Here is a 72089-nt window from a genome sequence, read left to right as displayed (position 1 = left end):
GGCGTTATGTCGTCCGGACTATCATCTTTGATAGAATTGGTTTGTCCGGTTTGATTCTCCGTATTGCCGTGGTCCGGCGGTGGTTCGCCCTACTCCAACGCTCGGTCTGTATGATCATTATTTCTACCGAGGCGGGATTTGGGGCGGCGCTTGTGCCGCCGCTTTGACTGCTTCTCGAGGGAACAAGCGTCCTTCTGTTCCTCGTTGTCGTCTTATTTTGGTGTGTCCACCATGTATACGTCATATGACGAGGTGGCTTTCCAGTGCCCTATAGGTGCTGGTTCATGTTCGTCTCCTACATCGTCGTCCATACCGTCGATATCTTCGGAGTCGAAGTCGACCATGTCGGTTAATCATCGACAGTGGCTACAAAGTGGGTGGTGGGTGGGCGTCGAATTTCTTCGTCGTTCGCATCCCAATCCTGTTGGCCATAATCCGGCCAGGGCTCTCCTGACAAAGAGAGAGACCTTAGTGAATTCACAATGTCGCCGAATGGCGAGTGCTGAAAGATATCCGTGACGGTGAATTCCATGATCGGCGCCCAATCGGATTCGATTGGCAGGGGCGCGGATGGTTCAGAGTCAGAAAAAGAGTCCGGCACCTTGGGGTCACGGGCTGCGCAGAGGATTAGGCTGGTGTTCGGCTCGATCGTCGTTGAGACTGCAGCCCCTGAGGCGGTGTCTAACCACCCGTCCTCGATTGGCGCAGTTGGCTCCTAGCTAAGGGTCGGAGCTGATGCGGGCGCGGCCTCTGGGGTACTTTTCGGCGGCAGAGCTAGGTCATACCCATCGTGACAGTGCAACGCGCCCGGCTGTGGCTCGAATCTGTCGAAGATCAAGTCTCCGCGGATGTCGGCCGTGTAGTTCGAACCTCCAAATCTGGCCTGATGGCCAGGGGCGTAGCTTTCAATCTGCTCCAGATTGCCAAGTGAATTAGCCTGCAGTGCAAAGCCGCCGAATACGAAGATCTGTCCGGGGAGAAGAGTCTCACCCTGGACCGCATCGCTATCGATGATAGTAGGAGCCATCAAGCCTAACGGCGACGACACAGAGGAACTCTCAATGAAAGCACCAATGTCGGTGTCAAAACCGGCGGATCTCGGGTAGGGGGTCCCGAACTGTGCGTCTAGGCCGGATGGTAACAGGAGGCAGGGGAGACGATGTTTTACCCAGGTTCGGGCCCTCTTGATGGAGGTAAAACCCTACGTCCTGCTTGATTGATATTGATGATATGGGTAGTACAAGAGTAGATCTACCACGAGATCAGAGAGGCTAAACCCTAGAAGCTAGCCTATGGTATGATTGTATGTTGTGGTTGTTGTCCTACGGACTAAAAACCCTTCGGTTTATATAGACATCGGAGAGGGTTAGGGTTACACAAGGTCGGTTACAAAGGAGGAGATATCCATATCCGTATTGCCTAGCTTGCCTTCCACGCCAAGTAGAGTCCCATCCGGACACGAGACGAAGTATTCAATCTTGTATCTTCATAGTCTAACAGTCCGGCCAATGGAGATAGTCCGGCTGTCCGGAGACCCCCTAATCCAGGACTCCCTCACCGTCCCGAGCTCATCTCGACGTACCCTCGTCGAGCGGCTCTTTGGACTTGTCGGATATGAACAACGGTTCTCTTCCGACCACTTCCACCCCTCGCCCTACGGACAACGCCGAGGTGTTGTCTAAACAAGCACCGAGCCAAGGGGAGGTGGTCCTGGGGGTGCCTCGCGGCGACTTCCCAGACTCTGGGTACCAAGGGAGCGAGGCTCCCACGGGCTTTGAGTTCGGGCCCCAGCCGGACACTGCACCGGAACCTTCGATGGTTCCGAACTCCGGCAAGCGGTCCCCCGTCAAGGGGGGCCAACCATCCGTGCCGGTGTCCTCTGTCCAACCAGAGGCACCGGGCAACCTACTGGAAGTGCTTCGCAGTGCTTCCATCGAAGAGGAGCACCGCACTATCATGAGTGCGGTGGTCGAGAATGTTCAGTCTGCCAAAAACGGACTGATCGAAGCCTGCGCCAGCCTCCTAACGGGCTTTGAGGTGAGCAATCAAAATATAAGAAAATATATCGCATAGATAGTAGCCCCTGATGCTCTGTTCGGCGTTCGCGAAGAAAAGCCAGATAGAGGACCAAATGATAACTCAGGAGTCTAATTAGAGTATGTCTATGTGTATGTGCAGGCTTCACTACTGGCTGCTGCAGCACGTACTGCGGAGGTCGCTGCGCTGAAGAAGGACCTGAAGCGGTCTGAGGACGAGCTCGGCCTTACCAAGAGGCAGCTTGAAGAGAGCAAAGGTAAGAAATACCCCTGTCTATATAGTTAAAAAGAAGTTCGGGTGTAAAGTAATAGGATCATCATGGATTTGTCAGGGGCCATGACCGAGGTGGCAACCCTGAGGAAGGCGTTGTCCGAGGCCGAAGACAAAGCGGCCAAAGAACACATTGAACAGGAGAAGCAAGAAGCCCGAGTAGGCAAGGTGCAGCAAGAGCTCGAGGCTCTCGCCAAAAAGCACGAGTCCTTGGAGCTTGACTCTAAGACACGAGAGTCCGAGCTTGCGCAGGCGCTTGAAAGCATCCGGAGCGCCAAGGCTAAAGCCCACAAGGCCCTCCAGGAGGTTGATGCGGTGAAGAAGATAGCGGCAGGTAAGGCATTCATTATGCAAAGCAAACATGTGAAGGAGACTTTCCTTTTTCTTACCCGAGTTCGGAGCTCTACAGGAGCGTTTGCAGATCTTCCCTGCAGTGTACTGGATGCCGCAGAGTTTTACCGGGCTGAGGAGGGGAGCTCAACGGAGAAGTTGTTCTGGTCTCAGTATACTAGGACCGAACACCTCATGCCCTTGAGTGACCAGCTAAAGCAGTTGGTCGAACTTCACAAGGTGGCCGAACAGGCCATGAGGGGCCTTATAGTCCGGATGTGGCCTGGCGAGCCCCTGTCCGGCAGCTACTTTGGCCTGGTAAAGCGGCTTGTGGAAGCCTGCCCGCGGCTTGAGATCATCAAGCGGTCCGTCTGCATCGAGGGTGCACGCATGGCTTTTGCCCGGGCGAAGGTGCACTAGGCGAAGCTGGACGTCGTGAAGCTGGTGAAGGAGGGGCCGCCGGAGGGCAAGGAGCATCGCCGCCCCGAGAATTATTACGAGGGTGTCCTAGAGGGTTCCCGCCTAGTGGCAGATGAGTGTGCCAAGGATGTAATTTTTGAATGAACATGCTCATGTGATCCTGTAATATGAAATGAGTTCATTTGCGCCATGCGACGCTTTCTTAATTTAAAATATTACCTTCTGTGCGGCCGTTTATAAAATCTGAGAGTTGGCCAGTCGTCGGCTTCTACCCCCATGTAACTAGTACTGGGGTGTTCGGGATAAATCTGAACACTCTTTACCCCAATTTTGGGTCCTTCAAGGGAGGTGTTCAGCGCAACGAACCAGGCAATCAGACTATAATGCTTTATCACTCTCACTTAGCCATAGAAGTCTACGATTTTAAATTTTTGGCAAAGCCCCTGGTATTTGGAGGGCCGAATTTGGGGCTCTATACACGCCTAAGACGGACAAGGCCGACTCCTCGCCCGAAGCGGAAAAAGTCTTTAAGGACTTGAGACCTCTCGAACAGCGACCAGTCTCTCGCCTTATCATGACAGTTAGTTTTTGGCTTTCTCTACTGAGGTGCTCGTCCGGAAGAACCGGGACACAATCGCAGTAGTTCTCCCACCGCTACCTTAGCCGATATAGCGGAACATAAGGTACCAAAGCATGGGAGCCGGGAAACCCAACATTTGACCAAAGACATGATTCCGAGCTGATGCATATAATGCTATAAGTTCGGGGTGCCGCACTATCGAAAGTGTTTGGAATTCTTGTGCCGTATTATGGGGTAAACGAGAGCCCCTGGCATACTGACCGTACCCGAACATGCGGGTGCGGATTGTCGTAAATGGACTTACAAGAGAAAGAAAAAGACTTAAATAATGCAATGACAGATTAATGATATGCATTGTTATTTGAATAATACGTCAAAGCGTACTGGTACAAGTAGTGCAATAAGCATAAAGTAGGACAATTCGAAATGTCCTATCCCAGGGCAAGCTACGCATAAATAGTGAAAAGCGGGTATATCAAGTATTACTAGAGACCACCCGGCGGTTCCCGTGTTCATCTTAGCTTCTTGCTGCCTTGGTTGTTACTTCCGGAATGTGTCCGATAATCTACTGCCGGAAAGGGCGTCCAAAGAGTTAGGCCCTGAAAGAGAAAGGGAATGTCAAAGGTATACAACTCCTAGTGTGGTTAAGCCACAATGCGAGGCGTGTCCTGATTGTGCCCCTGCCTATGTCCATGGCATTTTCAATGCGTAGTTATGTACGCGTGGCACGTATTTCATCGCTTCACCGGGACTGGGACGGGGGCCGAATTGCTAGGCGAGCTCTGATCGTGCCAGACGATCCTGTTGCAGCTTGTTCCGGACTCGCTTGAAGGTGTCCGGGGGCTGTAATGCCGAATGGGTGGTTTGCCTGAACAGGCTGCTTTGTGCTTCTGCTGCAAGGGCCGCAGTGTGCTCTTCCGTATGGAGCGAGCGTTCTGTGTTTCCATTTACTGTTATGACCCCGCAAGGTCCTGGCATCTTGAGCTTGAGGTATGCATAATGCGGCACTGCATTGAATTTTGCAAATGCTGTCCGTCCGAGCAGTGCATGATAGCCACTGCGAAATGGGACGATGTCGAAGATTAACTCTTTGCTTCGAAAGTTATCTGGTAATCCGAAGACCACTTCCAGTGTGATTGAGCATGTGCAATGTGCCTCTACACCTGGGATGACGCCTTTAAAGGTGGTTTTGCTGGGTTTGATCCTCGAGGGATCGATACCCATTTTTCGCACTGTATCCTGATAAAGCAGGTTCAGGCTGCTGCCGCCGTCCATAAGGACTCGAGTGAGGTGAAATCCGTCAATGATGGGGTCTAGGACCAGTGCGGCGGATCCGCCATGACGGATGCTAGTGGGATGGTCCCTGCGATCGAAGGTGATCGGACAGGCAGACCATGGGTTGAACTTCGGGGCGACGGGCTCCATCGCATAGATGTCCCTTAGTGCATGCTTCCGCTCCCTCTTGGGAATGTGGGTTGCGTATATCATGTTCACCGTCTTCACTTGTGGGGGAAACCCCTTCTGTCCTCCTGTGTTCGGCGGCCGGGGCTCCTCCTCGTCATCGCTATGCAGCCCCTTGTCCTTGTTCTCGGCTTTTAACTTGCCAGCCTGCTTGAACACCCATCATTCTCTATTGGTGTGATTGGCTGGCTTGTCGGGGGTGCCGTGGATTTTACACGAGCGACCTAGTATGCGATCCAGACTGGATGGAGCCGGAGTATTTCTTTTAAATGGCTTTTTCCACTGACCGGATCTAGAGCCTCTGAATCCGGCATTAACCACCATATCTTCGGTGTTATCGCCGTTATTGCGGCGCTTTGGTCTATTACGACGTTGCCTACCGTTAACATCTTTGGTATCCGAGGTATCCGGATTCCTCGATGTGTTGTTGCTGCGAGCCAGCCAGCTGTCCTCGCCCGTGCAAAAGCGGGTCATGAGTGTCGTGATGGCTGCCATAGATTTTGGCTTCTCCTGGCCGAGGTGGCGGGCGAGCCACTCGTCGCGTATGTTATGCTTGAATGCCGCTAGGGCCTCGGCATCCGGACAGTCTACAATTTGGATTTTCTTTGTCAGGAACCGAGTCCAGAATTGTCTGGCCGATTCCCCTGGCTGCTGGGTTATGTGGCTCAAGTCATCAGCATCCGGTGGCCGCACATAAGTTCCCTGGAAGTTGTCAAGAAATGTGTCTTCCAGATCCTCCCAACTGCCGACGGAGTCTGCTGGCAAGCTGTTCAGCTAATGCCGAGCTGGTCCTTTGAGTTTTAGTGGGAGGTACTTGATGGCATGTAGATCATCACCGCGAGCCATGTGGATGTGAAGGAGGAAATCCTCGATCCATACAGTGGGATCTGTTGTGCCATCGTATGATTCGATATTTATGGGTTTGAAACCCTCCGGGAATTCATGATTCATAACTTCATCAGTGAAGCATAGGGGGTGTGCGGCGCCTCTGTGCCGGGCTATATCTCGATACAGTTCGTATGAGTCTTGTCTGCTGTATTCAGCCTGGCCGGATTTACTCTTGGTGTATCCGACGCGACAATCATCGTCCCGTGTTGGCGCGCGTGCCCGTGTCCCATATATTAACCTTGCGATTTTTGCCTTATTGTCCAAGATGTCTCGCAGGTCCTCTGTGTTGCTCCGGGCCCTGGTATTTTTGACTGAGTGGCAACGGGTTGCGGTCTGAACTTTAGGCTGAAACTCCTCTCTGACTCGGCCGCGTAATGGCCGGTCAGCCGCATTGTACACTGGTGAATGAGGTTTCAATGCTTCCTCCTCGAGGTGAGGTAGCAACTTGCGTTTTGGGTAACTCTTGGACGGGTGCTCGAGTTCATGCTCTTCGGCCGCAAGGACTTCGGTCCACCTGTCTGCTAGCAAGTCTTGATCGGCTTGAAGCTGTTGCTGCTTTTTCTTCAGGCTATTTGCTGTGGCCATAAGCCGGCGCTTGAAGCGCTCTTGCTCGACGGTGTCCTCAGGCATGATAAACTCGTCGTCGCCGAGGCTCGCCTCATCTTCGGAGAGAGGCATGTAATTATCCTCCTCCAGTTCTCCATCTGCTACCTGCTCTGGAGGGCTAACTTGTTCATCCTTCAGCTCTACATCGTGCTGGAGGGGATTGTTGTTGTCTTTGGCACTATCCGGAGTGTTATTATCTCCTGTGTCAGTATCACTGCTCTTGCTGTGGCGGGACTTAGAGTGGCGCCGCTGACGTCGGCGCTTGGGTTGCTTTCTGGTGGGGTCATTCTCGGTTGTCTCGTCGCCATTGCCTTCTTTGGGGGTGTCCACCATGTATATATCATATGATGAGGTGGCGGTCCAGCGCCCTGAGGGAGGTGGTTCCTGTTCGTCTCCGGCTTCGTCGTCCATACCTTCGAAGTCTTCAGAGTCAAAGTCGAGCATGTCGGTTAAGTCATCGATAGTGGCTACTAAGTGGGTGGTGGGTGGGCAGCGAATTTCTTCCTCGTCCGCATCCCATTCTAGCCGGACATGGTTCGGCCAAGGTTCTCCTGACAGGGAGAGAGACCTTAATGAATTTAGCACATCTCCAAAAGGTGAGTGCTGAAAGATATCCGCGGAGGTGAACTCCATGATCGGCGCCCAGTCGGACTCGATGGGCACGGATGTGAGCGGCTCGGAGTCCGTGGCCGGAGATGAATCCAGTGGTTCGGCGACACGGCTCTCGTAAGGGGTGAAGTCAGTATCCGGCTCTATCGCCACTGAGAGTGCGGCCTCCATCGCGGGGTCCATCCATCCGCTCTCGGATGGCGTGACTTGCTCCGGATTGATAGCCAGAGTGGTTGCTGATGCGATCTCCTGAACATTGTCCGACGGCAGAGTTACGTCATGTTCATCGCGACTGTGTGGCGCGTCTGACATGGGCTTGAATCCGTCAAAGATCAAGTCTCCGCGGATGTCGGCCGTGTAGTTCAAGTTTCCAAATCTGACCTGATGGCCAGGGGCGTAGCTCTCGATATGCTCCAGGTGGCCAAGCGAATTGGCCCGCAGTGCGAAGCCGCCAAATACGAAGATCTGTCCGGGAAGGAAAACCTCACCTTGGACCGCATCGCTAGCGATGATCGAAGGAGCCATCAAGCCTTACGGTGATGACACAGTGGAACTCTCAATGAAAGCACCAATGTCGGTGTCAAAAACGGCATATCTCGGGTAGGGGGTCTCGAACTGTGCGTCTAAGGCGGATGGTAACAGGAGGCAAGGGACACGATGTTTACCCAGGTTCGGGCCCTCTTGATGGAGGTTATACCCTACGTCCTGCTTGATTGTTCTTGATAATATGAGTAGTACAAGAGTTGATCTACCACGAGATCAGAGAGGCTAAACCCTAGAAGCTAGCCTATGGTATGATTGTATGTTGTCCTACGGACTAAAACCCTCCGATTTATATAGACACCGGAGGGGGCTAGGGTTACACAAGGTCGGTTACAAAGGAGGAGATATACATATCCGTATTGCCTAGCTTGCCTTCCACGCCAAGTATAGTCCCATCCAGACATGGGACGAAGTCTTCAATCTTGTATCTTCATAGTCCAACAGTCCGGCCAAAGGATATAGTCCCGCTGTCCGGAGACCCCCTAATCCAGGACTCCCTCACCCTTCTTCCTCCACAACATCTTTGCGGAGCTGGTCCCGCCCTTCTCGGAGTTCTTCTATGCCATCCTCAGCCACTACTGGATCCAGGCTCTCCATCTCCAGCCCCTTTTCGTCCTCCTCCTGTCCATCTTTGTGTTTTACTGCAAGGCCATCGTGGGCATGAGGCCCTCTATGGCGCTCTTCCACCAGTTCTTTAGCTTGCGGTTGCACGACCCGAAGCAACGCTCCGGCTGCGCTTCCTTCATCACGGTTCACAAGGGGAACGCGCTCATGAAGGCCGGGAAGAAGGTGGAAGGCTTCCAGCACCGCTGGGTCTTACTAGACACGCAGGGCCTCAACTCACGACTCGAGCTGCCGACATCGCTGCCCGAGCGGCACGAGGGGCTATGGGGCTCCACAAAGCTCGATGATGCTCGCGTAGACCCCGTTGTGAGGAGGATAAACTCTCACATGGAGGCCAAGGTGCTAACAGGGGGGATGATCGTAACGAAATTCCTGAGGCAGCGCCTGGTGCCGCTCAGGGCCCACTCGCGCCCCCTTTGGGAATTCCGAGGCATGCAGGACAAAATGAGGCTCCGCCCTACCACCCTGATGGGCGAGGAGCTGGACAAGGCCATGGACGTCCTGCTCAGCAGCGATCCAGGGATCGTCCCCGAGGCCTACATCTCTTTGTACCACTGAGCTGACTTGGGGGGGGGGACTGGTCGCCACCATGCCCACCTTCGACGAGCTGGGTCTCGTGCCGGCCGAGCACCCCAACCCCCCGGTGCCGGTGTCTTCTGGCGACAGCGGCGACGAGGAGAACTCGGAAGAGACTGAGGACGACGACCTGGAGGAAGTGTCCCCCATTGCAGAGCGAGCTCCTGGGCAGCCTCAAAGACGATGATGATGACAACAACGATGATGCCGATGGTGGCGACGATGGCGAGCCCCCGGCCGCGGGCTTCCCACGTTCCACCAGGGCCCTAAGGAGGTCTGGGCCCAGCCTCCTGGCCACACGATCGTCCAGTGGGGTGACTGAGGGAGTCCTAGACTAAGGGGTCCTTGGTGTCTTGCCTGTTAACCATGGGCCGGATTGATGGGCTGTGAAGATACGAAGACCGAAGACTGTACCTGTGTCCGGATGGGACTCTCCTTGGCGTGGAGGGCAAGCTTGGCGACCCAACATGTAGATTCCTTTCTTTGTAACCGACCTTGTGTAACCCTAGATCCTCCCAGTGTCTATATAAACCGGAGGACTTAGTCCGGAGGGGGGGTCAGACATCATTATAGTCATACAGGCTAGACTTCTAGGGTTTAGCCATTACGATCTCGTGGTAGATCAACTCTTGTAATACTCATATTCATCAAGATCAATCAAGCAGGACGTAGGGTATTACCTCCATAGAGAGGGCCCGAACCTGGGTAAAACATTATGTCCCATGTCTCCTGTTACCATCGACCTTAGACGCACAGTTCGAGACCCCCTACCCGAGATCCGCCGGTTTTGACACCGACATTGCTGCTTTCATTGAAAGTTCCACTGTGCCGTCGCCAAGAAGTTCGATGGCCCCTTAAATCATCTACAACGATGTTGTCCAAGGGGGAGTCTTCCTCCCCTGACAGATCTTCGTGTTCGGCGACTTCGCTCTGCGGGCCAACTCACTTGGCCATCTGGAGCAGATCGAAAGCTATGCCCCTGGCCATCAGGTCAGATTTGGGAGCTTGAACTACGTTGCGAACATCCGCGAAGACTTGATCTTTGCCGGATTCGAGACCGCGGCTACCGCTCCTGGTCACCCCGAGGGACATGACCTAAATCTATCATCAGACTGCATCCAGGAGACAACTCCCGTAACCGCTCTGGCCTTAGATCCGGAGCAGACATCGCCATTCAAGGACGGGAAGCTCAACCCCGCCAAGGAGGCCATAGATCCCCCGGCATTGGAGCCGCACATAGACTTGATCTCACACGATACCTGTGCCATCGGAACTCCGGACTCGTATCCGGTCATAAGTTCCGAACCATGTGAGCCCACGAATGCCGAACTTGATCGTTTATCGATCTTCGAATTCAGCACGGCAGACATCTTCCAGCACTCGCCTTTGGGCGACATGCTAAACTCATTAAAGAACATGTTGATATGTCTCTGTCGTATCTACTTTTCCAAACACTTTTACCCTTGTTTTGGACTCTAACTTGCATGATTTGAATGGAACTAGCCCGGACTGACGCTGTTTTCAGCAGAATTGCCATGGTGTTATTTTTGTGCAGAAATAAAAGTTCTCGGAATGACCTGAAAATCAACGGAGAATTATTTTGGAATATATAAAAAACACTGGAAGGAAGATCCACGTCAGGGGGGCCTCCACCTGTCCACGAGGGTGGGGGCGCCCCCTACCCCCTGGGCGCGCCCCCTGCCTCATGGGCCCCCTGACGCTCCACTGACCTCAACCCTGACTCCATATATTCACTTTCGGGGAGAAAAAACCAGGGAGAAGGATTCATCGTGTTTTACGATACGGAGCCGCCACCAAGGCATAAACTCTCTCGGGAGGGCCGATCTGGAGTCCGTTCGGGGCTCTGGAGAGGGGAATCCATCGCCATCATCATCATCAACCATCCTCCATCACCAATTTCATGATGCTCACCGCCGTGCGTGAGTTATTCCATCGTAGGCTTGTTGGACGGTGATGGGTTGGATGAGATTTATCATGTAATCAAGTTAGTTTTGTTAGGTTTTGATCCTTAGTATCCACTATGTTCTGAGATTGATGTTGCTATGACTTTGCTATGCTTAATGCTTGTCACTAGGGCCCGAGTGCCATGATTTCAGATCTGAACCTATTATGTTTTCATCAGTATATGAGAGTTCTTGATCCTATCTTGCAAGTCTATAGTCACCTACTATGTGTTATGATCCAGCAACCCCGAAGTGACAATAATCGGGACCACTCCCGGTGATGACCGTAGTTTGAGGAGTTCATGTATTCACTATGTGTTAATGCTTTGGTCTGGTACTCTATTAAAAGGAGGCCTTAATATCCCTTAGTTTCTACTAGGACCCCGCTGCTACAGGAGGGTAGGACAAAAGATGTCATGCAAGTTCTTTTCCATAAGCACGTATGACTATATTCGGAATACATGCCTACATTACATTGATGAATTGGAGCTAGTTCTGTGTCACCCTGGGTTATGACTGTTACATGATTGATCGCATCCGGCATAATTCTCTATCACCGGTCCATTGCCTATGAGCTTTCCATATATTGTTCTTCGCTTATTTACTTTTTCGTTGCTATTGTTATCATCACTACAAAACACCAAAAATATTACTTTTGCTACCATTACCTTCTACCACCGTTACCACTACTATCATATTACTTTGCTACTAAACACTTTGCTGCAGATATTAAGTTTCCAGGTGTGGTTGAATTGACAACTCAGCTACTAATACTTGAGAATATTCTTTGGCTCCCCTTGTGTCGAATCAATAAATTTGGGTTGAATACTATACCCTCGAAAACTGTTGCGATCCCCTATACTTGTGGGTTATCAAGACTATTTTCTGGCGCCGTTGCCGGGCAGCATAGCTCTATTCTTTGAGTCACTTGGGATTTATATCTGCTTATCATTATGAAGAACTTGAAAGATCCAAGAACCAAGATTTATCCCTCAACTACGAGGGGAGGTAAGGAACTGCCATCTAGCTCTGCACTTGATTCACCTTCTGTTTTGAGTAAGCTTGTGACACCTAAACCTGCTTCTGCTATTAATTCTGATATATCACATGTTATTGATGATGCCACTTCTGCTATGCATGATACTTATGATGAAACTACTTCTATGCTTGGTACTACTGTGCCACTTGGTGAATTTCTTAATGAACAACTTGCTAGGGCCAAAGAGAATGAAATTATTGAAACTGATAGTATTGATGAAAGTGATGATGAAGATTCTCCCCCTAGATATGAATTACATGTTGTGCCTGAGGGCTATGTTATGGATGAAGAAACTGCTAGAGATTTTCTTGCTTGCAATGATAGGAGTGATCTTAAGAAATTATTAGCTAAGCTGAAACAAAAAACTCTGAATGCTAGAATGAAATATGATCCTGCTTATGCTACTTCACCTATCTTTGTTACTGATAAGGATTATGATTTCTCTGTTAACCCTGAGATAATTACTTTAGTTGAATCTGATCATTTCTATGGCTATGAATCTGAAACTATTGTGGTACATCTTACTAAATTAAATGATATAGCCACCCTGTTCACTAATGATGAGATAACACGCTATTATTATATCCTTAAATTATTTCTGTTCTCATTAAAGGGTGATGCTAAGATATGGTTTAATTCTCTTGATCCCGGTTGTGTGCGTAGTCCCTAGGATATGATTTATTACTTCTCTACTAAATATTTCCCCGCTCATAAGAAACAAGCTACTTTAAGGAAAATATATAATTTTGTGCAAATTGAAGAAGAGAGTCTCCCACAAGCTTGGGGGAGGCTTCTCCAATTACTTAATGCTTTGCCTGATCATCCTCTTAAGAAAAATAAAATACTTGATATCTTTTATAATGGACTAACCGATGCTTCCAGAGACCACCTGGATAGTTGTGCTGGTTGTGTTTTCAGGGGAAGAACACTAGATGAGGCTGATTTTTTTTGAATAATATGTTGACCAATGAAAATAATTGGACACTTCCTGATCTAATCCCCGATCCAATTCCTGAACCAATTCCTAAGCCAACTCCGAAGAAAAGGGGTATTCTATTTCTCAGTCCTGAAGATATGCAAGAGGCAAAGAAATCTATGAAAAAAGGTATTAAAGCTGAAGATGTTAAGAATTTACCTCCTATTGAAGAAATACATGGCCTTAATTTGCCGCCTGTTGAAGAAATACATGGTCTTGATAACCCGACACATGTAGTAAAGGTAAATTCTCTCTATAAATATGATAAAGCTGAAATCCCTCCTACTAAGTTTGCTAGCCAATGTTTGGATGAGTTTGATAACTTTATGGTTAAGCAAGAAGACTTCAATGCTTATTTTGGTAGAGAATTAAAATGCAATGCTTACATGATTGAACACTTGAGTGATTATATGGCTAATGTTGAAGGTGAACTAAAACTTATTAGTAAACATGCTTATATGGTTACCACTCAAGTAGAACAAGAACTTAAAGCTCAGAATGATCTGCTCAATGAATTGAATAGTAAAAATAATGATTTTGCTGTTAGAGTGGCTACTAGAAGTGGTAAGATGACTTAGGAACCTTTGTATCCTGAAGGCCACCCTAAGAGAATTGAGCAGGATTCTCAGAGAAATAATGTAGATGCACCTAATCCTTCTAAGAAGAAGAAAAAGAAAAATGATAGGACTTTGCGTGCTTCTAGTGAATCTGTTGTTGACACACCTGAGAATCCTAATGATATTTCTATTTCTGATGCTGAAACACAATCTGGTAATGAACATGAACGTAGTAATAATTTTAATGATGATGCTCATGTCGATGCTCAACCTAGCAGTGATAATGATGTAGAAACTGAACCTTCTGTTGATCTTGATAACCCACAATCAAAGAATCAACGCCATGATACGAGAGACTTTGTTGCTAGCAAGCACGGTAAAGAAAGAGAACCATGGGTTCAGAAACCCATGCCTTTTCCTCCTAAACCATCCAAGAAAAAGGATGATGAGGATTTTGAGCGCTTTGCTGAAATGATTAGACCTATCTTCTTGTGTATGTGTTTGACTGATATGCTTAAAATGAATCCTTATGCTAAGTACATGAAAGATATTGTTACTAATAAAAGAAAGATACCGGAAGCTGAAATTTCCACCATGCTTGCTAATTATACTTTTAAGGGTGGAATACCAAAGAAACTTGGAGATCCAGGAGTACCAACTATACCATGCTCCATTAAAAAGAACTATCTTAAAACTGCTTTATGTGATCTTGGAGCCGGTGTTAGTGTTATGCCTCTCTCTTTATATCGTAGACTTGTTTTCAATAAGTTGACACCTACTGAAATATCTTTGCAAATGGATGATAAATCAACTGCTATACCTGTCGGTATTTGTGAGGATGTGCCTGTTGTGGTTGCAAACGTTACTATTTTAACGGACTTTGTTATTCTTGATATTCCCGAGGACGATAGTATGTCTATTATTTTTGGAAGACCCTTTTTGAATACTGTAGGGGCTGTTATTGATTGCACCAAAGGCAATGTCACTTTTCATGTTAATGGTAATGAGCATATGGTACACTTTCCGAGGAAACAATCTGAAGTCCATAGTATCAATTCTATTGGAAAAATTTCAACTATTACTATTGGAGGTTTTGAATTTCCTCTTCCTACTGTCAAGAAGAAATATGATATCCTTATTGTTGGGGACATGCATATCCCCGTTGAGGTAACCTAGTGTTATTCAAAAATTCTCCAGTTCCATGTTATTCAGAATGAGTTTGTTAACAAGACCCGATCAACCTTGTTAGTGGATTCCTTTTGATGAGCATGAGATGGATGAATTTAGAAAACACAACTCTCTGTACCCTCTTTTTACTCTATGTTATTTAGTTGAAATAAAGCAAAAATAGTATATTCTGTCTGTTTTCTGAATTATCACTGCAATGAAAAATACCCCAAAAATAAAAGTTCTCCAAATGCCCTAAAAATTAAATATGATTTTTTCTAGAATATTTGAGAATATCTGGCATTGAGAACACAACAGGGGGAGCAAGCACCTGGCCACGAGGGTCCTGGGCGTGCCCTACCCCCCTGGGTGCACCCCCTGCCTCGTGGGCCCACAGTGGCTCCCCTCCACTTATTCCAGCTATCACACACTCCTTCTTCCTCCCACAAAAATCACCAACCAGCTCAAACCCGAGTCGAAGCTCATTTTGCTGCCATTTTTGATCTCCTTGCTCAAAGCTCCATTCAAAAAATTGCTTTGGGGGATTGTTCCTTGGTATGTGAATCCTCAAATGGTCCAATTAGTTTTTGTTCTAGTGCTTTATTCATTGCATATTTTTTCTGCTTAGGTGACCCTGTTCTTGAGCTTGCATGTCAAATTTATATGGTCAAAAGTAGTTTTGATGCATGATATTGCCTCTAGGCACTTGTAGGAGTAGTTGCTATCAATTTTGGTGAGTTTGGTTCACTTTTATTTTGAAGTTACTAAAAATTTCAGAAAAAATCAGAAAAAGATGAAGAGATTTTTGAGGGGCTCATCGAGCCGAAGCTCGAAGGATAAGAGGCCCAAATATAATCTTCCTCGCACCGCGAAGGTTCGGCCATGTGAATGGCCTTGTGATGATTTCTTGAGAGCAGCCGGGATTTATGATGATTTCTATGAATTGGCTGAGAATGCAGGCCTCACCGCCTTCCTCCACGACCAACGCAAACAATATCTCTTACTCACCAATATCTTTGTGCAAAACTTTCATTTCCATGCTAGGAGCTCACCACCTACGGTGGAATTTTATTTATATGATGAGCATAATGAGATGTCACTTCATGATTTTTGTCAGGTTTGTTTGATCCCTTTCGAGGGCAGCGTAGAGGAACCACATCGTGATGATTTGTATGGGTTTATTGATACCATTGCTGTAGGGGAAACGAGGAAGGTTTCCGACGCATGAATTACTAGCATACACTTTCCTGTTCTACGTTACTTTGCTATATTTGCTAGTAGATGCTTAGTTGGGCGCAGAAACTGTGGAAACCTGAGTACCCCTGATATTGTTATTTTGTGCCATGCCTTATTTCATGATGACACATTCAGTATGGGCGCTATTGTTGCAAAGCGGTTAAATCTTAACCGTACTAAGGGCCCCGTCCTTGGAGGCATCTTCGCCTCGCGCCTCGCTGCACACTTTAACATACCTATTAGGCATTATGAGAAGGAAGAGAAGTTGCTGCCTCCTGTTTATCTAGATTATAAGAGTATGGTAGCACATGATTTTATTGTTAAGAATAGGAAAAAGGCGCTTAAGTACAAATTAATATTTGGTAAAAATCATCCTGAGATTATTACCTTGCCTGCTCCTTCCTTGTTTGATTTGTCTACAAGCAAGTACCTTGTTCTGTTGGAGGCCATTCATGCCTACCGGAACCCTACATCAGCTGCAGAGCCAGAGCCGGAACCACAATTTGATCCTCCACGACAGTCTAATTATCAGTGGGATCCGGAGGTGATTTCCAACCAGTGGCAATCTGAGGCTTCTTCATAGTACGACCCCAACTATTACTTTGGATATCCGCCTGGCCAGCCGGGGCCATATACCAACTTAGGCCAAAAGCCTAAGCTTGGGGGAGTACGTATTTCTCACCGACATTACATTCATGTTCACGCACTCATGCTAGTTGTCGGTGCTCATACTTTTTCATTGTATCATCCATGCTAGTTTATTTTCCTTTTTATGTTTTCTTCTTGTGTGGTAATAAACCTTAATAAAAACAAAAAAATAGTTGTAAGATTTTAATTAGTTTAGTTTCCATGCTTGTAGTAGTAATTAAAAAGAAAACCCAAAAAGATTTCTCAATCTTGTTTTGCTTGTTGGGAGCTTTCCCGTGTAAATAGTTTTATTTCTTTTCTTGTTCTTTGGGGGTCGAGAGGAGAAGACCATAATGAAAATGTTGAGTGGCTCTTATATGCATTATTGTTGATCTAACAAAGAGCCCATATTACCTTGTCTTCTCTCTTGAATTGAATGCCTGCACATTCAAGCTTAGTCCAATGCACGTGCACCATTATTATTATCCACACTATTTGGTCGTGCAGGTGAAAGGCAATAATGATGATTATATGATGAACTTATTGAGATGAGAAAAGCTGGTATGAACTCGACCTCTCTTGTTTTTGTAAATATGATTAGTTCATCGTTCCTGATTCAACCTATTATGAATAAACATGTTTGCAATGACAATTAGAGATTATAGTTCCTTATGCCATGCTTAATTAGCTAGGAGCTTATAATGGTTTACCTTGCGTGCCAACATGCTATTAAAATGGTTGTGATGTGGTATGATAGGGTGGTATCCTCTTTTGAATGATTCGAGTGGCTTGACTTGGCACATGTTCACGCATGTAGTTGAAACAAAATCAACATAGCCTCTACGATATTTATGTTCATGGTGCATTATATCCTACTCATGCTTGCATTCGGTGTTGATTAATTTTAATGCATGTTCATGACTGTTGTCGCTCTCTAGCTAGTCGCTTCCCAGTCTTTTGCTAGCCTTCACTTGTACTAAGCGGGAATACTGCTTCTGCATCCAATTCCATAAACCCCAAAGTTATTCCATATGAGTCCACCATACCTACCAATATACGGTATCTACCTGCCATTCCAAGTAAATTTGTATGTGCCAAACTCTAAACCTTCAAATAAACATTCTGTTTTGTATGCTCGAATAGCTCATGTATCAACTAGGGCTGTCCGTATCTTCCATGTTAGGCGGGTTATTCTCAAGAGGAGTGGACTCCGCTCCTCACTCACGAGAAAATGGCTGGTCACCGGGATGCCCAGTCCCATGCTTTATGCAAATCAAATCAAAATAATTGCAAACAAAACTCCCCCGGGACTGTTGTTAGTTGGAGGCACTCGTTGTTTCGAGCAAGCCATGGATTGATGCTTATTGGTGGAGGGGAGTATAAACTTTACCATTCTGTTTGGGAACCACCTATAATGTGTGTAGCATGGAAGATATCGCCATCTCTCGGTTGTTATGTTGACAATGAAGGTATATCGCTCAAAATATTATTCATATCTATTTCAAAACTGAGCTCTGGCACCTCAACGAATCCTTGCTTCCCTCTGCAAAGGGCCTATCCATTTACTTTTATGTTGAGTCATCATCCTCTAATTAAAAAGCACGAGTTGGAGAGCACCACTGTCATTTGCATCCATTACTATTAGTTTACATTGAGTATGACTTGACTTGCTCTCTTTTACCATGAATTACAATGTCTAGTCAGTCCTTGGTCTTTAAAGATGCTCTGCATTTATGTTTTGCGGTCTCAAAAAGGGCCAGCGAGATACCATCCTGTTATATCATATCATGATTGTTTTGAGAAAGTGTTGTCATTCGAGATTTATTATTATTGCTCGCTAGTTGATTATGTCATTGATATGAGTAAACATGAGACCTAAATGTTATTGTGAATACAGTTAGTTCATAATCTTTGCTAAAAACTTGAATGCCGGCTTTACATATTTACAACAACAAGAGCAAACAGAGTTTGTAAAAGTTTTTCTTTATCACTTTTAGCTTATCAACTGAATTGCTTGAGGACAAGCAAAGGTTTAAGCTTGGGGGAGTTGATATGTCTCCATCATATCTACTTTTCCAAACACTTTTGCCCTTGTTTTGGACTCTAACTTGCATGATTTGAATGGAACTAACCCGAACTGACGCTGTTTTCAGCAGAATTGCCATGGTGTTATTTTTGTGCAGAAATAAAAGTTCTCGAAATGACCTGAAAATAAACGGAGAATTATTTTGGAATATATAAAAAATAATGGAAGGAAGGTCCATGTCTGGGGGGCCTCCACCTGTCCACGAGGGTGGGGGCGCGCCCCTGCCTCATGGGCCCCTTGACGCTCCATTGACTTCAACCCTGACTCTATATTTACTTTTGGGGAGAAAAAAACCAGGGAGAAGGATTCATCGCGTTTTACGATACGTGGCCGCCGCCAAGCCCTAAACTCTCTCGGGAGGGCCGATCTAGAGTCTGTTCGGGGCTCCAGAGAGGGGAATCCGTCGCCATCGTCATCATCAACCATCCTCCATCACCAATTTCATGATGCTCACCGCCGTGCGTGAGTAATTCCTCGTAGGCTTGCTGGACGGTGATGGGTTGGATGAGATTTATCATGTAATCGAGTTAGTTTTGTTAGGGTTTGATCCCTAGTATCCACTATGTCCTGAGATTGATGTTGCTATGGCTTTGCTATGCTTATGCTTGTCACTAGGGCCCGAGTGCCATGATTTCAGATCTGAACCTATTATGTTTTCACCAATATATGAGAGTTCTTGATCCTATCTTGCAAGTCTATAGTCACCTACTATGTGTTATGATCCGGCAACCCCGAAGTGACAATAATCGGGACCACTCCCGGTGATGACCGTAGTTTGAGGAGTTCATGTATTCACTATGTGTTAATGCTTTGGTCCGGTACTCTATTAAAAGGAGGCCTTAATATCCCTTAGTTTCCGCTAGGACCCCGCTGCCACGGGAGGGTAGGACAAAAGATGTCATGCAAGTTGTTTTCCATAAGCACGTATGACTATATTCGGAATACATGCCTACATTACATTGATGAATTGGAGCTAGTTCTGTGTCACCCTAGGTTATGACTGTTACATGATCGATCGCATCCGGCATAATTCTCTATCACCGATCCATTGCCTACGAGCTTTCCATATATTGTTCTTCGCTTATTTACTTTTCCGTTGCTATTGTTATCATCACTACAAAACACCAAAAATATTACTTTTGCTACCATTACCTTTTACCACCGTTACTACTACTATCATATTACTTTGCTACTAAACACTTTGCTGCGGATATTAAGTTTCCAGGTGTGGTTGAATTGACAACTCGGCTGCTAATACTTGAGAATATTCTTTGGCTCCCCTTGTGTAGAATCAATAAATTTGGGTTGAATACTCTACCCTCGAAAACTGTTGCGATCCCCTATACTTATGGGTTATCACCTGTCCTTGGCAGAGGACTCACAGCCGAACTATATCCGGTTTGAACTAGGGGCTGATGATAGAGAATTTTGCTTCCCACCCGCCACCCACTTCATAGCCATGGTCGAGGATTTAGCCGACACGCTTGATTACGACTCCAAAGACATCGACTGTATGGACGACGATGCCGTAGAAGAAGAGGTCCAGAACCCGCCGTTCACCGGTTGCTGGACGGCCACTTCCTCGTATGATGTATACATGGTGGATGCACCAAAGGAGAATAGCGGCGATGACAAGGAAGACCCAGTAGATAAACCTTCCGAAATACAATCAAAGCGTCGGCGTCAGCGGCGCCGCTCTAAGTCACGCCGCAGTAAAGACATCAACACCAGCACAGGAGAAGATAACACTCCGGAATGTGCCGAAGACAATGAAGACCCCGTTGATGGAGCTACGGAGCAGGATGAACGGGAAGATGGGCAAGTTAGCCCTGGTAAACAGGCCACACACAAAGACTCGGAAGACGATAATTATCTTGCACTCTCCGAGGATGAGGCGAGCCTCGGCACTGCGGATTTCATCGTGCCTGAGGAACCTCTTGAGCAGGAGCGCTTCAAGCGCCAGCTAATAGCCACTGCAAGGAGCTTGAAAAAGAAGCAACATCAGCTTCAAGCTGACCAAGATCTGCTGAATGATAAATGGACCGATGTCCTAGCAGCTGAAGAATACGACCTCAAGCGCCCAAACAAAAGCTACCCAAAGCGAAAATTGTTGCCTCAGTTCGACGAGGAGGCGCCGGAATACATACCACCATCGTACAATGTGGCTAACCGACCACCATGTGGTCGGGATAAAATGGCAACTCAAGCCAAACACCAGCCCACCCCGCCTCATCGCAAAGGCAGAGGTAAATTAGCCCATGGCCATACATATGACCTCTGGCAGGACCTAAACGATTATGCGGGAAATACCAGATCGATCTATGGATCACGCGGACGTGCTTCAACACGCGACAACGGCCACCTCTTTGGACGTGACAAACCTAGTCATGCGCGGGCTGAAAGCCGCAGACGGATTCCATCAGAGCTACGTCGCGATACGGCCCGATATAGAGGCGCCGCACACCCTCATTGCTTCACCGATAAAGTCATGGATCATGAATTCCCAGAAGGGTTCAAACCCGTGAATATAGAATCATACGATGGAAGCATGCACTACAAAAAAATACACTTCCGTGATGATACGTGTTTGTCACAGTAGGTCGCTTTTTTTGTCATGCATGTACATCCATGACAAATTTATGACAGAATCAAGATAGTCATACCTGTGCTGTCGTAGAAGTGTTCCATGACATTACCAAAATTATCATCACGGAAGTGTCCACTTCCATGACGATAAATCGCGCGTCACAGAAGTGCTTTCGTCAAGGGTGACCAACACGTGGCATCCACCGTAACGGAACGCCGTTAAGCTATCGGGTTGGGTTTTGGATCCGATAACCCGTTAACAGCCCCAACCAATGGGAAATTTCCACGTGTAAAATTCTTATTGGCCGGACGAAACACGTGTCAGCTCGTCAGTGGGTCAGATAGGCGCCTATGATACGTTGACACGTGGCACGGCCCAATAGAGGCCCATTCCTGTGAAAAGGCCGGCCCGTTTGACTTGGTCAAAAGGTGGCGGGCCGGCCCATGTAAAGCCTGTTAACGGCCTGTTCGCATATAGCCCATTTACAGCCCGCTAACCCAAGGCCCGTTATGCCCTATCCGAATTAGGCCTAGTAGCGTCATCTGGGCCATCCAATATGATTCCAGCCCGTTTTCACTTCTGGCCCATGTATGGCCCATGACGTCTTTCGGCCCATATGAGGCCCTATGTAACTCTTGGCCTATTAACGGCCCGTGGTGAAACTGGCCCGTAATGAACAGTGTATCACTTTACACCCATTAACGGCCCGTGGTGAAACTGGCCCGTAATGAATAGTGTATCACTTTATACCCATTAACGGCCGGTTATTCCGTTGGGCCGTTTCCAGCCCATGTTATCTTTCGGCCTTCTCACAGCCCATTTATTCTTGGGCTCATTTCCAGCATTCATTTACTTACGGCCCGTTACTGTCATTTTCTGCTTGTGGGCCAAATTCAGCCCGTGGTTACAGTCGGCCCGTTTGTGGTCCGTTAATATGTTGGCCCGTTTTCATAGCGTCATCAAATACGGCCTATTAACGATGGCCCATTACGGTCGGCCCATGAACGGACGATTCCAACTCTAGCCCGTTTACGGCCATAATGCGGCCTGTTATTGGCCCATGTTTGGCCAATCGATCATACGGCCCGTATAAGGCCCATTGATGATACGGCCCGTAGAAGGCCTACTGTTTCTACGGCCCGTAGAAGGCCCACTGTTTCTATGGCCCGTAGGAGGCCCAGTGTCACTACAGTAAATATTAGCCCATGGTTATTGTGGCCTAGTTTTAAAAAATAGGTTATTGCAGCCACTACTTAACCGCGGAAAAAGAACTGCAATGACTACAAGCAAACAAATAAACAAGACAAGGAAATAAATAAGAAAGCAACTAACGCTAGGCTATCACGGCTATTACACATATTACATCCACTGGGCATCAAAGTTCGCCACCAGTGCAAATATAGGGAACAAAGCAGCATATCATATACACTGGCCGTCAAAATTGGCCACCAGTGCAAATAAACGTGGCAGCAAAACAAGAGCATAACTGAAACAACTTCAGAAGAGCTCAAGAAATGTTATCCTGGGTATCCACCATGCTGGCAATAAGCTTAGCAAGCTGATTAGCTTTGTCCTGTTTGGCGCTAAAATCCTCCAACGCTTGCTGTTGCACCAGAAAGTATGCATCTGAATGCTCCAGGGACTTCCACAGTCCTTCCGCTTCTTGTCGCAGCACAGCTGATCGATGTCTTTCAGCTTGTAGTTGAGACTCAAGAAACCAAACTGATTCAGACAGTGAGTTTGAATAGCTTGTGCAAGCGGTAGTGGCCAGTAACTCCAACACTAAACCAAGACAGGATGTGTCACTATCCTGAACCTTATCTGCATTACTTCCTTTACCATTGCTTAATAAGACACTCTTCCCCAATATTCTGTCAGCATTCTAAAAGAAGAAACAAGCAGACACATAACAAGTTTAGCATGTACTAGTATATGAAACTCATTTCGGTGAACCAGTTCATTAGTAAGGTGGACATGATTAAACTACCAAGTCTTCTATTGCCAAGTACTAGTACATAATAAAAGCATCAAACAAACATATATCTATGTCCTATGGTAGCAATGGAATCTTAAATTAGAACAGTTGTTCTTCGGGTTTAGGCACTTGTTCTACATGAACATAGTACAGTAAGACGCAAGAATATAATACTTAAAAATAGAAAATGAGCTCATAGACATTACCACATTCTTGGTTCGGGACCAGTACAGAACAAGGCGTTCCCAGTCATCGTCCAGTAAATATGTCTCAGGAGAACGTAAGGGAATTAGATGAGTTTCTTTGCCGGTGAAGTATGTTTTCTTCAGGTAATTTCGATACTGCCACCAAGCATTCTTGAAGATAGCAGAGGTATTAGCACAGGTTACCTCATCCTGAGTTTCCTAATCGGTCCTTCTCTATAGAGAAAAATGGGAAAATTTGATGTATTATAACCATCATGGAGGTAGGATGTATGGGACGAAGCAAAGTAATTGCCATGAATAACATTAGTTACACATAACTCCTGGACAAACACCTGCAACTGGCATTTTCCTTCATCTTCAGTATAATATTTCCAAGATGGGAAGATACGCACATACGATTTAACAATATCAAATGCGATAGATGCTAAACTATGACTAGTTGGTTGTGCTTCCTCCATAGGAATAGGCGTACTAACTGGTGGAGTTGGGGTTTGCCGTGATAGTACTGGCCCTTTGGGCACTGGAGCTGCCTTACTAACTGCTCTTGTTTGGGAGCTCTGTGGTGGAGATGGTGCTGTGTCAACAGGAACTGGGTTACTATCAGGTGGGGTTGGGGTTAGATTGGGTGAAGTTGGTTCTCTGTCCATCGTAGTAGGGGTACAATCTGCGAGATTTTGGGTTATGTGTGGTAGGGCTGGTTCTTGTGCATGTACAACTAGGGTGCTATCTCCACCAAGAGGTAGCACTGTTTTATTTAAAGACCGTGTTTTTAGTCCGCTAGATACTGGCATCACCGCTCCAATTCAAATGGCTGATAAACAGGAAACATAGTTGAATGTACAGACATTGTATGAGAGAGAGAGATGCAATAGATAGTGTGGAAAAAAGAGGGCATGAAATAGTTGACATGTATATTGTTTAACTAAAACAGATAGCATGACATAATTTCACATATATGATGTCTATGTAAACTGGATAGCATAGCATAACATAATTCAAAGATATGATGAATAACTAAACAGGATCGCATGACATAATTCACCTACATGTTACCTAAGTAATCAGGATCACATCATTTAATTCACATATGTGATTTATATGCTAAACAGAGGGCATTCGTTATGATGTCTGAACTAAGAACATGGTGTTGAATATTGTGTATATGATGTCTAAACTATGCAATGCAAGACACCGTATGCATGATATGAGCAGTATAACCGTGCCAAGTTAGAGCATACACCTCAGTGGGGGAATAGGACTGGTCATCTGTCTCTGAATCCATCTCTGAGGAGCTATCGGGACCCAACAAGAGATTTGCTTTGACAGGTAGCACTTTCTGCTCTGAAGGCCTTGTTTTCACTCCAGATTTTTCCATCTCCCAGCCAAATGGCTGATTCACAGGAAGAGTAGTTTAATGTACAAACATTGTCGACAAATGGAAATGTAATGAAGAAAAGGATGGGCAAGATATCATTCAAATATATGATGCCTGGTTAAAAAGGATGGCATTGCACATTTCACATATATTATGGCTGGCTAAAAGACATGAGACTGCATAATTCCCATATATGATATAGAAACTAAACAGGTGGCATTACAGAACATGTCTAAACTAAGCAGATGACATATATGATGTAAAAAGTAGGCACTTCAAGGCAACATATGCATGATATGACTAACATCATCATGCCAAGGTACAACAAACACCTTGGGGGGTAAATAGGAGTGGTCAGCGGTGTCCGAATCCGCCTCAGAACAGATATCTTCCTCTGGATTACAATCTGGAGAGGGGTGGGGAGGGTTTGTCATTGAACCCACCATGGAGCGATGTCTGCATGACATTGTATTGCTGCGCAAAACTCTTCTCTTTTTCTCTACATGTTCAGCATGACTGTGTACAATATCTGACATGCATACGAAAAAAATATGGTGAGATTATGTAAGGAGAGCATGCAGAAATTTAGAGTGATGGTAACAACCAATGGATCGATGTTTTTCCGTTGAACTAAAATAGCCCTAATGGATCGACGTGAATGTATAGTAATAAGTGATGCAACAAGTGTACAACCTCTTTGCCGTAGCCGTGTCAGCCTCAGCATCATTGGGTTGGTCGCTGAAGCAGTTGAGGCAGAGGTGGCTGTCGGAGGTGTGGAGGAAGATCTGAGGAATCTGTAGATGGCGTCCAGGGCACTGCTCTGTTGTGACGGATCGTTCTGTCGTTGGAGCAGCTCCGGTGAGCCGTAAGACGTCAAGGCTAAAGCAGCACAAGACAGACATCGTCAATCTCAAGTGGGATTCTAATAGCATCTCCAATAGATGATGTAAAATGGATGTAAAATTAACATCACCAAAAACCACCTGACTACAACAGATGACGTAAAAACTGTTGACTCTGAACTAACTGTCGAAACTGAAATTTACCGTGGAATCTGAATGCTACTGTCGAAACTGAACGCAATGGTAGCAGAGAGGCACTTGACATGTAGTTTAGGGAGGGCCTGCAGTTCATCTTCAACCTGCACCCCCCTGAGCCGCCAGCCACCACCGGCCGAACCGCCGGCCCCAGCGCCGCCTCGCCGCCCTGAAACAACTCGCCACCGCCGCCCGGCCAGCCCTCTAGGCCCCCCGCCCCCACCCGGAACCCTAAGATAGATAGTGGGGTACCTCTCCGGCGAGCCCCCGTCCCCACTGCGGGTGGTTCTTCCTTAACTGCGGGTGGCTTAATCGGAGCAGAGCAGCAGCACGAGCGAGGGGGAGAGCAGCAGCAGCAACTGGGCGAGCGAGCGATCGAGCGAGAGCCGGAGCAGCAGCAGCAGATCCGGCTGGTATGGCCGCCGCCGCCGAAGGGGCCTCGCACTCGGGGAGAGCCGCCGTGGAGATGTCGGCCGCGGTGCCAGCTTCAAGGTAGCCGCTCCATGGGGGTGCGGGATGGAGCACCGTCGGCGCCGGGAGGTCGAGTTAAGGAGAAGGTGCGATGCAATGAGTGTACAACCTCTTTGGATGCGCCGAGTAGGCCTCGGCTTCGTCCGAGGAGTCGGTGAGGATGCTGCGGTTCCGGTGGAGCAGGTTAAGGCGGCTGTGGGGATGGAGCAGCCGCGATAGACGAGGCTATCGTCGGAGCAGCTCCTTGGAGGTGGAGGACGGGGCGGCTGAACCGGTAGGACGGTGAGATGGACGACGGATCCTCATCCAGGGAGGTGGACGAGGGACGTCGAGCTGTTGTGGTGGACGATTCGTCGGGGAAGAGGCACCGTCTAGGCAGCGGTGACGTGGCGGACGGAGGAGGGTGGGGTTTTGCGGCTGGAGTGGAGAGGTTATGGCGGCCTGGGATTTTGAATGGCGAAAAGGGGGCGATGGGAGGGGGTGAAGCATGACTTAGGAACGTGCTTGTTCAAAATGTAGGGTGTGTTACAAAAGTACCCCCCACCGATTTGAACTAGCGACCCTTTCGTCTCAGGGTTAGAAGGGGGATTTCGCGTGTCGGGATTTGGCAGCTGGAGGGAGTTTTCACGCGCGTTGTAATTTCAGGATAGCAAGGCGCGGGTTGTGAAGGCACCTGTTTTGGGAGCATGATATCTGAATTTTCGGGATATAACAAGACGCGGGTTGAATTTTAGGGACAAGCCTAACGTGTAGTAATATTTTACTTGTACGTACCAAATCAATTCGCACTTCCCTCAACCAAAAAGAAAATGAAAAAAATAAAACTATTCACACCACACAAAGAGAGAGTCTTGCCCCGTTTTACTATACAAATGCTATTCAAAGCTACTCCCTCCTTCCATCTATATAGGGCCTAATGCGTTTTTCGATGCTAACTTTGACCAAATATTAGAGCAATGATATATGACATGCAACTTACACAAAGCACACCATTAAATTCGTCTGTGAAAGGTTCTTTCAATGATATATTTTTCACATTGTGCATGTCATGTACTATTAATCTTGTTAATAGTCAAAGGTGGTCTTAAAACTCTCATTACACCCTATATAGATGGAAGGAGGGAGTATGAATCCATGTTATGTCCGATTAATTTTTTTTGCTTGCCGTATAATGCATGTAACCTACTCATACCAACATTTTAGTGCATTCCAAATGTCTATACTACCGCTGCAGTTCGAACTAAATTCGAATTCATTTCTCTATTTCAATAAGAATCTACAATCATGATTGTTGCCAACTTCAACCATCATAGTTTCCTTGCTATCCTCCAGATATAAATCAGACGGCCTATAATGCAGGATGGCAGGCACACCATCATCAACAACTCCATTTTTTATAAGAGTAGAGATAAAATATATTAAATGTAGTATACCATGTTCATAACCACACCATGTGTATCACCGTTATATATATTCACACATCCGTCGGTTTGAAACACTATGATAAATTCTTCAAATATCCGAATTCGCTTTTTATAATGAAGTATATATGATCTCTATTCGTCTTTTACACCCACATAACCTTCTTATCTTTGTAGCTAGCGCTAACTTTCTCTTGTGCATGCACACGTCCGCATCCCTCTCACCCTCCCTCAGCATTCTCTAGCTCCATCGTGCAAATTCGTCTTTTCACTTTAGGTCGTTCACCCACGGTGTGTGTAGGCCCCCCAGCTCCTTCTTTACGGCACACATCGATCGATATGCCTCTCTAGCCAGGTGTGCCTAGCACAAACACAAGCTTCCCCTCTTCTCTTGTCACCGTCCATGCCTCACTCCCACCACTCTTTTCATCGTTCTCGTACTTGCACACTCCTCCCCCTCGATATAGTATGCCTCTCGTACCACCTCCTACATGCATCCCTCTCTCTCTCTCTATCCTTCTCCTCGTGCCTCATTTGCTTCTAACACACACATGCATGTATACCGATCGATCTCCCAACATATACCTAGATCGACTTTAACTACCCCCCCATCGATCGATGTACCTCACAAGTTATGTCTCTCCTTTCTCTTACAAAGGGCGATTGATCTTCCTATGTAGTTACGTCTGCTTACCACAGCCACATCGTCCCCCCTCATCATTCGTGCATGCCTCCTGACCCATCTCTCACATGCACATGCACAGACAACAAGCAGCCATCTCCTCTCTTATTGATATTGCAGGCATGCCCTCCGTTTGTCTAGCAAGCCTATCCCGCCATTTGTTAGAAGCAACTCCACTACCACCCCCTCCAACACTCTAGCTCTGTCTCTCTCCCAACCTTATTCATCTCCTGCACATATGCATGGATGCCGATCGATCTCCCTTAATATATGAGGCAGATCGATCTCCTTAATACATGAGGTAGGCCTCTCTCATCCTCCACACATATACCAGCCATTGTACCTCTATAGTTAATTGGGAATCCCTCTTCCCCCACCACACACCGATAGTCGAGCACTGCAGGTAGGTATCCATGCCACAGAGACAAACTGCACATGTCCCATCTCACGTTCCAGTAGGCCAGCCACTCTATATCTATGACGTGGGCACACACAAATTCGATGGCACTCTTTATCGATCGCGCGCGCACACACACACATCATCCCTCTCTTCGATTCTATGGACACCTCAAGCCGATGATACCTCCATTCTCTTCTCGTGGATCGCCCCCTCTATATATATGTTATACCCAGGACTCTATTTCACACACATTGCATATGTTGATTTTTTTAATTGACCCCCCCCCCCCACAAAAAACTCTCAAGAACCCACACACTATATCTCTCTAGGTTTGTATCTCTCTCACACAACCCCACGTAGGTGGTGTACGTATACAAGAAGAGAATAGGTGCACCGTGCACGTACTCACGCTTCGTGCCCAGCCACACCCGCGCGGGTACACAGTGGAGCTCATTTCTCCGCAGAAGATGAATTTGTTTTTGAAACATCAAGTGGCCAGAGACTCGAAAACTTATTTGCCCATTAGTGACTTGTCAAGGCGGTGGATTTTAGTTTGTACGATAATGCTGCATCCACCTAAAGTAACGAAAGTTCTTACGTAAACTTCCTAGTAATTCCCTCCTCGTAGGTGCAGCATTACTCCTAACATTTGTAATATCAGTTTGAAACTTGTAATACTGCCATGTCCTATTCCTGCATTTTCAAAATCCTGCGGATCAAACAGGTCCTGAGTTGGTGATGATGTTGTGCCTCCCATCTTTCACCAATAGCCGTCGGATCTAGATCTGACGCATACAAACCAAGCTTCTCCATTTTTGCAAAAAGATGCCCACACTTGTTCTGTATTTACAAACAACTCCTTGTCTCTCACAATCTAGGAGTAGAAGTCCGTGGAAAAATCTGGCGCGATGGCTGCTGCCGGAGCCGTCCAACCCCAATCTTGGTGTTCCATGCAATGCACGAGCATCTACGCACGGGAAATTATGTCGAACAGGGCTAGTTGTAAGCAGGCTAGCTCTACAGCCATGATGATAGTGACTGCAGACGGTGAGGCTGACTATGGTATGCCGAACACAGCGCCTATACTCAGGTGTCATCTCCGGCGCAGGGTCTTGTCACTTCACTGTGAGGAGCAACACGTAATAATTTAACCAACAGGTAGTATAGTGCTAGTACTCCTACTACTACATTGGTAGTACTACTACTAGTACTAGTAGCACCACCGTCTGGATTTAGGAGTACTACCACGTCCACCGGCACCGAGGAACGTCTCCAGGTAGTATTGCTTGAGGCCGCCAGGGTGAGGGGCCGCTTGGACGACAACTTCGTCTCCTTGTTCGACGAGGTCCTCGTCGGTTTCCTCGACAAGTTCATCGTCGTCAAGAAGCTTGCAGACGACTTTGACGTAAGCCTCCAGCCGACGCGCCTAGGCTCTACGATGCCCACCACCCTCAATGGCCACTATGGTAACAACCTCTTCGACGCACTGGTGGCCTTCGACTGCCCGCCGTCGCGCCGGAGAATGTCCACCTCGAGGTCGCGCTCTCCGCGCAGCTCCTGGCGCAGCAAGACACCATCGACATAATCACCCACGTCTACGCGCAAATCGTCCACAAGGACTACTACATGCAAGAGGAGGACGATAGGACGCTGGCCTTCTTGGAGCGTAGGGCAACCTTGGACGGCACTGTTCAGAAGCACGTTGAGGTCGCCGCCAATGCCGCTGCTCCTCACACGTCGGTTGGTGACCCGGCGCACTAGGGCGTGAGGATGTCGTTGAATGTTGATGGATCTGTATGTATTTTTATCTTTCCGTCAAATCCATGTAGTAGTATATGATACTACAGTAATTATCTTACCTTTTGCATCAACTTCATAATTTTCGTACATACTCCATGCATGAACGGCGCCAGAACCAAACTTCTCATTACTCTAGGCAAAATCGTTATTTTCTATCTATCGGTCGCGCCATGGAGCAGAACCAAATTTTACAAGTTACGAGTTTAAAAGGAAAAGCCTGCCGTGTTCGCGTCGCACCCCCACACGGTTGGTCTGGCACGCCGCTCAAGCGGGAATGCGTGCGATGTTGCATTTTCAATTACAAGTGGGACCGCAGTTGAGCAAACCGACTATCGGCAAACCCCCACCCCGCCCACCGCGCGATGGCTGAGAAAACAGGAGGGAGAAGAGATGGCTGTAGCACGGACTCCAAGAAAATTTGTGTCGGATGGGACTCATGTGGGTGGCGTGTGCCGTACTGCTAGACGTGAATGCTACTGAGTTATGGCCCATGCCACCCCACTATATCGTGCCTATATCGAGGTACGTAGAACAAATTTCCTGTAGTCTGTGCTCGGCCCTCCTCTATCTCTCTTCTCAGCCAGCCAGCGGACGCGCGGAGCCCATCGTCTGTTTGCTCACATGCGGCCCCCACATGTCAGTGAAAACGCAAGAGGACCCACTGAACCTGCACATCTTTCACCTAGACGTGCTGGTGATGAAAAACAAATCCAATAAAGATCTTCGGTGGCCGCTTTTGGAGTTACTCAAGAGTAGTAAGATTCTATTTACAGTTTAACCCAAGATGCACATCTCGTGGCTTCAACTACCACTCTATATTCTTTCATGACACAACCTGGATGCTGGATGTCCCACGTGTCGGCAAAAGGAGGAAGAACCCGACCAAATCTTTGGTTCTGCTCTCGGATGAGATTAGTGCACTTGTTGATACTCCTACTAGAATAGAGGCTTGACATGAGACTAGATGCGAGGAAGCAATGTCTACTTCTTTACACTCGAAGAAGAAAGAAGCACGCAAGATCGAGCCTCCGCAGATCAACAATGAATGCATCGAGAAGGCACTAATCCAACTTACAGGAGTAGTAAAATATATTCTTGTGGTTCTTGTTTTCTTTGGTCTTGCTTTTCTAGTCAAAATTATCGTTGGAGTTCGTGCAAAATGGAGGTCCGTTTGGGGTCGTGCATTGGAGCTGGCCTTACAAGTGGGACCGCAGTTAAGGAAACCGACTATCGGCAAACCCCCACCTCGCCCGCCGCGCAATGGCTGAAGTTAGAGAAACGACGAGGTTGAAGAGATTGCTCTAGCACGGACTCCAAGAAATACTACGGTGTCAGATGGATGTCGTGGTGGTGGCGTGTGCCGTACTCCTAGACGTGAATGCTTGTTCTGGCCCATGCCACCCTACTACTCCTACTACTTACTCCTACTAGTATATAGTATACTAGTATCGAGGATTCGAGGTGCTGATTACGTACAACGAACACATTAACATATGGCTACAGTAAAAACACCCGCCCGACGCGCGAAGCATGTGAAGCTAGTAGTACAAATTTAGAGAAGCGACTCGAAAGCCATTCATAAATTTAGTAAGTTTATCACAGACATATCATTTTATTACATACAACAAGTCATCAACCCACATCGACAACGAGGATACATTATAAATACTAAAGTTTTCACCACACAACAAATAACAAGCCATGAAATGAACTTCAACTCAACCATTCTGCGGCGTTGGAAACGCTTGCTTTGAACCACAAGTGATTCTCTGGGACGGGCCATCCGTTGTCGATCTGGAGACCAATGCAGGATTGATCATCCAGGCTGAAGCGGCCTACTATATCAGTACCAGGGTAGGGAACCACCCAAATGTCTGAGGTATAGACATAGTTGCTTCTCATAAATGTGTCAACAGCAGTTGGATTGCCTTTCACCATCATCGGATAGTTTTGTCCAAGGAAGAGCGAGTTTTCTCCAAGACTATCAATTCTGTGCCAGGGAGAAGGAGTTGGCGCTAGCACACTAGTATCCATCCCGAATACCATGCAACGGGTGCTGGAATAGGTCCGGAGAGTGCGACCATGGGAGACACCTGCTTCCTTAGCAGTAACATCATCAGTGGGTTGTATACACACAAGAAGAGGTGATCCATCGGAATTAGTTGCCAGGCGCCACAGAGTATATCGGCGTTGCTCGTCCTCATGCTCGTGATCATCACCATCGTCATCTCCCCCTTGGTTATAAATTTTTTAAAGTATAGGTGGTGGGATGTTCACAGGACCTTGGAAACACAAGAAGAAGGTTAATTAGTAAAGGGAAACTTGCTAACCCGCATGCATGTGGATGAAACAATTATAATTACGGTGGAAGACAAACGTACCGAAACTACTAGGATGCCATGCAAAAATGGTGCCACGAGTGGTGGCAGCAAACACAAGGCCCTCGTATTGAATTGCATCACAGTACTCATCCGTGTATAGAAACTGATTTTTGAGCAATATCCATCGAGTCGAACCACGAAGGATGGCAACAAGCTTGTCGAAGATAGCAACAACTTGATAGTTGTTGTAATTCCAAGAGCGGTTGGGAACTCGACAAATTGCTATCTTCCATAGAAGACAGTCACCATGATCGTATTTGAACGTGCGTACATTACTGGTGTGCTCAACCTCTGGGCAGTGTGCTGAGATTTTTGGAAGTGGAACCCGGTGACGAGTGTACACATTCACAAGTTCCCACTCGCAGTTGGACCCAATGTGAACAACCCAATCTCCATTTGCGCCCGCCCAAGCCTTGCCCTCAAGCGATGGCATCTTAACATCATACGTATCATTATCAAGCGGCATCAACTGGCACAGGGCGAGGCCTCCGTCGTGCCGGCGCCAGTCATCAGGGTCACGGCGAAGAAGATAGGGGAGATCAAACCGCTCCTTGACTCTTGGGTTCTTTGTAATTGAGGGAGTCCTGGATTAGGGGGTGTCCGGATAGCCGGACTATACCTTCGGCTGGACTCCTGGACTATGAAGATACAAGATTGAAGACTTCGTCCCGTGTCCGGAAGGGACTTTCCTTGGCGTGGAAGGCAAGCTTGGCGATACGGATATGTAGATCTCCTACCATTGTAACCGACTCTGTGTAACCCTAGCCCTCTCCGGTGTCTATATAAACCGGAGGGTTTTAGTCCATAGGACGAACAACAATCATACCATAGGCTAGCTTCTAGGGTTTAGCCTCCTTGATCTCGTGGTAGATCTACTCTTGTACTACCCATATCATCAATATTAATCAAGCAGGACATAGGGTTTTACCTCCATCAAGAGGGCCCGAACCTGGGTAAAACATTGTGTCCCCTGCCTCCTGTTACCATCCGCCTAGACGCACAGTTCGGGACCCCCTACCCGAGATCCGCCGGTTTTGACACCGACATTGGTGCTTTCATTGATAGTTCCTCTGTGTCATCACCTTTAGGCCCGATGGCTCCTCCGATCATCAACGATGATGTGATCCAGGGTGAGACTTTTCTCCCCAGACAGATCTTCGTATTTGGCGGCTTTGCACTGCGGGCCAATTCGCTTGGCCATCTGGAGCAGATTGAAAGCTACGCCCCTGGCCATCAGGTCAGATTTGGAAGTTTGAACTACACGGCCGACCTCCGCGGAGACTTGATCTTCGACGGGTTCGAGCCACAACCGAGCGCGCCGCACTGTCACGATGGGCATGATCTAGCTCTGCCGCCGAACAGTGCCCTGGAGGCCGCACCCGCATCAGCTCCGACCCTTAATTCGGAGCCAACTGCGCCAATCGAGGATGGGTGGTTGGACACCGCCTCGGGGGCTGCAATCTCTATGGTGATCGAGCCGAACACAAACCCTATTCTCTACGAAGCCCGTGACTCCAAGGAGCCGGACTCCTCTCCAAACTCCGAGCCCTCCGCGCCCCTACCAATTGAACCCGATTGGGCGCCGATCATGGAGTTCACCGCTGCGGACATCTTTCAGCACTCGCCCTTCGGCAATATTCCGAACTCACTAAAGTTTCTCTCTTTATCAGGAGAGCCCTGGCCGGACTATGGTCAGCAAGGTTGGGATCCGGATGATGAAGAAATTCAAAGCCCAACCACCACCCACTTCGTAGCCACTGTCGATGATTTAACCGACATGCTCGACTTCGACTCCGAAGACATCGACGGTATGGACGCCGATGCAGGAGACGATCAAGAACCAGCTCCTATAGGGCACTGGAAAGCCACCTCGTCGTATGATATATACATGGTGGACACCCCAAAAGAAGACAATGGCGATGGAACAGCGGAGGATGACCCCTCCAAGAAGCAGCCTAAGCGCCGGCGTCAACGGCGCCACTCTAAATCCCGCCAAAGCAAAAACGGTGATTTCAGCACGGGAAATAATAACACCACGGACAGTGCTGAAGATAACCACCTCCAGCAAGATTCAGCACAGGAGGATGGAGAAGCCAACCCTCATGAGAAAGCGGCAGACAGAGAGGTCGAGGACGATAATTATATGCCTCCCTCCGAAGATGAGGCAAGCCTCGACGATGACGAATTTGTCATGCCGGAGGATCCCGTCGAACAAGAGCGTTTCAAACGCAGGCTTATGGCCACGGCGAGCAGCCTCAAGAAAAAACAGCAACAGCTTAGAGCTGATCAAGATTTGCTAGCCGACAGATGGACTGAAGTCCTTGCGGCCGAAGAATATGAACTCGAATGCCCCTCCAAGAGCTACCCAAAGCGCAGGTTGCTACCCCGACTAGAGGAGGAAGCACCTAAACCTACATCACCAGCGCATGATGCGGCCGACCGGCCACCACGTGGCCGCGACAGAGAAGCCTCTCGGCCCTCCACTCAAGACGCACCCCGGCGCCGCTCAAAAAATACCAAGGCACGGGAAAATGCACCAGACCTGCGAGATATATTGGAGGACAAGGCAAGGCAAACAAGATCGATCTACGGATCGCGTGGGCGCCCCACAGCAGGAGACGGTAATCGTCACTCCGGATACAGTAAATCCGTCCGGGCCGAACACAGTAGACAAAGCTCGTTTGAGCTGCGTCGTGATATAGCCCAATACAGAGGCGCCGCACACCCACTATGCTTCACAGATGAAGTAATGGATCATCAAATCCCCGAGGATTTCAAACCCGTGAACATCGAATCATACGATGGCACAACAGATCCTGCGGTATGGATCGAGGACTATCTCCTTCATATCCACATGGCCCGCGGTGATGACCTACACGCCATCAAATACCTCCCACTCAAGCTTAAAGGACCAGCTCGGCATTGGCTTAACAGCTTGCCAGCAGAATCAATTGGTTGTTGGGAGGACCTGGAAGCCGCATTCCTCGACAATTTCCAGGGCACTTATGTGCGACCACCAGATGCCGATGACCTTAGCCACATAATTCAGCAGCCAGAGGAATCGGCCAGACAATTCTGGACACGGTTCCTAACCAAGAAAAATCAAATCGTCGACTGTCCGAAAGTAGAGGCCCTAGCAGCCTTCAAGCATAACATCCGCGACGAGTGGCTTGCACGGCACCTAGGACAGGAAAAGCCGAAATCTATGGCAGCCCTCACGACACTTATGACCCGCTTTTGCGCGGGAGAAGACAGCTGGCTAGCTCGCAGCAATAACATGACCAAGAGCCCTGGTAATTCGAATACCAAGGACAGCAGTGGCAGGTCGCATTGCAACAAGCAAAAGCGCCGCATTAACGGCGACAATGCTGAGGATACGGCAGTTAATGCCGGATTCAGAGGCTCTAAACCCGGTCAGCGGAAAAAGCAATTCAAAAGAAATACTCCGGGCCCGTCCAGTTTGGACCGAATACTCGACCGCTCATGCCAGATACATGGCACCCCCGAAAACCAGCCAATCACACCAACAGGGATTGTTGGGTGTTCAAGCAGGCAGGCAAGTTAAATGCCGAAAGCAGAGACAAGGGGCTGCATAGCGATGACGAGGAGGAGCCCCGGCCGCCAAACAATAGTGGACAGAAAGGTTTTCCCCCACAAGTGCGGACGGTGAAGATGATATACGCAACCCACGTCCCCAAGAGGGAGCGGAAGCATGCGCTAAGGGATGTATACGCGATGGAGCCAGTCGCCCCAAAGTTCAACCCATGGTCTTCCTGCCTGATCACTTTTGATCGAAGGGACCACCCCACTAGCACCCGTCATGGCGGATTCACCGCATTGGTTCTAGACCCAATTATTGACGGATTTCACCTCACTAGAGTCCTTATGGACGGCGGCAGCAGCCTGAACCTACTTTACCAGGATACAGTGCGGAAAATGGGCATCGATCCCTCGAGGATTAAACCCACTAAAACGACCTTTAAAGGCGTCATACCAGGTGTAGAGGCCAACTGTACAGGCTCAGTTACACTTGAAGTGGTCTTCGGATCTCCGGATAATTTCCGAAGCGAGGAGTTAATCTTCGACATAGTCCCGTTCCGCAGTGGCTATCACGCACTGCTCGGGCGAACCGCATTCACCAAGTTCAATGCGGTGCAGCACTACGCATACCTCAAGCTCAAGATGACAGGCCCTTGAGGCGTCATCACGGTCAATGGAAACACCGAACGCTCTCTCCGAACGGAGGAGCATACGGCGGCTATCGTAGTGGAAATACAAAGCAGCCTCTCAAGGCAATTCTCCAGTCCGGCCATTAAACGTCTGGACACCGTCAAGCGCGCCTGGAGTAACCTACAACAAGACCGCCTGGCACGATCCGAGCAAGCGTAGCAATGCGGCCCCAACCCCAGCCCTCGCGAACTTGCGAAACCAGTGTTGCGCGTACATAACTACGCTCTGGAAATACCATGGGCACAGGGGGAGGGGCACCATCACGGCACGCCCGACACGCGGCTTAAACCGCACTAGGGGCTGCCGATTTCTTAATTTTCTCTTATTTTCAGGACTCCATTCTTCGGAAGGCCTGTCCGGCAGTACAATTGCCGCACAAACGATACAACCAGGGAAGCAGAAAGCTACGCCGCACTATGGAACTCTAAGGTGGTCTCTATAACGAGCAGTGTACCTGTTTCACATAACATTCCGCAGCTCGCCCCTGGAAAGGACATGTTAAATAGTCCCATCTTTGTTGCACTATTTGTATCATTCTGCTTTGATCGCAGCCTTTTTAAATAAATAATGCATAGCTTCCGTCTATTATTGCATTACTCTTTTTTACGAATATATGTTCATTAATGACATGTTGCACCCGTACACTTTGGTACGGCCAATACGCCAGGGGCTTAAGTACCCCACAATACGGTGTGAGAAGTCCGAACACTTTCACAAGTGTGGCACCCCGAACTTATAGCATTATATGCATCGGCTCCGAATCATGTCTTGGGTCAATAGTTGGGTTTGCCCGGCTCCTATGTTTTGGTACCTTACGTTCCGTTATATCGGCTAAGGTAGCACTAAGAGAACTACTGCGATTGTGCCCCAGTTGAGCTGGGCTAAGCACCTCAGTAGAGAAAGCTAAAACTGACCGTCATGATGAGGCGAGAGCTGGTCGCTGTTCGAGAGGTTTTCGAGTCCCTAAAGACTTATGCCGCTTAGAGCGAGGAGTCGGCTTTGTCCGGCCTAGGCGTGGATAGCGCCCCGAACTCGGTCTTCCGAACACTAGGGGCTTCGCCGAAATTTAAAATTATAGAATTCTATGGCTAAGTGAGAGTGTTCAAGCATTATAGTCCGATTGCCTTGTTCGTTGTGTTGAGCGCCTCCCTCGAAGGACCCAAGAATGGGAAAAAGAGCGCTCATGTTTATCCCGAACACCCCAGCACTCGTGGCACGGGGGCAGAAGCCGACGACCCGCCATCTCTCAAATTTGATAAACGGCCGTACAGAAGGTAATATTTTAAATTCAAAAGCGTTGCTTAGCACATATGAACAAGTTTTCAGTGTACAGGATCACAAATGCGAGTTTACTCAAAAATTACATCTTTGGAGCATTCATCCGCTATAAGGCAGGCACCCTTCAGGACGCCCTCATAATACGCTTCCGGGACGCGATGCTCCTTGCCCGGCGGTGGCCCGTCCTTCACCAGCTTCTCCGCATCCATCTTGCCCCAGTGCACTTTAGCACGGGCAAGCGCCCTACGGGCACCTTCGATGCAGACGGAGCGCTTGATTACTTGAAGCCGTGGACAGGCATCCACCAGCCGCCTCACCAGCCCAAAGTAGCTCCCAGGCAAAGCCTCTCCAGGCCAAAGCCGAACTATGAGGCCCTTTATGGCCTGTTCGGCCACCTTGTGGAGATCGACCATTTGCTTCAACTGGTCGCTCAAAGGCACCAGGTGTCCGGCCTCAGCATACTGAGACCAGAACACCTTCTCCGTCGAGCTCCCCTCCTCGGCTTGGTAGTAGGTGGCGGCATCAGACGCACTACGGGGCAAATCTGCGAATGCTCCTGGAGAGCTCCGGACTCGGGTAAGTAACAAGTAATTCACTTTCACGTGCTTGATTTGCATAATGAATGCCTTACCGCCGCTATCTTCTTCATATCTCCAATTTCTTGGAGGGCTTTCTGGGCTTCGGCCTTGGCAGACTTCGCGCTTTCGAGGGCTGCCGCAAGCTCGGACGCTTGCGTCTTTGAGTCAAGCTCCAAACTCTCGTGTTTTTTCACGAGAGCCTGGAGCTCTTTCTGCACCTCCTCCACCCGCGCCTCCTGCTTCCCTCTCTCTGTGCGCTCCGCGGCTGCTCTGTTTTCGGCCTCGAACAACGCTTTCTTAAGAGTTGCCACCTCGGTCGTGGCCCCTATAATAGCACGTTGATCCTGTCATTTTTTGCAACCACATCTTCTCTATATATTTGCGCAAGGTATTACTTACCTTCCTTCTCCTCGAGTTGCCTCTTGGCATGGCCGAGCTCGTTCTCGGACCGCGCGAGGTTTTGCTTCAGCGTATCCACCTCCGCAGTCAGTGCGGCGGAGGCCAGCAGCGAAGCCTGCATACGCATATTGACTTGATTATGTTAGACTCCTGCGAATGTTATTAGATCCTCTATTCGGCTTTTCTTTCCGAACGCCGAACAGAGCATCAGGGGCTACTGTCTCTGCGGTAATATTTTGACATATTCTTTACTTACCTCAAAGCCTGTTAGAAGGCTGGCACAGGCTTCAGTCAGTCAGCTCTTGGCGGACTGAACCTTCTGGATCACCGCACTCATAATAGTGCGGTGCTCCTCGTCGATGGAGGCGCCGTTAAGCACCTCCAACAAATTGTCCAGTGCCTCCGGATGGACGGAGGTTGCTGGCTCGGTAGGCTTGCTCCTCTTGGAAGGAGGCTGCCTACCGGAGTCCGGAACCGTTGAAGGTTTCGGCGCGGTGTCCAGCTCAAGGCCGGACTTGGAGCCCTTGGGGGTTCTATCCCCTTTACGCCTGGAGTCCGGGAGGTCGCCTTGCGGCGCCTCCAGGACCACCTCCTCCTGGCTTGGAACCTGTTGGGACGCCACCGCGGCGTCGTCCGTAGGATGGCGGGAGGTAGCCGTCAGAAGCGAATTCACATCCGACGAATCCAGGGAACCGCTCGACGACACGTCAAGCCGGTCTTTGGGTGGACTGCATAAACATGTTCGACGTAAGGAAAAGCTGTGCAATGGGGGAATACTATGAATCACTCTAGTATCCGGATACTTGCGATCTCGCCAAGGGCTTGGCCCTGCGCGGCCACTCCTCTTCACCGTCGTCGGCGTTGGTGGAGTAGTCCAGAGGAGGGGTCTTCCCCTTCTTGGACCCTTCGGCCTCCCCAGTTGGGGCGGCCTTCCTTTTCTTCCCTCCCCCCGCTGGAGGGGGAGAGGTCTCTTCTTCCTCCTCCTCGTCTTCATGGGAGGAGTGCGCCTTGGAGTCATCGGATGATGAATCCGACACCTCCTGGCGCCGGGCACTCTTTCGAGTCCCCGTGGCCTTCTTCTTGGCCTTCTTCTCCGGCACCACATAGGGTGCCGGAACCAGCAGCTTCGCCAAGAGAGCATCCGCTGGGCCTTCGGGCAAAGGAGCCAGACAGTCGATCTGTCCGGACGTCTCCTGCCAATCCTGTCAAAGGTAAGGGAGCTTAGATCCCGCATGGAGTCAAACTATGAAAAACTAATACCCTGTAAAAGGTAAAAACAGCTTACCGCACGAGCGTGACGCTGCGTGCTGAATCCGCGATCCTCGGTAGCGGATGCGAGGGCCTCGGCGCCCTTGAAAAGAACCTTCCAGGCATCTTCATACGTCGTGTCGAAGAGCCTGCTCAAAGTTCGGTGCCGCGCCGGGTCGAACTCCCACAGGTTGAAAGCCCGTTGTTGACACGGGAGGATCCGACGGATGAGCATAACCTGGACTACGTTGACAAGTTTGAGCTTCTTGTCCACCAGGGTTTGGATGCATGTTTGGAGTCCGGTCAGCTCTCCTTTTTTACCCCACGACAGGCCCGTCTCTTTCCAGGAGGCGAGCCACGTAGGGGGTCCGGATCGGAACTCGGGGGCTGCGACCCATTCAGGGTTGCGCGGCTCGGTGATGTAAAACCACCCTGATTGCCACCCCTTTAGGGACTCCACGAAGGAGCCCTCGAGCCATAGGACGTTGGGCATCTTGCCCACCATGGCGCCTCCGCACTCCGCCTGGGTGCCGCGCACCACCTACGGCTTGACATTGAAAGTCTTGAGCCATAGGCCGAAATGGGGACGAATGCAGACAAAGCCTCGCACACGACGATAAACGCCAAGATGTTGAGGACAAAGTTCGGGGCCAGATCGTGGAAATCCAGACCATAGTAGAACATGAGCCCCCGAACAAATGGGTGGAGAGGGAGGCCCGGTCCGCGGAGGAAATGGGGGAGGAACACCACCCTCTCATGGGGCCTAGGGGTGGGGATGAGCTGCCCCTCTTCAGGAAGCCGGTGCGCAATGTCGTTAGACAAGTATCCGGCCTTCCTCAGTTTTTTGATGTGTCCCTCCGTAACGGAGGAGACCGTCCACTTGCCTCCCACTCCGGACATGGCTGGAGAAGGTTGAGGCGGGGTGTGTGGACTTGGGCGCTGGAGCTCGAGTGCGTGGAAATGGATAGCCAAAGGAGGAAGAAGGTGTGGATGAAAAGGTGGATCCTTATCCCCTTATATGGGTGGATGCGACTATGCGTCCCCACCAACCTGTTAAAACTCACTTATCTCCCAAGCGCCATAATCAATGGCGCGGTTGGGTTACCAATGCCTGTATTGATGAGAATCCCGGAATAAGGGGACACGATCTCTTCTTTGACAAGACGTGCCAAGGAAACCGCCTCGCTAAACGCGCTGAGGTAGAACAGTAAAACGATTCAAATAAAGACTTGGTCGTGGTGTGATGTCACTCTATGGAATACGTCAGCAGATTAGATTTGTGTAAATATTATTCTCTCTATGGCAATATGTGGAAACTTATTTTGTAGAGCTGGACACTACCTTTGTGTTCAAAATCTTCTATGAAGTACTTGGAGGAGGAACCCGCCTTGCAATGCCGAAGACAATCTGCACACCGGACTCGTCGTCATTGAAGCCTGGTTCAGGGGCTACTGAGGGAGTCCTGGATTAGGGGGTGTCCGAATAGCTGGACTATACCTTCGGTCGGACTCCTGGACTATGAAGATACAAGATTGAAGACTTCGTCCTGTGTCCGGAAGGGACTTTCCTTGGCGTGGAAGGCAAGCTTGGCGATACGGATATGTAGATCTCCTACCATTGTAACCGACTCTATGTAACCCTAGCCCTCTCCGGTGTCTATATAAACCGGAGGGTTTTAGTCCGTAGGACGAACAACAATCATACCATAGGCTAGCTTCTAGGGTTTAGCCTCCTTGATCTCGTGGTAGATCTACTCTTGTACTACCCATATCATCAATATTAATCAAGCAGGACGTAGGGTTTTACCTCCATCAAGAGGGCCCGAACCTGGGTAAAACATTGTGTCCCCTGCCTCCTGTTACCATCCGCCTAGACGCACAGTTCGGGACCCCCTACCCGAGATCCGCCGGTTTTGACACCGACAGTAATGATGTTATTAGTTGAGTCGAGAATGGTCTTGAATGAACCTGCCATGCTAGCCGAGGTGATGACGTCGCACTGATCAATGAGTTCCTCCACCACGTCATCTTTCAGATCGGGGCAAGAATAACGGGGTCGTTTCCGGCATGTTCCCTCCATGGAGAAGACGATCGAACAATGGCAGAAGAAAGAGTGAAGGGCTGAAGAAAAATGGAGGAGGGAGAGGAAGAGCGTGTGACAGCAGTTCCAAATCGAGAGGGAAAGGCGAAGAGTCGGTGGACGGTTGCGAGTTTGCCACGGTTCACGAAGAGGCGCCCCGGCCTACATGTTCGTTCGGAAATACTCCTCCTACTCGACTTTGTCTCACTGATATGTTGGAACGGGACCACATGTCAACAAAACATGGTGTGTAATTTCTCGTGCAAAATGCAATCTGGCCGCGTTGGCCCGAGGTGCCGCATTAGTTATCGACCTTTATTTTTTTAATGGCGTGCCGATCAGTTTTGAAGCACGACTAACTGGTACTGTACGTGGAGAGGATGACAGCAGGGACCCGCCAAGGTCATGGCAGTACGCAAGCAAGTGCCTCCTTATTTCAAGCCAATAAAAAATGGCTCCTCCTAGTGGATTTCTGACATCTGGGTCCCATGCCATTGTCAACATAGTCAATAAACGAGAGAATTGCACAACGAGCGGCTGACACCAGGGATGCAGCAGCTCGCCCAGTTATTTTTGTTTTGGGTTAATTTGATAAATGCCACTCCAAATCTGGTGTATCCGAGAAATGCCACTGCAATTTCCAAACTTTGAAAAATGCCATTTCATGCCATTTCTAGTGGCATTTTTTGAAGTCTGGAGTGGCGTTTTTCAAAGTTTGCAAACTGCAATGGCGTTTTTCAAAGTTTGCAAAAATTGCAGTGGCATTTTTCAAAGTTTGGAAATTGAAGTGGCATTTTTATGAATCACCATAATTGGAGTGACATTTATCTAATTTGTTTTTGAGACAGAAGCAGGGTGTCAACTGGGCTGTGCAGGACACTCTAGCCTGTCTAGACAGCCTTTTCTTTTATGTTTACCACAGACCAGCGCAGTAGTTTTTCTTTCTTTCTGAAAATGGCTAGCCCAGTTCTTTTGTGATTTGTCAAGTAAGTCGCTTTATCAGGCCTGCTGGGCTGCAAATCTTTCAAGACGAGGAGAGCTTCATTCGGCTGGCCGAGAAAATGGCCTATCAGTAATGAGAAATGGGCTGTACATTTTTAAAACACATCAAACCGGCAATTATTTACAAATATCTTCTTTTCATTTCGAGATTTTAAATTGCATTGATTTTTATGCGTGGATGATTTATTGGATTTTATATTGATATACATTTATTTTTAAAATCAGTCTGAATGTGACTCGAAATTTCAGGATTAAAAACAGTTCAGACCGCACCGACATATGCAAAATTTCGTATAATTTTTTAACCGTGGCCACAATATGGGCTGTAATGCTAACATAAAGAATATGGGCTCCAAAAAAACCCATAAGAATTAGCAAATGGGCTGTAAATTATTTGAAATAATGGCAGATGGGTTGTATGCTGTTTTCCATAGATTTGAGGCTTTCCACAGATGGCCTGTATACTGTTGGATGTCCATCCAACGGCCGTCGTGCTTCTTCAATCTCTGCTCTTCCTGCTCCAGCCGCTCAAACAAGCGCCGGCGGGACTGCCTGCTCCCTCCTCCCCGCGGCCGGCTGTGATGCCGCACAGGCCTCACCGCCCTACCGTACTCCCATCGCTGGCCTAGCCATCCCTCTACTCACCCACACCTGTTGTTATTCTCCGGCGACGGCAGACGAACCAGTAAACCCTCGTATAGTCGTACTCCCCTCCGCGTGGGAAACAAAAACAACAGCCGAGTCTTCCCTGCCTCCATGTCGTTCCCTTCCTAGGCCTCGCCGTCGTCCACCGCCCTGGTGCTCTCGGCGTGGTGTGGTCAGCGTGGTCAACGACCGACATGCATCTGAAATGGACTGTATGTGGAGAGGCTGACAGCTGGGTCCACAGCCGCACGCAAGGAAATGCCTCCTTATTACGCGCAAAATAATGATTTCCTCCACCTGACATCTGGGACCCACCGAAACGGCCTCTGTATTTCGCGAAAAAAAACGTTACCGCCGCTGACAGCTCGGACCCACCAGCTATATCTTCGCACGCAAGGAAGTGCCTCCTTATTACGCACAAAAAAATGAATACTCCCCCTGCTAGCTGGGACCCAGTATAGTGGGCCTACTAAGTTGACGGGGACGAAGGGTTTTGTCAACTTAGTCAATATGCACGATTCTAGATCGACTGACCGTACGATGTCCATCCAACGGCCGTAGTGCTTCTTCAACCTCTGGTCTTCTTGCTCCAGCCGCCCAAAGCAGCGCCGGTCGTGCTGCCTGCTCCTGCCTCCCATGGCCGGCTGTGCTGCCGCGGAGGCCTCACCGCCCCCATACTACTCCCACCGCTGGCAAGGCCATACCTCCACTCCACTCACCCACACCCCCTGTTATTCTGCGGCCACGGCAACGCAGCCGAACCAGTGAACCCTCGTACTCCTCTCCGTGTGGGCATCCACTGCCGCGTCTTCCCCGGCTCCGCGTCGTCCCCTTCCTAGGCCTCGCCGTCGTCCACCGCCGTGGTGATGTCGGCGCGGCATGGTCAATGTGGTCAACGACCGAATTCCATCGGAAGAATACTGTACGTGGAGAGGCTGACAGCTGGGTCCACGGCAGCCGCAAGGAAGTGCCTCCTTATTACATGAAAAATAATTATTCCTCCACCTCACAGCAGGGACCCACCGGACGCCCGCCAGTATATCGCAAAAAAATCGTTTGCCCCTGACTGCTGGGACCCACCCGACGGGCCACCGTATTTCATGAAAAAAAACGTTCCCCCTGCTGTCAGCTCGGACCCATCGAAAGTGCCTCCTTATTACACACAAAAAAATGAATACCCCCCTGCTAGCTGGGACCCACCTTAGTGGCAGGCTGACTTGTGGGCCTACTAAGTTGACGGGGATGGAGGGCTTTGTCAACTTAGTCAATATGCACGATTCTAGCTCCAGTGACCGTATGATGTCCATCCAACGGCCGTAGTGCTTCTTCAACCTCTGGTCTTCTTGCTCCAGCCGCCCAAACCAGCGCCGGTCATGCCTCGTGCTCCTGCCTCCCGTGGCCGGCTACGATGCGGTGGAGGCCTCACCGCCCCCTACTACTCCCACCGCTGGCCAGGCCATCCCTCTACTCACCCACACCCCCTGTTATTTTGCGGCGACGGCAGCCTCACACCGCAGCGAACCAGTGAACCCTCGTACTCCTCTACGCGTGGGCATCCACTGCCGCGTCTTCCCCGGCTCCGCGTCGTCCCCTTCCTAGGCCTCGCCGTCGTCCACCGCCCTGGTGCTCTCGGCACGGCATGGTCAACGTGGTCAAGGAACGGCTTCCATCGGACGTGGACTGTACGTGGAGAGGTTGACAGCTGGGTCCACGGCCGCAGGAAGGAAGTGCCTCCTTATTACGTGCCAAATAGTTATTCCTCCACCTGACAGCGTAGACCCACCGGACGGGCCATCAGTATTTTGCGAAAAAAATCGTTTCCCCCTGACTGCTGGGACCCACCGGACGGGCCACCGTATTTCGTGAAAAAAACACCCCCCCCCTCCCCGCTGTCTGCTCGGACCCACCGGAAGTGCCTCCTTATTACGCACAAAAAAAATGAATACTCCCCTGGCTAGCTGGGACCCACCTTGCTGGGAGGCTGACTTGTGGGCCTACTAAGTTGACGGGGACGAAGGGCTTTGTCAACTTAGTCAATATGAACGATTCTAGCTCCAGTGACCGTACGATGTCCATCCAATGGCCGTAGTGCTTCTTCAACCTCTGGTCTTCTTGCTCCAGCTGCCCAAAGCAGCGCCGGTCATGCCGCATGCTCCTGCCTCCCGTGGCCGGCTGTGCTGCCACAGAGGCCTCACCGCCCCTACTATTCCCACCGCTGGCCAGGCCCTATGGCGACGGCAGCCTCACACCGCAACCGAACCAGTGAACCCTCATAGTCCTCTCTGCGCGGGCTTTCACTGCCGCGTCGTCCCCTTCCTAGGCCTCGCCGTCGTTCACCGCCATGGTGCTCTCCGTGCGGCGTGGTCAACGTGGTCAAGGAACAACTTCCATCGGAAGAGTACTGTACGTGGAGAGGCTGACAGCTGGGTCCACGGCCACAGCCCAGTTTTTTTGTGATTTGCCAAGTAAGTCGCGTTGTTAGGCCTATTGGGCTGCAAATCTTTCAAGACGAGGAGAGCTTCCATTCGGCTGGCCGAGAAAATGGCCCATCAGTAATGAGAAATGGGTTGTACATTTTTAAAACACATCAAACCGGCAATTAGTTTCAAATATCTTTTTTTTTCATTTCAAGATTTTAAATTACATTAATTTTTATGCGTGGAGAATTTGTTGGATTTTATATTGATATACATTTATTTTTAAAATCAGTTTGAATGTGAGTCAAAATTTCGGGATTAAAAACTGTTTGGACCGCACCGAAATATGCAAAAATTCGTATAATTTTTTAACCGTTGCCACAATATGGGCTGTAATGCTAACAAAAAGAATATGGGCTCCAAAAAAACCTTAAGAATTAGCAAATGGGCTGTAAATTATTAGAAATAATGGCAGATGGGCTGTATGCTGTTTTCCACAGATTTGAGGCTTTCCTAAAAAAAAGGTTGACGCACAAGCACTGACTGTTGGATGTCCATCCAACGGCCATCGTGCTTCTTCAATCTCTACTATTCCTGCTCCAGGCGCTCAAACAAGCGCCGGCGGGACTGCCTGCTCCCTCCTCCTCGCAGCCGGCTGTGCTGCCGCGCAGGCCTCACCACCCCACCGTACTCCCATCGCTGGCCTAGCCATCCCTCTACTCACCCACACCTGCTGTTATTCTCCGGCGACGGCAGACGAACCAGTAAACCCTCGTACAATCGTACTCCCCTCCGCGTGGGAAACAACTACCGAGTCTTCCCTGCCTCCGTGCCGTCCCCTTCCTAGGCCTCGCCGTCGTCCACCGCCCTGGTGCTCTCGGTGCGGCGTGGTCAACGTGGTCAAGGAACGACTTCCATCGGACGTGGACTGTACGTGGGGATGCTGACAGCTGGGTCCATGGCCGCAGCAAGGAAGTGCCTCCTTATTACGTGGAAAATAATGATTCCTCCACCTGACAGCTGGGACCCACCGGATGGGCCACTGTATTTCGCGAAAAAATGTTTCCCCCTTACTGCTGGGACCCACCAGCTACATCTTCGCACGCAAAGAAGTGTGTCCGAGCAAAAAAACGATTCGGCCCCTGACTGCTGGGACCCACCAGCTACATCTTCGCACGCAAGGAAGTGCCTGACAGTCGGGACCCACCTGGTCGAAGCGTACGTAGCGTTGTCATTCTGGTCGCGAACGTGTACGTACATATTGGTCGATGTAGATGCGTGCACGTGTCGTAGTAGAGGCGCGCACGTGTCGTAGTAGAGGCGTGCACGTAGCATGTACACGTACGTACAGTGGCCAGGGTGCAAGAAAGAAAATACGTCCACGTATGTGTACATACGGGCGGGGTCTCGAACGCCTACTCGCGCATACGTATGGCGAGGGCTCGTGTACATGGCTGGGTCAGAACGGAGAAACAGCGTCGTCGTCGTGTTCATGGGGAGGCAACGGAATGCGTCGTGTTCATGGGGAGGCAACGGAATGCGTCGTGTTCATGGGGAGGCAATGGAATGTGTCGTGTTCATCGGGAGGCAACGGAACGCATGGGAGCCAACCGGCTGGGTCGGAACGGAATGCGTGGTCGTGTTCATCGAGAGGGCTTGGACGTAACATGCGATGGAAACGAGGCCTGGCGTACCGCACAACGGAGGAAACGGACCTCCTACGTTCGGAACGGGGTCCTGTTGATCGGGAGGGGTCTGGCGTACTGCAAAACGGAGGAAACGGACCTCCTACAGTCGAAATGGGGGCCCTGTTCATCGGGAGGGGTGTGGCATACCGCAAAACGGAGGAAACAGACTTGTGTTGGAGCGCTACGGTCGAAACGGGGGTCCTGTTCATCGGGAGGGGTGTGGCGTACCACAAAACGGGACTCCACGGGATACTGTTCGTCTCCACCGTCGACCCCTCCAGCCTCCACGAGCTACTGTTCATCCACCGTTGACATCCTCCAGCCTCCACCTACGACTGTTCATCCACGGGCTCCTGTTCATCCAGCCTCCACCGCGCGCTACTCCACCGGCTACTGTTCAACCAGCCCTCTCCACGGGCTCCTGTTCAACCACCCCTCCATGGGCTACTGTTCATCCTGCCCTCCACCGTCTACTGTTCATCCAGCCCTCCACGGGGTGGTCCTGTTCATCCAGCCCTCCACGGGGTCCTGTTCATCCAGCCCCAACCGGCTCGATCGATCGGGGTCCTGTTCATCCAGAGGCAGCACCACGGGGTCCTGTTCATCCACCCCCAATCGGGACTGTTCATCCAACCCCCCCCCCCCCCCCCCCCCGCGCAACGCTCACTGTTCATCCAGAGGTAGCATCGATCGACTTCAATTAGCAGCAGTAGCGAAGGAATCGCTCGATCGGGTTTAGTTAACAGCCATCGATTGATCGCTCGGGTTCAGTAACGCGTAGCCTGCAGTGCAATCACTCGGGTTCAGTTAGAGCCCAACGCCTCGCTCGGGTTCAGTTAGAGCCAACGCCTCGCACACACGCGCGTACGTGTACGAGAGAAGCGCGCATTGCTCGGCCCCCGACCTCCCACCGTAACCAGGAACTCCTCGAAATTTTCCTCGCCCTCGCTTCTACCACGGTTTTTTCCGGCATGGACGGCCCAAAGAATGTCATGCAGCTGCGTCTCCGGCCCGCCCAGGACGAAAATCCCATTTCCTGTCATGATTTTTTGTCATAGAAGTAGGAGCCCACCAAATCTATGATGATACTGGGTTTTGTCACAATTATCGTCATAGAAGTGTCATATGTATGACAGGAAAAAAAATTCGTTCGGCCCAAAATGTCAGGGATGTGTCTTTTTTTGTAGTGATGGACCCTACAGTGTGGATTGAGGACTTCATTCTCCATATACATATGGCCCACAGCAACGACCTTCACGCCATTAAATACCTCCCCCTGAAGCTTAAAGGACCAGCTCGGCACTGGTTAAACAGCCTGCCTGAAAACTCTATCGATAGCTGGGAGGACTTGGAAGAAGCCTTCCTCGACAACTTCCAGGGTACATATGTCCGGCCACCAGACGCCGATGACTTAAGCCACATAGTTCAATAACCTGGAGAGTCAGCCAGGAAATTTTAGACTAGGTTCCTAACCAAAAAGAACCAGATCGTCGACTGTCCGGACGCCGAAGCCCTAGCGGCCTTCAAACATAGCATCCGTGACGAATGGCTCGCTCGCCACCTCGGCCAAGAAAAGCCAAAATCCATGGAGGCCCTCACGACACTCATGACCCACTTTTGTGCAGGCGAGGATAGTTGGTTGGCGCATAGCAAAAACAATGCAAGCGACGCTGGTACCCCTAAAGTTCAAAATAACAAAGACAAGTCTCGACGCAGCAGATACAAGCGTCGAAACAACAATGACAACACCAGGGCTATGGCGGTCAATGCCGGATTAAGTGGCTCTAAGTCCGGTCAGCGGAAGAAGCCGTTCCAAAAGAACAATTCAGGCCCATCCAGCTTGGACCGCATACTTGATCGTCCGTGCAAGATTCATGGCACCCCAGACAAGCCACCCAATCATACAAATAGAGATTGCTGGGTTTTTAAATAGGTCGGAAAATTAAACACCAAGAACGGGGAGAAGGGATCACAAAGCAAGGACGATGACGAGGAGCCCTGGCAGCCGAACACAGGGGGACAGAAGAAGTTTCCCCCTCAGGTCAAAACGGTGAATATGATAGACGCTACCCACATCCCCAAGAGGGAGCGCAAGCGCGCGCTCAGGGACGTCTACACGATAGAGCCAGTCGCCCCAAAATTTAATCCATGGTCGTCATGCCCGATCACTTTTGATCGTCGGGATCATCCGACCAGTATCCGTCATGGTGGTTCAGCCGCACTGGTCCTGGACCCAATAATTGATCGGTTCCACCTGACTCGCGTCCTTATGGATGGAGGTAGCAGCATCAATCTGCTCTATTAGGATACAACACAAAAAATGGGCATTAACCCATCACGGATCAAGCCCACCAGGACTACCTTCAAAGGAGTCATACTAGGCATAGAGACCCGCTGTATGGGCTCAATCACGCTAGAGGTTGTCTTCGGATCTCTGGACAAATTCCGAAGCGAGGAGTTAATCTTCGATATCATTCCCTTCCACAACGGCTATCACGCACTGCTCGGACGAACTGCATTTGCTCGATTCAACACAGTACCACACTATGCTTATATCAAGCTCAAGATGACCGGTCCGTGCGGCGTCATAACAGTCAATGGAAATATGGAACGCTCCCTCCGTACAGAAGAGCACACAGCTGCCTTAGCAGCAGAAGTACAGAGCGGCCTTCTCAAGCAGAACCGTAATTCAGCCGCCGAGCCCACAGACACCATTAAGAGGGTCTGAACTACTCTGCAGCAGGACGCCTCGGCTCATCAGGAGCTCGACTAGCAGTCCGGCCTCCGTATCAGTCCCGATCAAATGGTGGCATTCGTGCCGCGCGTACATAACTACGCACTTAAAATTCCATGGGCATTGATGGAGGCACAGCTAGCTTGCGATCCACAGTACGGCTCAACCGACACCGGATACATACTTTCACTTTTACTTGTTTCCTTTTCAGGTCTCAATCCCACATGCCCCATCTGGCGGCCTGGTCCTCGGTCCTCTTGAAGGATAAACACACCAAAACGGTGAGAAACACGGATGTACGGGGGATTTTCAAGGTGGTTTTGTTAACAACCACTCTACCTGTTTTTCAGGACCCACATGCGGCTCTCCCTTGGTTTTTGGCATGTTAAATAGCCTATTGCTCATCACACTACTTGTATCAATGTGCCTTGACATACTAATTAAATTACAATGAAAACAGTTTGTGGTTGGAGCCTTAGGGCCCTCGCTTATTATCTTTGCACCTTATCTGTTTTCCCTTCTTTTTTTCTTTTCTTCTTTCCTTCCCTTCTGTGGGTAACATTGTCAGATAGCACCCGTACACTTTGGTACGTTTCATGTTTGCCAGGGGCTGCACAGCACCCCACACTACGGCAACAAAAGTCTGAACATAAGTATAGTTCGGCACCCCGAATTTAGCATTATATGCATTGGCTCCGAATCATGTCTTTGGTCAATAGTTGGGTTGTCCGGCTCCTGTGCTTGCTACCTTACGTTCCGCTACATCGGCTAAGGTAGTAAAGGGAGAACTACTACGATTGTGCCTTGGTTTATCCAAAGGAGCACCTTAGTAGAGAAAGCCGAAAACTGACTGTTATGATGCGGCGAGAGCCGGTCAGCTATTCGGAGGTTGCAAATTGTTGGAGATTTCTTCCGCATTACATGAAGGATTGGTACTTCCCAATCAGACGCTTATAACACTCTAGTTCGGATACTAGGGGCTGCCCCGTGTTTTTATTGTCGAACTCCTATGGCTAAGCGAGGGCGTTACAACCGCATAGTCTAGTTGCATGGTTCGTTGCGCTAAACAACTCCTTCAAGGACCATCTAATTGGATCAAGATTGTTTAGATTCCATCCCGAACACCCCCGTACTACCTACGTGGGGGCAAAACCCGACGACTGGTTAACCCTCAGATTCCATACAACACGGCCACACAGGAAGTAAAATTTAAAAACATAACAAGAATTATATTGCACAATCACTTTGTTTTATCATACAAGGTAGAGGGAGCTCGAATACATTCATTCAAAGATAGTGTCTTTCACACAATGATCCGCAACAATGCGGGACCCCCCCAAGACATCGTCGAAGTATCACTCGGGTGTGCGGTGCTCCTTGCCCTCCGGCGGCCCCTCAGTTGCTAACTTGACAGCATCCAGCTTTGCCCACCAGACCTTGCAATAGGAGAAGGCCAGACGCGCACCCTCGATGCAGACGAACCGCTTGATGACGTCCAGCCGAGGACAGGCATCCACCAGCTTCTTCATGAGGCCAAAATAGCTGCTGGGAATAGCTTCTGCTGGCCACAGCCGGATTATCATATCCTTCATGGCCAATTCGGCCACCCTGTGTAGCTCGACGAGCTGTTTCAGCTGATCGCCGAAGGGAACCGGATGTTCTGGCGCGAGATATTGCGACCAGAACAGCTTCTCCGTGGGCCTCCCTTCTTCGGCTCAGAAGAACTCCGCGGCGTCGGTGACACTACGCGGCAGATCAGCAAAAGCCCCTGGAGAACTCCGAATTCGGGTTAGTAAAAGATATTTTCTCTTCACATTCTTGCTTTGCATACTGAATGCCTTACCCGTCGCGATCTTCCTGGCCTCCTGGATCTCCTAGAGGACGCTCGGGCCTCAATCCGGGCTGTCTCCACACTCTGATGAGCCTTGGCGAGTTCGGTCTCTTGAGCCGATGCATCGCGCTCCAAGGTCTCACACTTCTTCACCGCGTCCTGGAGCTCCTGTTGGACCTCGTTGACCCGGGCCTTGAGCTTCTTCCTGGCGGCCTACTCCTTGACGGCCTTCCCCTCGGCTTCGGCCAGGGCCTTTCTCAGGGCCTCGACCTCGGTCGTCGCTTCTGTACATATCATAACACTTTGGTCAAATGCATATCATTTTTTCTTTTTTCGAATACATAACGGGTTATCACATACCTTGTTTTTCTTGGAGCTGCCTCCTCACCTGGCCGAGCTCGTCCTCGATCCGCTCCAGTCTCTGCTTCAGTTCAGAGACCTCGGCAGTATGTGAGGCTGCGGCCAACAGCGACGCCTGTGTATTCATTTCAGACAATTAAGTTAATTTCCTGCAATAAAGGATTGATCCTCTGTCCGATTTTTCTTTCCGAACACAGGACAGTGTCTCAGGGGCTACTGTCTATATTAGGATTTTTCTCTTTTTGCGTCGCTTACCTCAAAACCTGTCAGCAGGATGATGCAGGCTTCGGTTAGTCCACTCTTAGCGGACCGAACCTTTTCAATGACCGTACTCATAAGAGCACGATACTCATCCACAATGGAAGCGCCTCGCAGCGCTTCCAGCAGATTATCCGGTGCTCTGAGTCACCGGCGGGATAGGCATACCCCTTCTCTCGAAGGAGGTTGCGTGCCGGATTCTGGAGCCATATTGGTCTCCTTAATCGGGTCCGACTGAGGGCCGAACTGAATACGACCCTCCTCACCACCAGTCTCCATTTAGATCGGATCCCCCTGGTGTCCGGCGAGGAGGCATCGCCTTCTGGCGCCTCCTGAGCGTCTCCCGGCCTGGGAAAGTCCTTCGGGACAGCACCTCTGCGTCGTCCTTGGCCTTGGGAGAGGGAGCGGCCAGCGGTAACTCGCTGGCCATCGCCTTGGAATCCAACGAACCTCCTGACGAGGATCGCTGGGAGATGTTGTGGGCCGGACTGTCTCATCTCAAAACCCTAGTTCATCTCTTGTATCCGATTCTTGTCTTCAAGTCCGGGATTGGTGCTAGTAGGTTGCTAGTAGTGTTAATTACTCCTTGTAGTTGATGCTAGTTGGTTTAATTGGTGGAAGATCATATGTTCAGATCCTTTATGCATATTAATACCCCTCTGATTATGAACATGTTTATGCTTTGTGAGTAGTTACGTTTGTTCCTGAGGACAAGGGAGAAGTCTTGCTATTAGTAGTCATGTGAATTTGGTATTCGTTCGATATTTTGATGAGATGCATGTTGTCTAGCCTCTAGTGGTGTTATGTGAACGTCGACTACATAACACTTCACCATTATTTGGGCCTAGAGGAAGGCATTGGGAAGTAATAAGTAGATGATGGGTTGCTAGAGTGACAGAAGCTTAAACCCTAGTTTATGCGTTGCTTCGTAAGGGGCTGATTTGGATCCATATGTTTCATGCTATGGTTAGGTTTACCTTAATACTTTTGTTGTAGTTGCGGATGCTTGCAATAGAAGTTAATCATAAGTGGGATGCTTGTTCAAGTAAGAACATCACCCAAGCACCGGTCCAACCACATGTCAAATTATCAAAGTACCGAACGCAAATCATATGAACGTGATGAAAACTAGCTTGACGATATTCCCATGTGTCCTCGGGAGCGCTTTCCTTATATAAGAGTTTGTCCAGGCTTGTCCTTTGATACAAAAAGGATTGGGCCACCTTGCTGCACTTTATTTAATTTTGTTACTTGTTGCTCGTTACAAATTATCTTATCACAAAACTATCTGTTACCACTTATTTCAGTACTTGCAGAGAATACCTTGCTGAAAACCGTTTATCATTTCCTTCTACTCCTCGTTGGGTTCGACACTCTTACTTATCGAAAGGACTACGATAGATCCCCTATACTTGTGGGTCATCATCCATCACATCATTCTCCTAATGATGTGATCCCGTTATCAAATGACAACACACGTCTATGTTTAGGAAACCTTAACCATATTTGATCAACGAGATAGTCTAGTAGAGGCTTACTAGGGACACGGTATTTGTTTATGTATTCACACATGTTTTTAGGTTTTCGATCAATACAATTCTAGCATGAATAATAAACCTTTATCATGAATAAGGAAGTATAAAATAAAAACTTTATTATTGCCTCTAGGGCATATTTCCTTCAGTCTCCCACTTGAACTAGAGTCAATAATCTAGTTCACATCACCATGTGATTAACACCCAAAGAGTACTAAGGTGTGATCATGTTTTGCTTGTGAGAGAGGTTTAGTCAATGGTTCTGCCACATTTAAATCCGTATGTATTTTGCAAATTTCTATGTCTACAATGCTATGCATAGAGCTACTCTAGCTAATTGCTCCCACTTTCAATATGTATCCAGATTGAGACTCAGAGTCGTCTAAATCGGTGTCAAAGCTTGCATCGACATAACCCTTTACGGCGAACTCTTTATTACCTCCATAAACAAGAAATATCACCTTAGTCCTCTTAGGTAACTAAGGATAAATTTTGACTGTTGTCCAGTGATCTACTCCCGGATCACTATTGTACCCCCTTTCCAAACTTATGGCAAGGTACACCACAGGTTTGGTACACAGCATGGCATACTTTATAGAACCTATGGCTGATGCATAGGGAATGACTTTCATTCTCTCTCTATCTTCTGTCGTGGTTGGGTTTTGAGTCTTTACTCAACTTCATACCTTGTAACATAGGCAAGAGCTCTTTCTTTGAATGGTCCATTTTGAACCCCTTCAAAATCTTGTCAAGGTATGTGCTTTGTGAAAGTATTATTAGGAGTCTTGACCTATCTCTATAGATCTTGATGCCCAATATGTAAGCAGCTTCACCGAGGTCTATCAATGAAAAAATCTTATTCAAGTATCCTTTTATGCTATCTAGAAATTCTATATCATTTTCAGTCAATAATATGTCATCCACATATAATATCAGAAATGCTACAGAGCTCCCACTCACTTTCTTGTAAATACAGCTTCACCATAAGTCTGTATAAACCCATATGCTTTGATCACCTCATCAAAGTGTATATTCCAACTCCGAGATGCTTGCACCAGTCCGTAGATGGATCGCTGGAGCTTGCACACTTTGTTAGCACCTTTTAGGATCGACAAAACCTTCTGGTTGCATCATATACAAGGATTGCAGTTTTGACATCTATTTGCTAGATTTCATAATCATAAAATGCGGCAATTGCTAACATGATTCAGACGGACTTAAGCATCGCTACGGGTGAGAAAGTCTCATCGTAGCCAACCCTTTGAACTTGTTGAAAACCTTTTGCGACAAGCCGAGCTTTGTAGACAATAACGTTACCATCAACGTCAGTCTTCTTCTTGAAGATCCATTTATTCTCTATGGCTTGCCGATCATCGAGCAAGTCCACCAAAGTCCACACTTTGTTCTCATACATGGATCCAATCTCAGATTTCATGGCCTCAAGCCATCTGCAGGAACTGGGCTCATCATAGCTTCTTCATAGTTTGTAGGTTCGCTGTTGTCAAACAACATGACTTCCAGGACAAGATTACTATACCACTCTGGTGCGGATTGTGCTCTGGTTAACCTATGAGGTTCTGTAGTAACTTGATCTGAAGTTTCATGATCATTATCATTTGCTTCCTCTCTGATTGGTGTAGGCATCACGGGAATGGTTTTCTGTGATATGCTACTTCCAATTCGAGAGAAGGTACAATTACCTCATCAAGTTCTACTTTCCTCCCACTCACTTCTTTCAAGAGAAACTCCTTCTCTAGAAAGGTCCCAACTTAGCAACAAAGATCTTGCCTTCGGGTCGGTGGTAGAAGGTGTATCCAGTAGTATCTTTAGGGTATCCTATAAAGACGCACTTCTCGGACTTGGGTTCGAGCTTATCTGGCTGAAGCCTTTTGACATAAGCATCGCATCCCCAAACTTTAAGAAATGACAGCTTAGGTTTCTCGCCAAACCACATTTCATACGGTGTCATCTCAACAAATTTAGATGGTGCCCTATTTAACGTGAATGCAGCTGTCTCTAATGCATAACCCCAAAATGATAGTGGTAAGTCGGTAAGAGACATCATAGATCGCACCACATCTAATAAAGTACGGTTACGACGTTTAGACACACCATTACACTATGGTGTTCTAGGTGGCGTGAGTTGTGAAACTATTCCACATTGTTTAAATGAAGGCTAAACTCATAACTCAAGTATTCGCCTCCACAATCAGGTTGTAGAAACTTTATTTTCTGGTTACGATGATTCTCCACTTCACTCTAAAATTCTTTGAACTTCTCAAATATTTCAGACTTGTGTTTCATCAAGTAGATATACCCATACCTACTCAAATTATCCGTGAAGGTCGGAAAATAATGATACCCGCCGCATGCTTCAACACTCATCGGACCGCATACATCGATATGTATTATATCTAATAAGTCATCAGCTCGCTCCATTGTTTCGTAGAACTGAGTTTTACTCATCTTGCCCATGAAGCATGGTCCGCAAGTATCAAATGATTCATAATCAAGTGATTCCAAAAGTCCATCTGCATGGAGTTTCTTCATGCGCTTTACGCCAACATGACCAAAATGGCAGTGCCACAAGTATGTTACGCTATCATTACCAACTTTGCATATTTTGGCATCAATATTATGAATATGTGTATCACTATGATCGAGATTCAATAAACCATTTACATTGGGTGTATGACCATAGAAGGTTTTATTCATGTAAACAAAACAACAATTATTCTCTGACTTAAATGAATAATTGTATTGCAATAAACATGATCCAATCATATTCATGCCCAACGCAAACACCAAATAACATTTAATTAGGTTCAACACTAATCTCGGCGGTAGAGGGAGTATGTGATGGTGATCTTATCAACCTCGGAATCACTTACAACACACATTGTCACCTCGCCCTTAACTAGTCTCTGTTCATTTTCCAACTCCTGTTTCGAGTTACTAATCTTAGCAACCGAACTGGTATCAAATACCCAAGGGAAAACTTTGTTTTTGCCACTCTAGTTTTTGCCCACTTTGTTTATGCCACTCTAGAATTTGACATTTAACTTTTGCCACTCTTAACTTTTGACAATATATCACTTTTGCCATTCTGTGGCAAAAGCAAAATTTCCAGAGTGGCAATTGTGATACATGTCAAAAGCTAAGAGTGGCAAAAGTGAAATGAGAAATTATCATTTTTGCCATGGAATGGCATTTGTGATGTATTGTCAAAAGCTAAGAGTGGCAAAAGTGAGATGTCAAATTCTAGAGTGGCATAAGCAAAGTTGGCAAAAACTAGAGTGGCAAAAACAAAGTATCCCCAATACCCAAGGGCTACTATGAACACTAGTAAAGTACACATTAATAACATGTATATCAAATATACCTTTGTTCACTTTGCCATCCTTCTTATCCGCCAAGTATTTGGGGCAGTTCCGCTTCCAGTGACCATTTCCTTTGTAGTAGAAGCACTCAGTTTCAGGCTTGGGTCTAGCTTTGGGTTTCTTCATGGGAGCGGCAACTTGTTTGTCAGTCTTCCTGAAGTTCCCTTTCTTTCCCTTTTGCCATTTTTCTTGAAACTAGTGGTCTTGTTAACCATCAACATTTGATATTCTTTCTTGATTTCTACCTTCGCCGATTTCAGCATCGCGAAGAGCTTGGGAATCATTTTCGTCATCCCTTTCATATTATAGTTTATCACGAAGTTCTAGTAGCTTGGTGATAGTGACTAGAGAACTCTGTCAATCACTATCTTATCTGGAAGATTAACTCCCACTTGATTCAAATGATTGTAGTATCCACACATTCTGAGCACATGCTCACTGGCTGAGCTATTCTCCTCCATCTTGTAGGCAAAGTACTGGTCAGAGGTCTCATACCTCTTGACACGGGCATGAGTCTGAAATACCAATTTCAGCTCTTGGAACATCTCATATGCTTCATGGCGTTCCAAACGTCTTTGCAGCCCCATTTCTAAGCCGTAAAGCATGTCGCACTAAACTATCAAGTAGTCATCATACCGAGCTTGCCAAACGTTCATAACATCTGCATCCGCTCCTGCAATAGGTCTGTCACCTAGCGGTGCATCAAGGACATAATTCTTCTGTGCAGCAATGAGGATAATCCTCAGATCACGGACCTAGTCCGCATCATTGCTACTATCATCTTTCAACCTAGTTTTCTCTAGGAACATATAAAAAACATAGGGGAGATAGAACGTGAGCTATTGATCTACAACATAATTTGCAAATACTATCAGGACTAAGTTCATGATAAATTAAGTTCAATTAATCAAATTACTTAAGAACTCCCACTTAACTAGACATCCCTCAAGTCATCTAAGTGATACATGATCCAAATCAACTAACCCATGTCCGATCATCACGTGAGATGGGGTAGTCATCAATGGTGAACATATCTATGTTGATCATATCTACTATATGATTCACGTTCGACGTTTCGATCTCCAGTGTTCCGAGGCCATGTTTGTACATGCTAGGCTCGTCAAGTTTAACCCAAGTATTCCGGATGTGCAAAACTGTCTTGCACCCGTTGTATGTGAACGTAGACTCTATCACACCCGACCATCACATGGTGTCTCAACACGACAAACTGTAGCAACGATGCATACTCAGGGAGAACACTTTTACCTTGAAATTTAGTGAAGGGTTCATCTTATAATGCTACCGCCATACTAAGAAAAATAAGATGCATAAAAGATAAACATCACATGCAATCAAAATATGTGACATGATATGGCCATCATCATCTTGTGCTTTTGATCTCCATCTCCAAAGCATCATCCTGATCTCCATCGTCACCGGCTCGACACCTTGATCTCCATCGTTGTGTTGTGGTCATCTCGCCAACTATTGCTTCTACAACTATCGCTAATGCATAGTGATGGCGTTTGCATTTCATACAATAAAGAGACAACCACAAGGCTCCTGCCGGTTGCCGATAACTTACAAAACATGATCATCTCATACAATAACGTATATCTCATTATGTCTTGACCATATCACATCACAACATACCCTGCAAAAACAAGTTAGACGTCCTCTACTTTGTTGTTGCAAGTTTTACGTGGCTGCTATGGGTTTCTAGCAAGAACTATTCCTACCTATGGCAAAAACCACAACAGTGAATTATCAAGTTTGCTATTTTAACCTTCTCCAAGGACCGGCCGCAGTCAAATTCGATTCAACTAAAGTATGAGAAACAGACACCCGCCATCCACCTTTATGCAAAACTAGTTGCATGTCTGTCGGTGGAACCGATCTCATGTACATGGACTGATACGTCTCCAACGTATCTATAATTTTTTATTGTTCCATGCTATTATATTATGAACCTTGGATGTTTTATATGCATTTATATGCTATTTTATATGATTTTTGGGACTAACCTATTAACCTACACTACAAAATAAATACACTTCCGTGATGATACGTGTTTGTCACAGTAGGTCGCGTTTTTTTCATGCATGTACATCCATGACAAATTTATGACAGAATCAAGATAGTCATACATGTGCTGTCGTAGAAGTGTTCCATGACATTACCAAAATTATCATCACGGAAGTGTCCACTTCCATGACGATAAATCGCGCATCACAGAGGTGCTTTCGTCAAGGGTGACCGACACGTGGCATCCACCATAACGGAATGCCGTTAAGCTATCGGGTCGGGTTTTGCATCCGATAACCCGTTAACAGCCCCCGACCAATGGGGAATTTCCACGTGTAAAATCATCATTGGCTAGAGGAAACACGTGTCGGCTCATCGTTGGGACCGATGTCATCCACTCACTGGACAGAAGGCGCCTATGATACGTCGACACGTGGCATGGCCCAACAGTGGCCCATTCCTATGAAAAGGCCGGCCCGTTTGACTTGGTCAAAAGCTGGCGGGCCAGCCCATGGAAAGCCTGTTAACGACCTGTTCGCATATAGCCCATTTACAGCCCGCTAACCCAAGGCCCGTTACGCCCTATCTGAATTAGGCCCAGTAGCGTCATCTGGGCCATCCAATATGATTCCAGCCCGTTTTCACTTCTGGCCCATGTATAGCCCATGACGTCTTTCGGCCCATATGAGGCCCTTTGTAACTCTTGGCCCATTAGCGGCCCGTGCTGAAACTGGCCCATAATGAACAGTGTATCACTTTATACCCATTAACGGCCCGTTATTCCGTTGGGCCGTTTCCAGCCCAAGTTAACTTTCGGCCTTCTGAGGGCCCATTTATTCTTGGGCTCATTTGCAGCATTCGGTTACTTCCGGCCTGTTACTGTCATTTTCTTCTTGTGGGCCAAATTCAGCCCGTCGTTACAATCGGTCCATTTGTGGACCGTTAGTCTGTTGGGCCATTTTCATAGCATCACCAAATACGGCCTATTAATGGCCCGTTATGGTCAGCCCATAAAACGTACGATTTCCATTAAAGGCCCGTCTACGGCCCATTAAAGGCCCGTACAAGACCCATAAATGAGTCGGCGGCCCATGGATCCTACGAGACGTAGAAGGCCCATGGATCCTAAGAGACGTAGAAGGCCCATGGATCCTATGAGACGTACAAGGCCCATGGATCCTACGAGACATAGAAGGCCCATGGATCCTACGAGACGTAGAAGGCCCATGGATCCGACGGCCCGTGAAGGGCCATGGTCGGGCGAGTTGGCCCCCGTTTGAACGATATAGCATGTTCAAAGAATTATCCTACTCAATACTATCACCTCTAAAAAGCATACACTATACAAAAAAGAGATCAAGGCATAGAAAGGTAGAATAATCCTACACTATACAATAAAGAAATTACAGCCGATTATACCCACTGGGCATTATGGTTCGACACAGGTGATAATAAAGCATACACAAACAGCAAATTACATACACTGGGCAAATACAGCTCATACATCATGGACGCGTGTCAACTTAACTCCATTTGAACTATAATCTCTTCAGAAAATAGGATTGGCCGGATTCAGATAGCACAAATTTCAGTCTGCCAAATCTCCAATTCCTTCATGGTTACCTCAGTGTCTTGTTTCATTTTTTTGACTCCTGCATCTAATACTTGCATGTCCAGTCTCAACTTGTTGATTATACGTTGACAATCATGTACACGTTGTCTTGCCACCTCTAGTTGATGCTCGAGAACATCAGCACATTCCAATTCCAATCCATAATCATTCGGTAACGGCCATGCTGCACTGCTCACAGATCTTTGTGTTGATGTCACTTCATCCTGAAATGTTTCTGTAAGTACACATGACTAGGGCAAAAATATAGTTACAATAGTGAAGCGAACAAGACACTATTTTGTACTACATGGCAAAACAGGACTAACAATAATGTTACACGTCACTTTCAAAAAAATGTTACACGTCATGAAGCATAAGCAGGTGATATTTTAAAATTTATAAAAAAGATAGTCTGTGCAGCATGCATACAGAAATTCCTCTTAGCTCACCAGAGGAGCATGATGTTGGGGCCCAATCGAAAACACAAACAAGTTACAAATTTAGACGGCACGTTGCGTATAAGTAAGCAAGCAGTTGGCCATTATGTGCCTCAATTAAAGTCTTAGGGAGCATAATGAACAGTAGAGAGTTTCATACAAACATAGTACAGCAGGCAAAACTATGCAATCATTAGCGTAGTATAAACTAGATTGTGAGCCTCATGCAATAATAGTTGGTTAATAGACTTCAAAGCTTCAGGCACACTTCGGCAGAGTAATTAAATCGTAAGGCCTTTAATTATGTCAACTAATAGTGATACAAGTACCAAACATCAGTCATGACTATTGGGCATCTCATTAACTGAGGACAAATAAAGCAATTGAAAAGAGAAAATTAACTATGCCTGAAACAAACAAGGAATTGAATTGTTGAGTTGCATACAGTGACTTACCTTAGCAGGTTGAAGAGGCTTAGTGTAACTCCTACTTCTCTTGCAAGGCTCCTTCCTAACATCTTGTACTTGGAAATCCTCAATCTTATCTTCATTGCACCCCCTCTGCAAGGTGACACAAACTAGTTACTCGTCTCCTTGGAAGATAAATATGCATACTTTCCAGTCTGTGAACACAAAAGGATGAGATTATAACAAAACAACACCACATAATGAAACATGCCGCATCTCTTGCACTTGCACACAATGAAATGGGCATTTACTATGTCTGCACTATGTAAAAACTAGGCATACATTTGAACTGGATCTCCAGGTACTCTTGGAGAGCCTACTGTAGTGTACAGCCAAACCTTTATGTCACCTATGAGTTAGAAAAGGCCCCACTACAGCAGTCCTTAGTGTTTAAATCGTTGACAAGCTCTGTTAGAGTGTTAGGTCAAGAACAACAAATAATCAAAGCAAACAGTCCTAGTATGGCTGGCTGATGCAAACAAGTAATTGAACAGATGTGTGAGCAAATCTTACATGTCAAGAAAAGAAGCAAAGAAGGAGGCTTAAAGACCATCACTTGACTGACCAGATTTAAGGGGCATTTAAACATCATGTGCAATGTATGAACTAACATAAACATTGCATATTCCAGATTCTATAATGGAATGCACATGTATTAGGTTATGCCATGTATGATGATGCCTAAATATACAGATAGCAGGCAGGAGTGATTCATCATTGCACGCACAATTGAATTGCAGGTTAAGGACCAGTTCGATTCCGCCTTTTCAGGGCATATTGTCAAAATAAGCCATAAAAGATGTAAAGAAGTCATTTTTGAGTTATGGGCTTAGGCTTAACTAATTTCGCTTTGGAGGGGGTGTTTCGGGTAGAACCTCACTAAAAATTGAAGGGAAGGGGAATAGTGAAATGACTCTGTTGTCTGCCTATATTACACTCAAAATGCAACTCCTGACGCTCGTGTCACACCTTACCCTCAAGTAAAAACAAACACGCAAGCATTCATTGCCCTGCCCGCTTGCATCTCCTCTCCCCTTTCCCTCTACCTCGATCCCCTGCCTGCAGCACTAGGGTTCCTCCAGCGAGCCGTCGCCACTGGTCCCATCTGGCCTGGTCCTCGACGATGCTATGTCCAGCTAGGCTACATGGCCGGCGGGTAGGGGCAAATCTCCCTGGCTGCTCCTCCCTCTGGCGCCGCCCCTCATTCTCATGGTCTCCAGCAGCTGCTCCACTGTGGTTCATCCAACCACTACTCCGGCGGGCGCTGCACAACTATGGCTGATGCCACACTGCGGCAGAAGGCACCTTATTCCCCCTCCCCTCCTCCCAGGCCATGGCCTTGAGGTGCTGTTGAAGGATGAGCTCATCCAACAAGGTGAGGATCTCCTCTGATTTTTTGCCAAATTTTCATTCTGATCCACTATACGATGAATTGCTATGAGCTGCTTCTACTGCTGCTATATGATGCATTGCTATGAGCTTCTCCTGCTGCTACTATATGATGAATTGTTATGAGCAGCTGCTGCTGTATGATGAGTTGCTATGAGCTGCTGCTGCTATATGATGAATTGCTATGAGCTGCTGCTGCTATATGATGAGTTGCTACAAGCTGCTCCTACTGCTATATGATGAATTGCTATGAGCTGCTCCTGCTGCTGCTATATGATGAATTGCTATGAGTTGCTCCTGCTGCTGCTATATGATGAATTGCTATGAGATACTGCTGGTATATGATGAATTGCAGACTGCTGCTGTATGATGAGTTGCTATGAGCTGCTGCTGCTTCTATATGATGCTTTCAGGTGGTGCTGCTATACGATAATAACCAGCCACTTGGACCATCGAATTTCAATAAATAATTGTTTTTCATTTAAATGTGGGTCATGTGTTCTTCGTTTAAATTAGGCAATGGGATCTCTATGGAAAACATTGACCAAAGTAGATTGTGCCAAGTAGATGGTATCTTTGTATTTGCATTTTGAGCAAATAGTGATGGTATGTTTTCCTATCATACTAATTACTGCACTGGGTTCAATTTGTGATGTTTGCAAGTCAAATTAATTTCCATATGGGCAGCAAAATGAAAAAATATAATGCAATCTAGACTTTCCACTGATCATACCAAAGATAAGCTGAAAACGCAATGAAAAGAACTGGTTGGCTTATTTTCTTAGGATAACTCGTAATAATTGTCCCTAAGAAACTTGGCTAATAGAACTGGCATACAAATAACATGTCACGATGATTGCAATGGATGAGTGGCGTACCATAGCACACTGTATAGGTTCACCGCTGCCTCTCCTTTTTTTGCGATGTTCCATGAAATTGCCACATACATCTTGTACTTTTTCATTGTGTAACCCTATCTGCAAGTTGACACGGCTAATTTCAGACATCTCTACATGATACTGCATTGCATATCCCTTACGCATATTTAAACCACCAATTAACGATTGTGTGCGTACCATAAACTAGCCATGACTCTGTATGCTGGACTAGCAGGCACTCTAAGGGAGCCTAATGTAGTGCACTGGAATTCCTACATGCCACCTACGATTTTGTGTAATGTACTGCCCCTGTTCCTAAATATATGTCTTTGTAGAGATTCCAGTATGGACCACATACAGATGTATATAGATGCATTTTCGAGTGTAGATTCACTCATTTTGCTCCGTATGTAGCCTATAGTGGAATCTCTAGAAAGACTTATATTTAGGAACGAAGGTACGAGGTAGTATCATGTATGGCATCTACATATCTAATTTAGCAGCCAGTAGTAGAAATCATTGTCTGCACAAAGGGATTACTGGTCAAAAATCCTAGCAAAGCACGCTGGCAGGCACAGAACAATGCAAGAGAGAGAGACGCGCTTACAAGATCATAGCAATGCCTCAGTCCAGGATCTTGGTTGGCCAAGCTGTTAGATCCAGAAGAAACATCGTCCTTGTAGTTTTTGCCAGCTGCATAACAGGTAACAGCGGCCGGTTAGTATATTTGAAGTACATCGGGCAGGCGATGCTGGACGGGTTTAAAGGTGACAAGTACCTAGGCCGTGGCGGGTGCTTGGCATCTCTCCAGACGGTGGGAATTAGGTTAGAAACGTTGAGGGTGATGACGCTGCGCTGGCTGTCAGGGTCCGGGAAGGAGATCTAGAACAATCGAGTAGGGTGTTTGTGGAGCGGCTCTGGTAGGGTGGACTACGGTGTGGGCGAAGCGGATCTGTGGCCGTGGACGAGGGCGTAGGTGAAGCTGCTCCGGTGGTTGGGTTAAGGATGGTGTCGACGACGCGGATCTGCGGCCGTGGACAGGGCATCAGAAGCTGCTCCGGTGGTTGGGTTAAGGATGGTGTCAACGATGTGGATCTGCGGCCGTGGACAGGGCGTCAGAAGCTGCTTCGGTGGTTGGGTTAAGGGTGGTGTCGATGATGTGGATCTGCGGCTGTGGACGGGGCGTCAGAAGCTGCTTCGGTAGGTTGGATGAGGGTGCGAGGAAGCGGATCTGAGGCCGTGGACTTGTGAGTTGGCAAAGCGGCCCCGGTAGGGTTGAGAATGGTATAGGTGAAGCTACTCCGGTAGGGTTGACGATGGTGTCGGCGAATCGTCTCCGGTAGGGTTGAGGAAGGTGTCGGTGAAGCGGCTCCGGTAGGGTTGAGGAAGGTGTCGGCGAAGAGGATCAGAGGCCGTCGACGGGGGCGTCGGTGGGGCGGCTCCGGGTGTGTGGACGAAGCGTCTCCGGTGGGGAGTACGAATGAACCACTGCAGATGCGCGGCGGTTGACGAGAGTACCGGCGAAGCAGATCAGACGTCGTGGACAAGGCCGGCACTGAATGGGCTGTGGTACAGTGGTGGATGGGCAGTCTACTTGTTTCTAGGGGAGGTGGGAGGGGTAGATGTGGCCACAGAAGTAGATCCGGCGAGGTGGACGCCGCTGGCAGTGAATGGGCTATGGTACACCGGTGGATGAGCAGTCTAGGGTTTCGAGAGGGGAGGGGAGAAAGGGCGATGAAGTATGGACGGCGTGATGTAAGATGCTCTGGTGCTGTGGAGTTAGTCATTTTTGCGGGAGGGGAGAGGAAATGAGGGTGTCGTGTAGTGGGGGAACCAGAAGTTACCAAAGCAGCCCCGACCTATCATGTAGATGAGGGCGGTATTGTAACTGTTGGTCTCCGTGCACCAAGGACAAAAGGGGGATTTCGCATGCTAAAGACTAAGGTGGCGGAAATTTTAGAAGGAGGCGGGAGATTTTGCCGCCCGCGGGATCGTTCGTATCCAGTTTCAACTAATTTTGGACCGTGATAGCGGGAAGGTCATGCTAGACTGTGTACACGGGGCACGCGTAAACAGTTAATAACTGGTGTGAAGTCCACCCCAGAAAAAAAGACAATAACTCGGGATGATGCGCCGATAACTTGGACGTTTACACGGGCGCGGCCAATCGTACGGGTGTAGTGGCGCGTTCACAAAAAAGGGATCATACGCTCAGCCTATGTATTTCTCGTGTAAATAGATAATTTAGTGCCATTGATTATTTACTTTAAACATAATGCATTGACGTGTTAGTGTAGAGGCGCACAACAAGAAATGGATATTGTAGTCAGCTACTTAAAAGTGTTACCTCATATGATTACATAGCCTCCATTTCATAAATTGCGTACCCGTTGAATTCATATATGAATATTACACATATTACTTCAAAATAGAAACTTAAATCATCCAAGACTAATGAATTTGAATTCAAGAGTAACAATGGTGCATGTACATGATAGCTACATTGGTTGTTTGAAGAAACATCACTGTAACTTTGGCATGCACAACTGAAAAGGTTTATTTAAATAGAAAAAAATGCGATATGTGAGTGTCCAATCTTTATAGCGTTGAATCGATATTGTACCTTTGGCCACGATATGAAGTAGATATTGACTTATGTTCAAGCGATGCACGTCCACGATCGCTAGATAGTGATACGTGAATGAATTGTGCAATCTCTCTCACACGCATACATACCTCATTTCCCTGTGGGCATCAGAATCACACACGCGCACTTCGTGTATTTCTCTCCCTCCGTCAGCGTTAAATTCGTCTTTCTACCCCGTCCTACAAGTCTCTCACACAGAAACACACACACTCTCTATGTCTAACACGCCCACCCCTTTAATTCCGCCCACCCACAGCCACTAATGTCTCAAAGTATAATAATGTCTCTCACACATATGCTATCTACCTATCCCTTAATATAGCTAGATATGTGTCACACAAACTCCTTCTCCCTACTAGCAAGATGTCCATGCGTTGCACGGAACATCAAGATGCATTTGTATGAGAAGTTTATCTTGTGGGAGAAAAGGATGAACGAGGGAATGCCTTATTTGCAAATGTGGAGAGGGGTGTGGGTATCTTTTTGCAAAATTGCCATAGTTTCCTTCCTGTCCGTCGGATATAAATTGGATGGCCTATATTGCAGGATGGCAGGAACACCATCATCACCAACTCTGTTTTTTATAAGAGTAGAGATATGTGAGTGTCACTGCCCCCCCCACACACACCCACACTTCCCAACACCGAAGGAGTAGGGTGACACCTCGATCTTGATACAAATCTATTGACTGGCTTCTCTCTCAAACATACACACACACACACTACCCGGCACCGAAGGAGTAGGGTGGCACATCGATCTTGATAATAATCTATCTACTCCTCTTTCAAACACACACACACACACACACTAGTTGTGCCTCTGTGCCTACCGCGCACACTCTCGATACGTCTTTCTCTCCCTCCTCCCCCCCCCAAGAATGACAGCAGAAGGGTGACAACTTGATCTGATCATAATCTGTCAATTGGTTTCTCTCTCAAACATTGTGTCCCGGTGCCTCACTCGGTAGCCCCCTCGATATGTAGACTTCTCATGCGCGCACAGCTGTAGTGACGATGACGCTGAACCCAGTGTGCCTTGTTTTTACCGGCCTCATGTGATAGTTTTCACCCTGTTTTCTGTTAATTAACAAGGCAACCTTTTCTTTGTTACTACTAGTGAATCTGAAATCATTTGGGGCAGACATAAAATATATCACTTCAACCCAATTATCGCAGCAACTATTTTAAAAGAAATTAGCTAGCTGCCCGTGCGTTGCACGGAACATCAAGATGCATTTGTATGCGTAGTTTATCTCGTGAGAGAAAAGGTTGAACGAGGGAAGGCCTTATTTGCGAACGTGGAGAGACGTGTGGGTATATTTTTGCAAAATTGCCATAGTTTCTTTCATATCCGTTAGATATAAATCCGACGGCCTATATTGCAGGATGGTATGCACACCATCATCACCAACTCTGTTTTCTCCTCCCTCCGTCCAAAAATACTTGTCATCAAAATGGATACAAAGAGATGTATCTAAAACTAAAATACATCTAGATACATTTTCTTTTATCCATTTTGATGACAAGTATTTCCGAACGGAGGGAGTATTTGTCTTTTTAGAGATTTCAACAAGTGACTATGACCGGACCTTACCAACATACTCAAAAAAGTAGTCCATAATTTTGATGTTGCCCTCTTTTCTTGGCAGTGCAGTGCCATCTGGATACCTCTTAAATAAATCAAGGACAAATCCGACCCCTTCCTGAAAAGACATACAGAGCAAAATGAGTGAATCTACACTCTAAAATATGTCTACATACACATTCGTATGTGGTAGTCCATTTGAAATCTGAAAAAGACAAATATTTAGGAACGAATGGAGTATATATAAGAGTAGACATGGAGATATATCTCCAGCATGGTCTACAAAAAAAATGTGCTGGGCTGGTTAGCGCCGGATGCTCGCAACACGATGACATGAGTTCGAATTCTGTCTTTTAACTTTATATTTTTATATTATATATTACTCTACTTATTTAATATATACTTCTTTCGCTACTGTACTGACAGTGGAACCCACAGAGTACTTAGAATACAAGATTAAGGATGGACTTGTTTCTTTTTAACTTTCTGTATGAAGCTGTAGCCACCCTGCAAGTCACATGTACACTATACATGCAATTAACTTTTTATAGAGGGACAATCATACAGATAATTAACTCAAATGGATTGGATGTCACTCTATTATTTCCAGCATAAAGAGCATCTCCAATGGCAGCCGGCAAATTTCCTCCCGTTTCCTTAAGCGGAGGACGACATCAAACGCCAGCGGCATACATTTTTACAACTCTAACCAACCAGATGAAATTCACGCAAACACGGACTGATTTCATATAAGCATGAAGGATTTCGTATAAAAAAGCCGGATCTTCATATAAACATGATGAATTTCATTACATTTACATGAACTAAGAGGTGCCAATCCGGCTCTCTTGTATAATTAATAATCCCCCCGTCCGGAAATACTTGTCCTAGAAATGGATGTATCTAGACTTATTTTAGTTCTAAATGGCCGCCCGCGGATCCCTTTGTCTTCCTCATGTCCGTTAGACACTTGCGTGGTCGACGAAGGTCCTCGGAAGAGACGAAGCAGCAAAGAAACCACCTGAGTCCGCGGTCGTCGCCTCGGCGGTGGCCTTCATGGGTCCCAAGTGGCGGCGGCCTCCCGTGTTCTACTTCTCCTCGATGATGGCGGCGGACACGGAGAAGCTGGCCACCGACTCATCGCTCTCCATGCACCCGGCTTCTGTCTCTGCCTGCATGGCGCTGTCGCAGGCACGGGAGGCGCACCCACAGACACGAGAGGCGCGGCCACCGCAGACACTGGTGGTGCGGTACAATGCGGCAGCGACGGTGCCCGTACCGGCGTGCTCGTCGCCGTGCCGGCGTGGAGCAACTCGCCACTCCTCATCGAGCTGAACTGGAGCGGCGAGTTGCTGAACCACACGCCTGCTTGGGGCAGCAACTGGCTCTGTCGAGCCAAGCAAGGTTGGTGAAGCACCGAGCGGCCTCGCCCGTATCCGGAGGGCTCGGCGGGCCACCCAGCCGGGTAATATGCCGGAGAACGGCTCATCGGAAGCCATCGGAAGAGTGGAGAAAATGGTGAAGGAGGAGATGGGGGCGGCGGAGGGGTGCGATTCTTGCCCGCTGTCTATCTGGCCTCGTGTAAATAGAGGGCGGACGGTAGGAGCTTGGCTGGCATCTGGCCTCGTTTAAACTGAGGGCGGACGGGAGGAGCTCGGCCGGTGTTGCGTTTAATTCCGGCCCGCTCATGAACGGACGTGCGGCCGGAGTAGGATTCTTGGTTTGCATGTGGGTTTAACGGAGGGGTTTAATGGAGGTGTCGGGCGTGCAGCGGGCGGCGCAGTACTATTCGATTTGACAGCAGTAATGAGCCGTCAAATCACAAAGGCCCTCGCCTCTCGTGAAACCGACCGAGCTAGACTGCCCCGCCCTCTAGCCTTTTAAAAAATGTATATACTCCACTTTTGTACAGTAGTAGTATCGATGGATTGCGCCATGGAGCAAAACTTGAAATTTAAAAAAGGTGGTACATATAGAGAGGGAGTATTTGATTTGACAGCGGGTGGCGCAGTTCCCGATACGACTTTAATGCAGACGAGGGAGGGAGTAGCGGTTCCCGATATGTTGAACGACCAATGCATCCTCCTTCAATTAATGCATGAGGGAAGTAATGGGAGGAGGTCCGGGAAAAGAGGCTGCACGATGTGAATGCAACGCAGTTTGCCCTCATTGCCCTCTTATAAAGGCGCCCCTCCATTCCAATGCATCTACCACATCATACGCACCTAAGCATTTGCCTAAGCACCTACACTAAGCGCAAAAGAGCTCACTCCAGACCCATGGCGGCGCTGCGCGTGAGCGGCCAGCGGCTGCGTCAGATGGTCCACGACGCCGGCCTGCGGCATGCCGCTGAGGATCATCTCCAGACGGTGTTGGAGACCAGCTGTTGGATGGCCGCCGTCGACGCCAACTACGACTCTCAGTTGGACCAGATGATCGTTGCCACCAGCAACAAGT

Source organism: Triticum urartu, chromosome 1A (assembly GCF_056163025.1).
Source record: "Triticum urartu cultivar PI428250 chromosome 1A, HENAU_Tu73, whole genome shotgun sequence".
NCBI lineage: Eukaryota > Viridiplantae > Streptophyta > Magnoliopsida > Poales > Poaceae > Triticum > Triticum urartu.
Note: the sequence above shows the minus strand (reverse complement) of the source record.